Below are 69,138 nucleotides of genomic sequence, written 5' to 3' on the forward strand. Positions count from 1 at the left end.
ACCCAGTTGCCCAGCAGGGCAGGGCTGACCCAGAGGCATCACCAGAGATGCCAGCTCCTGGGATGAGTCCTGTCTTTACTCCAGTTGTGGTGGGACTCCTTCCAGAGAGGCAACCCTGGGAGAAGAGCATGGCATGGGAGGGCAGGACAGGGTTTTTGAGGGACCCCAATAGGACACGTGTGTACCAAGGAGCAGCTGGTACCCGAGCACCTCTCCCCTGTTTGCCCACACCACCTGCCCTCCCACTGGGGCACAGCTGGGCTCAGAGCCTGATGTTCACCCCTCTCAGTCCCACAGGGGATGACTGTCACCCACTGCCAGCCCCTGTCGCCCCTCCCGTAAGGAGGGAGAGGGAATCATCGAACCGAAAACTCCTCCTGGAGCTGTGCCAGGCTCTGGGCGTGCTGCTGGAGCTCCTGTTTCTTCAACATGTGGCTGGATGTCCTCAGAAACTTCAGCGTGATGTCCCGTGGTGTGCAGACAGGCTGGATGGGCTCCACGTTCCCTAGAGAGCTCATGTCCAGCACTAGTGATACATTGGAGCCCCTCCTGAAAGGCAAAGGGGTCCCTGGCTCACCTGCTGCCACCCTGGGACAGAAGGAGAGCCCACCCCACCGTATCATCAGTTAAAAACACCCCACACTGAGCAAAAACCAGATGGACACCCCAGTAGATGGGGAGATTGAGGAACAAGGAACTAGCTGATCATTTTGCCTTTTTTCTGGGAAGCCCCTGAAGGACAGTGCTGAGATCTGTCCTGGGCTGAGTGGGGGCCAGGGCTGCCTCCACGCTCAGACCTGGCACCTGCACACGCTGGCAGGCAGAGGGCTGGCAGGAAGGAATGTCAGGGGAGCCCTGGGGATGAGCAGTGCCACGGGTACCCTGGGCAGGGCTGAGGCACACTCACCTCTCCTGGAGACGCACGTGCTTCTTGGCAGAGGGACTGGGCTTGTCTGGCTTGTCCATGTCTGCTGCAGCTGCCTGGGCTGCCAGGCTGCCCCTATGAACTCTGGAGCACACCAAGCAGGCTTGGACCATGCTGCAGCAACCACGGAGCCCTCGTCCTGAAGCACAGCAGGGGGACACAGGGGGCCCTCAGCTCCTGGGAAGTCATGGAGCCATCAGAGGAAAAGCAGCTGGAAAAGAACAAGTCAGATCTGAGAGATACCACAAGGCTGGGTGGAACCCCTGACAGATGACCCCTACAAGCAAGGGACGGGTTTTAAGTCCTCAGTTGTCCTGGAAGCAGGACCCCCAGCCCCTGTATCCAGGCAGATGGAGAGCTCCCAGCACATTCACCCTCGGGGATGCTGGCAGCACTGCAGGCCACACAGGCACGACTGGTGACCCTGGGCATGGCACCAAGGGCCACCTGCTTCCCCTGAGGGGAGGTCACCCACTCTGTGGTAGCAGAGCACGGGCTGGTTTGGGTGAGCTCCAGATGCTCTCCACCGGCATGGAAGCACATGCCCTGTGTTTCCAGCCATTCCCCATCACATCCCCCTGCTCCGTCCTGGGGACACGGTGGGACAGAGTGAGAGCTGGAATGCCTGAGCACAGCAGCATTCAGCAGGTGACATGGGGTGGCTGTAGCCACTGCACTGAGTCTGGCCATCTCCTGCCGCAGGGAGACACAGACCAGGCACCCTCAACAGCCTCATGGCTCTGGCAAGGGAGGAATGGCCCTGGGACAGCCTCTTCCATACTGCAGGCCACAGCAACTGTCAAGAGGAAATTGGCTTAATCTGCGTGGTTGAGCAAAAGGCGATGGGGCAGCCCAGCTGGGGAAGGTGCCAGACATCCTCCATCACCAGCAATGGGTCAGCCCGTGGCAGGGACGGGGAGATGCAGGTGATGCTGATTCACCTCTGGGCACAGCTCCTCATGGTGCAGGCAGCACCCTGGCACCCTAAGCCTCCTTCTTATCCCCAGCTTCCTCCATGAGGAGACAGACCCACAGAGACAGGGAAGTCTTGAGGAGAGCCGGGGGCACATGGTTGTTGTGGACACAGCCAGGGCAGGCAGCAGCCCATGATTCCCGGCTGCCCAGTGGCATTTCTGGGAGTGGCAATGCCACCACCGCCACTCACACCGCCCCCAATCAGGGTGTCCTGGTGTTCTCCATCCAGGCAGGACAAGAGCAGCTGCTCAGCAGGAGCAGCACCAGGAGAGTTCCTGAGCAGAGGATCCCCGGCTCCCATCCCAGCAGCTGTCCAGCCAGGAAACACCTGGGAGATGCCCTGGCTAGCAGAGGGCCCCAGAGAAGTACCTCAGCTTCCAGTACCTGCAGGGACAGTGCTCACATCACCTGCCCAGCATCCCAGCCCTGCCTGCGGCTGCCCATCCACACGCACATGCCCACCGCCCCCGGGCGCCCGGCGCGGCGCTGCCCGGCGGGCTCTGCTGTGCAGGGGGCAGTGCGGCTGGGCTGGGGGCTGCCTACCTGCTGCCCTGTGGGCTGTCGTCCCGGCTCAGGCCCCGCGCGTGTCGGTCTGACACCACGGTTTGAAAGTGTTCAGGAAGCTGCTTATCAAAGGAGCTGCTGCCTCTGCTGCTTCCTCTCCCTCCTTCTCCCCCACCCCGAGTGCCGCCCACGCACATACCGGCCACATCTCTGCAGCTCGGCTCTGCCGGGCCGCCTGCACACCCAGCCCTGCTCCCCACCCACCAGCCTTCGTCCTGCGCCCGTGGGCACGGCCTGGCCTCCCCGAAACCCTGGAGCGTCTCCACAGGCCCCTGCCATGGGGCTGCTGGGGTGTGCTTGATGGCTTCTGTGACAAGCCATGGCCAGCACTGGTGCCACCCACGGGGCAAGAGCCAGGCAGGGCCACTGGCAGGCAGCATGTCCCCACTTCGCATGCTGCAGTGCTGCTGCTCTGGGGACACCAGAGCCCACCTGCCCCACAGGAGGCCAGAATGAATCCTCCCATGGCTGCTGTCCTGCCCAGGCCGTGCCCCGGCTGTTCCCCGTCCTGCTGTGCAGTGTGCCAGGGCTCGCTCAGTGCCTCCCACCCTCAGTGCCTGCCCGTGTGCAGTGTGCTCCTTGTGCCACCCCACCGTCCCCCAACCCCTGTCCACGTGGGGACACCCCTCTGCACCCACGACCATCCCTGGGTACCTCAGGGTAAGATGGGTGGGCTCCCCCTCCCCAGCAGGGAAGAGCAGGGCTGTGTTTGGGGACCAAAGTCGCTGGAGCCTGGCTCAGGTAGGCCAGGTCTGCCCTTGGGGCACTGCACATCCTTCCTGATGCATCCCCACTGCTCTTCCTGTTTGCTCTTGCCCGGGTTCTGCACGCTTCCTTCCTCCTCAGCCCCCACCCCGCTGCACTGCAGCAGCTCCTGCTGCACCCCAACAGCCACACGGACCCCAAACACCTCTCTCATGTCTGCCCTGTGGGCTGTTCTGGTCAGAGTCACCCCAGCTCAGCTCACTGAGGTGACTGTGCTGTCCCCAGGCTGTGCCAGCACTGCTGCTCACCTTGCTGGAGAGCTGCATATCTGTGCACACCTGTATGTTTGCAGGTGTGCCAGAACAACAGTTTCCCTGGGACTCCCTGGGACACCCTGCCAGTGTCACCCTCTACCCAAGGGCTAGGAGATCAAATGGCCCGAGCTCCAGAGCAAAGTGCTGGGCTTGGGCAGCAGCAGAACAGCCTTACCCTGGAGAAAAGGCCACCAGCACCCGTGTCTTACCTGCAGATCCTAGAGTGGCCAGAGGATAGACTGAGGAATTGCTCCCTGCCCTGTGTGGGATGAAAGAACACATCTGTAAGGCCTAGAGGCAGCCCCACCACACACTGCCCTTCCTTCCCACCAATCCCTGACAGAACTCAGGAATTCCTGGGGTGACCAGCACTGCAGGACTTAACAAGGTGTCTGCATAAACTTGCTCCCAGTAGGAACCAGAGTAAAGAAGCAGGGTTCTGTGCTGGAGTAACAAGCTGTCAGCCATGCAGAAGTTTCCTGAGGCTGGGACTATCTGCCCTCCAAGTGTGGAGGGCACCTGTCCCATCCGGGTGTCTTTGAGCTTAAGGGGTTCCTGAGGATAGAGCCAAGAGGCAAACCTCTGGAGCTGTTTTTTCTGCATTTTGCTGGCCTGATCTTGCTGCCTCCTCACTGTTCTGTTCCTCTGCCACTGGTGGACAACTGAGGGACAAGCTCGGTGTGGCATTGGGGCAGATACCACAGGGCCACCAGCACATGGAGGGCACTGGGAATGTGTCAGTGACATCTGTGCACCCACACTCCCTCCCAACCTCCCCAGCTGCCAGGCACCTGTGACAGGGAGGATGGAGACAGCTGGACCCTCACAGACCTTATAGGATCCAGGGAACATCCACAAATTTGCCAACACCCCAAAGGGGCAAAGCAGTGGGGCTGCGACAGCTGGGCTGTGCAGGGTCCCTCCCTGGACCCAGGAGGCACCACAGCACATCCTGATCCTCTGCACAGTGAGCAGGAGACCCAGGATAGAACTGGCCTTTGGGAGCTGGATTTTGGCTGGTTTTCCTCAAAGGGAATGGGAACCTTTTACCAACACATGATTTTCTGCAAGACACAAACTCCAGCTGCAAAAGGGGTGTGGAACAGAGGCTTTTATGGAGGCCAGCAGCTCCCTGTTCATTTCAGTGAACTGTGGTGCAGTGTGATTTAAGAGATTCGGTGGGCATTTCAAAGGATATCAGCAGTAAGTCCCTTCTTCCTCCTGCCAGGTTCTGCCTTGGCCATGAAATGCCCCTGGATGCTGCAGGAAACATGCTGATACACTTCCTTTGCAATATGGCTTATTTGGTTCCACTTGAATTCAATCATGACAAAGGACCCCACTCAGGGTAGAAGAGGAAGCTGAGATGCAGATCCTCTGCCTCTGAAGCATCACAACACCAAGGTACTCACGTTCAGGAATGTCCCCAGAAAAGCCTTGCAGCACTTTCCCTCCGCTGCTCACAGACCTCCCTGTGCTGCTGGCTTGGCTCTGCCAGTCACACACCTGCCTGTACCAGCTGAAACTAAGCAGGACACCCAGGATATAGCCTCTGGAAAATACACCTGGCTGCCTTGGGCTTTTCCTTATGCAGAAAACTCCAATGGAGACTGAAGGGACTGTCCTGGCCATGGTGACTCACCCAGAAGAGGAGGAATGCAGTAGGGATGTTGTGTAGGGATGTGCCATGGCCCAGGCTCCTAGGAGCAGAAAAGTTCGCACTGCTGAGATGTCCTGACCCTTACATACCTCTGATGGTGCACAGCTGGGCCCCAGTGTGCTCCCACCTGCCAGCATAACTGCTCTTCTTCCCTTCTGCCAAAGCACCAGCATGCTGCGGAGATGCATTTGAAGGGAGAGCACAGAAGGGGACACAGACCTGTGGAGACCCACAGCATGAAAACAAAAGTGCTGGTGGAAAATGAGGCATGAGCTGGTAGAGATAGACTGGATGTGAGGGAGACCAGGAGCAGAACACACTACTTGACCCAGGGCATTTCTCAGCTCTGTGCCACCCGGGCAGCAAGCTGTCCCCTTGTCTTGTGTTGCAATGCAAGATGTAACCAAAAGTGTGTATTCTGTTATCATCTGTTGAAACCGGTTGGGGAGGTGTTTCTTTTCTCTTCTATGACCAAATCCACATGACTCTGGGGGGAAGGGGGGGGGGAGGGGAAGGGGGTGAGTGTCTACTGTTAATGGGCCAGCTGTTAAAACCAGGTGGAACAGTGTTCTTTATCTCTTCCATGACCCATCTTCCCTCTGGTGGATATCTTCTGTTAATGGGCCATCGAGGCTCACTGCATGGCTGATACAATTACATCATTCCATTGGGAGATGCTCTACCCAGGGGGAGGAGCCCAGCATTCCTGCCTGGATAAAACCTGGGATTCAGAACACCAGTACAGCCTGTTTGCACTGGATTCCCGGAGTAAGACCTGACCCATCTCAGCACCACTGGACTTTCAGAGGAAATCTACACCCTTCTACAGGATCATTGCTTTCAACAGAACCACATCTGTCACTCCAGGAGGACTTCACTGGACTGCTCCCAACACTCTGACCAACAGGGTGTCAGGTTGTATTCTGACTCTGTCAGTGTTTTTCTTTTTTGTTTGTCTGTTTGCTTTTTTTGTACTACTACATTTTGTATTTTTAATATTTCTAGTAAAGGACTGTTATCCCTATTCCCGTATCTTTGCCAGAAAGCCCCTTAATTTCAAAATCATAATAATTTGGAGGGAGGAGGTTTGCATTCTCCATTCCAAGGGAAGTTCTGGCTTTCCTTGGCAGACACCTGTCTTTCCAAACTAAGGCACCCCTGTACCTTGTTGCACCCACGTATGTCTGCTGCCCTTTTGGGACTCACCCCTACCCCCTTCCTGCCTGCAGCTGGGGTACACGGTGGGTGCACACCCACACATGCAGAGCAGATGTCCCTGGTCACTCATCAGTGCCCATCCGTGCTGGTGTGCAGAGACCTCAAGCAGGGAAAGTCCAGACACGCCCTCCCTCCCTCCCTCCCTCCCCTTGAACACACTTTTGGGCACATCACTTCTGGCCACCTCTGAGCCCTGCTTGGAACATGATGCTGCCAGCTGGCTCCTCCTGAGGGACACTGGCTGGGTTTGCAGAGGGGTGCAGTGGGGAGCAAAGAGCCAGGAAATGCTCTGGCCAAGGACTGTGCCTTTCGTGTGCAGTCATGCTTGTCCCATGTCACATCACCAGCTCTGCACCAGCTGCATCAGGCTGGCCTGGGGAGCAGAGCTGCTGGATCCTACAAGCAGGGACTGCTGGGGCCAGGGCGGACCTGGCTTTGAGGAGAGACCAAGTCCAGTCTGGGGCAGATCCCAACCCAAGGTCAGTTTGCTGTAAGGACAAGACCAGGACATCAGGACAGCCACTGCAATCTGGTGTAAGCAAAGAGGAACCTGACAGTGTCCAGGGTCAAAACCCAGAAGGGGACAGGAGGAAGCAACACTGAAGGAAATGGCTCTGGGCAAGTCACTTCTGTGCCCCTCACCTTCCTGCCTCCTTCCCCTGGTGGGGAAGGACTGGTGAGATCCCAGAACAGGAACATCCCTTGACCCCCAGCATTCCTTTCTGCTCTGACCTTGGTGGCAGTGGGCTGTCAGGGGTGATGATGATGCCCAGAGTGGTGCTGGGAGGGTTGGTGATGGAGGAATACACATGAAGGGAAGAGTCCCAGCTGTTACCACACCAGCCATTCACCCTGGCCCAACCAGGGATGTGCCAGTCATGGGATCCCCTGTGTCCTCTGTCCGTGGACATTTGTGCATTAGGGTTATCTGTTGGGATGTAAGGACTAGAGAGGTCTGTGACGGAGTCTCAGGGCCCTTGAAGGGTCTTTATAGGTGTGGCTTTACTTTCAGCAAGATATGGGGTCACTATGGAGTTGGTGCTCTGGAGAGGAAGATTTGGATTTATCCCTGACTGGTACTTGCTGTTTGTTCACTTGCATTTTAAAACTCCACTTCTGTGGGGTCATATTGCACCTCTGGCCATGATTTCATAGCCAGTTCCTTTTGTGCAAAGAGCACCTTCCAGCTCCAGACTGGGACCTGTTTTCCCACTAACGACCAGCCAGTCCTTATGCCCATTTCTGCCCTCCAGTTTCTTGAGCATGGGCTTCCTGACCCAGCCTCCCTGCCCTGATACACACCCCAGCACCTCTCCTCACCCTCTCCACACAGCACTGCAGCCCCAAAGCCACCTCAGCCTGGGTAGGCACTGAGCTGGCACCCAAAGCACAGACACTGCCCAATAGTTTCACTCCCCAGGATTGCCTACCACACCATGGCTTTGTCCCATCAGGCCCCTTCACCTCTGGGTCCGGCACTCAGGAAGGGATGGTTCTGCTTCCGTTGGCACGACTGGGAGCCAGGATGTCCTGCAGGCTTTTGGAAATTAGCCCATCTCCTCCACTGCCTAAACATCGCTCGCAGGCTTGAAGGTGAGGCAGCTGCCTGGGGACGGAGCAGACTCGCAGCAAAGCGGCCGATCGGCTGCCGGCAGGGCAGAGGAGGACGGTGCAGTCATGCCGAGCATCCCGCAGAGCCGGCAGCGGGGGAGCGAACCTTCGGCACCTTACCTGGGGGCCCCGCGTCCCCCGCCCGCCGGCCTGGGGACAGCCAGCCCCCGGCAGCCGAGGGAAGCAGCTCCGCAGATTGCTTTTCCGGAGAACAGCGTCTCGCTATTCCAGCGTCCTCCACGGGAGCGCGTTCCCAAGGACAGCCCCGGCAGGAGCATCCCTCCTGGCAGGGCTGCGGGAGCTCAGAGCCCGCAGCGCAGCGCTGCCTGCGAGCCCGGGCCCTCGGGCATCCCACGGGATGGAGCTGATCCTGGGCAGCGAGTCGGAGGCAGCGGATGTGTGACCCTTCTCCCCGTGGCAGGTGACGGTCTGTGCAGAGTTTGCTCCTGCTGCTGCCTGGCTTGAGCTGAGAGCAATTAAGCAATTGCTGGTTCGTTTCGCCAAGGCACTGCCGCTGATCCTGCCAGCCCCTGTGCCTCTGCCCTCTTCTCAAGGAGAACCAGAAGAAGAGTTTAGGACCTGGATTTCCTGCTTAACTGCTGGATTGTTTTCTTTGAATCACTCGGTTTGTTCAGCCTAGACAAGAAGTGACTGAGGGGAGACCTCTCGAAGCTCTTCAACATCCTCATGAGGGGCAGCTCTGATTTCTGCTCTCTGTGACCAGTTACAGGACTAAAGGAAACAGCTGGATCTGTGTCAAAGGAGGTTTAAATTATAAAAGGAAAATGTTTTTCACCCAAAAGGTGGTTGAGCACCGGAGCAGGCTCCCCCGGGAAGTGGTTGCAGCTCCAGACCTGTCTGAGCTCCAGGAGCATTTGAACAAAGCTTTCAGGCACAGAGTGGGATTGTTGGGGTGTCTGTGCAGGGCCAGGGGTTGGACTTGATAACCCTGACGGATGCCTTCCAACTCAGCATATTCTATGATTCTATGACTGCTGAGTAGAACCATGTTGGGTTTCTGGAATTAGATACTCTCCTGTATCTCCTGCAAACAAGCCGAGCTTTCCTCCAAATTTGCCAACAGAAAAGCAGAGCTGGTGAACCACCAGCACCACTGGGCTGGGCTAACACTGATGCAGAGCTGGTGTGTCTGTGGACTAAAGAAGGTGCCTTGGCACAGGAACAGTTCCCCTGGGAAAGATGATCTTCCAGAGTGGAAGTGTTTATATCAGCTTGGTTTGTTCCTCTCCTCATGTGGGAAGCAGCTCCCCCTGTTCATTTTACAGTGGAGTAATTGCATCGAGGACTGTTCCTAAGCCAGGTGTATAGCATCAGGAAATGACAGAAACATTAAGGTTGAAAAATCCCTCTAAGATCATAAAGTCCAACCATTAATTGACCACTGCCATATACACCAATAACTCATGTCTCCAGGTGGGGAGGGTAAAGGGGATCTAACCCAACATAAGAGACCTCCAAGGTGCTGAGACTTTGACACTCTAGCCAACAAATGCCGGTGGAGAAGCCACAGAGGGACAGCAAGAGCCACAGAACGACTTGGTTACCAGGACAGTCTGCTGGGGATGCAGCCCCAGCACCTGTGGCAGCACCTGTCTCATCCATGTGTCACTTGGGCTTGTCCTGTGCTTCTCTGGATGCCTCCAAGAGAGCTGTGCTTTTAGAAATGCTGTCTGGAAAATGCTGTGTGCTTCGGTTTCCCTTGGGGAATGAGCCTTGCTTGGACACCTGTGGGTTGGCACACACACATCCTCTCAGGCTCTAGACCATAGAGCTGCCTGCAAAACCCTGTGAGCTCTGTGGGCAGGGAGAAGTCTCCTAGGAAGAGGACATCCCCCAGCTCCTCTCTGTCCTCACAACACACAGGACAAAGCAGGTCTCAGTGAAAAAGGCACAAAAAGGCCGGAAAATCCTGAAGACTCATCATGTTATTCCTATCCTGGGTCCCTTGGCACGCTGTAGCAGTGGGGACCTCGGCAGCCCTGTGTGGTTTTTGTCTTCTTTTCTTTCTGTTAGGGCCAGGATTAATGCAGGGGAGATGCAGTTTTTTGTGTTCAGACTCAATTGTTTATTAATTCTCATCTATAGTACAGTCTCACAAGTTGTGAGTTCTAGCTAACAAGGTAGGAAATGACTGTCTCTTAACTCTTTCCAAGGTCTTTTAAGCATAATTTGTCCAATAATGAGATGATACCTATATTATTTTTACTTTTAACCCAATAACTAGCCACCCATGGTCCGCAATGTGGACCTTTTCACCCAATTAGAAAACACCACCCAGACCCATGAAGAAGAAAGTGAAAGAAGAACTTAGCCAACACCCTAAATTATCCATCTTACTCTCTATATATTACTATATACTAAAACCTTAAATCCTAAGTTTTGCACCCTGTGATATCACGCTTCTATTCAAACCACACACCCACAACCCTTGTGCTATCACTCAATTTCAGAAGCCTGTTCCAAGGCCTCAGGTCAAATGTAGTGCTTGCTCGAGGGTCAGTGCCTTTTAGCACAGAAAGCCTGAAATCCTCAGCCTCCAGTGTTCCAACACAGCCCTGCGGGGTTTGCCCAGCACAGCCCTGCTGCCCCAGTCCCTGTCCTCGGGGGGGACACTGAGCCTGGTAACCTCTGGCTGGGTGCAGGGACCATTATCAGTAACAGGAAATGAGCTGGGCAGGAGGGGCAGGAGACAGAGACCCAGAAAGAAAGGAAGTGGTTAGAAAGCCGTCACTTCCATTTCTGCTGCACCAGAACCTGCGCCCACGCACCGCCGGGCGTGGGGGAACTGTGCTGCCCTGCCACAGGCTGAGCTGCGCTGGGATCACCAGGGAGTGTTTATGATGAAGGCACAGGTCCTCTTCTAGCCTTTGATAACAGCTGGAAAGGTGGTTAAAATAGCTGCCATTCAGCCACTGTCTGGTGCAGAAACAGGTGTGGTGAGTCCAGTTGATGGCAAGTGGGGGTTAAGATTCTTATCCTTGCTAAAGACAGACTACACATGATGCTGTCTGTGTCCTACCAGCACAGGATGGATCTGTGCATGCAGCTGCCTGGGGCCAAAGGGCCAGGGAGGATGTGCCAGCAGCTTATATTTTAGGAAAAATATCTTCACTGAAAGAGCGATCAGACACTGGCGCAGGCTGTCCAGGGTGGAGACAAAGGCATGTCAATGTGGCACTTGGGGACATGGCTTAATGGTGAACATGGCAGTGCTGGGGCAGTGGTTTGCTGCCCAGAAGAAGGCTTTTCCAACCTGAACAGTTCTATGATGATTCTTGCATGGCAAGAGGCAGGGCCCTTGACAGCCATGGCAGGTGCCATCTCTCCAGCTGGAGGAGAATGGCTGTGGATAAGCAGAGGCAGCCAGAGGGCAGCAATGCAGAGATGATGGATCTGCCTAATGCTGCTCCCCCAGCTCCTTGCCATAACAGAATGTGGGCCTGTCTGCTTTTGGAAGCTGTTCTGGATTGTGCTCTCTGGCCTCAGAAATTCAGGAAGCTGCCAGGTTGGGCCTTGCATGCTCCTCCTGTGATTCCTCTGAGTCCTCTTGGTCTTGCTGCAACTGTAGGTGTGAGCCACGGGAGCTTGCAGCACATGGGGTCTGCTTTGTCCCAGTTCCAGGCATCAGAAATATTCCTGTCTGCTCACAGTGGGAAAGCCGTGGTGCTTGGAGACACAGATGCCCCAGATCTGGAGAAAAAAGCAAAGAAACTGTGAGCTTTTTAGTTTCTTTTCTTCTGCTGTTGGGGCTGAGAGGGGTCTCTAACTGCACTGGGGCTGGGAACACCTTTTCTGCCAGGAAGTCCAAGGATGGAGCCATGGGGCTTTCAGCACTGGAGATATAGAGGCAGCAGCTGGTGTCACCAGAGCCCCAGACGCAGCAGAAATGTTTGGCTTCTTGCCCATGAGAGCTGTGCCTTGCCAGACAGCAGCTGTCCCACCCCCCAGGGCTGCTGAGCCCCCCGCCCTGCTCCTGCCAGCAGGGGCACAAGGTCAGGGCTGGTACCAGGATGGTGTTTGTTGTGACCCTGAGTAAAGCACTGGGCCTCCCACCCACAGCGGCCAGCAGCAGATCACAGATCACTGTGCAGTGCTGCAGCTGCTGGTCCATCATCCTTCAACCCCCACACCTCACCCCTGGCTTTTGAGGGGCATTTTGGGGCAGAGTGGGTTCCTCTGTAATGCTGAGCCTACCTGTGGTGCTGGGGCTCAGGTCTAGCAGGATGGGGCAGGAGAGATCTGTGCTGCTGGTGAGTGGGGGAGAGGACGGAGGAGCAGCGGCTGAACACTCCCAGGGCGGCAGAGAAGGGTGCAAAGGCAGCGAGCTCTGCTCTCAGCTGGGCCACCCCTGCCCTGCCCTGCTGGCCCTGCCAGCTCGGCATCATGACACTGTGGACATCTCCCACTGGGGCACTACTCCTGCATCTCCAGCTCCTGTCACAGCCCCTTGGGCAGCTCTGCCTACCCCTCTCGTGTAGGGCCTCCTGAGCCTGTCCCCAGAAGCACTAGGGGGGACACCTGAATGAGCTTTGGGGTCACTCAACTTTGGGGAGCCGGAGTCCAGCTGGAGGCCCCACAGAGCCCTGATGCAGCATCCTGGGCAGGAGATGTGTGTGGGGCTGTACCCTGCAGACCTGCCTGGCTCTGGGGCTCTGACAGGGACATGACTGCTTCTTGCTCCATCCCTGCAAGGAGCTGGTTTATGTTTTTGTCATGGTCAGGGATGACTGAGCATGTAGGAATCCAGGACTGGACCCTGAGGAGGTCCAGATGGATCTTCTCTCCCACGAGGAGCCAGGACAAATTCAAGCAGTGAAACCCTGCCTGTATGTCAGTGTCCTCTCTGTTGCCTCTTCCCCAGGGATCAGCCAGGCCCCAGGGGCAGACACAGCGCAGACTCTTAATGTGCGGTAAAGGAGAGGAAAGGTATGTTTGTCAGTGGAGAAAGTGTCTGTGTGTTTCCCTGGAGACCTGCTGGGATGGTCCCACCAGTCCTGGTGCCCTGCAGGGCAGAGAGGAGTTTCAGTGACAGGCGGGGAACAAGCAGGAGAACTGGGCAGAGGGCTCCAGGTTGGAGCAGAGGAGTGACTGCAGGAGCTGGGTGGGCACTGTAGCAAGGTGGAATTTTAGATGGTGGCTGCTGCTACCATTTTCCCAATAAGCATCTCCTGTGGAAAGGCCACTTGGTAGGCATTCAGGCAAAGCAGCCAAGTCCACACACCACACACACCATGGCTAGCTCAGCCAAGAGAGGCAAGAAGGGCCTTTTGCATGATAAATTCCAGCAAAGGTTTATTCCAACATGCCAAAGGGAATCAGGGACAAAAGACCCGACCATGCGGTGTGCACAGGGTTAAGTATGGGGTCAGGAACCAATGGTCTGAGGGCACAGGGGTGGTACAAAGGGCAGGGAAAAGGGCAGTGCCCTAAAGAGGACACGGGGCAGGCCACCAGGGATACCACAACCAATGGGGAAATGGGGAAAGGAGAAACCACAAGAATTAGGGGCATATGGGGAGAGCAGAACTGGGGTAGATCACATAGAATGGCAAGGCACCATGGGGGAAGTCTTTTCTTTCAGCCCAGGTGCAGACTCTGTGGTGTATTCTTCCAGGGCAAGGCCCTGGGGATCCCCCTGAGGGGTTCAAAGGAGGGCACCACAAGGCAGGGTGACCTTACCTGTGTGCACCACGGCAGATAGGCTCAGAGGGAGCAGGGATGGCCCCCAGGCTGGAACAACACTGAAACTGCACAGGACTCTGCTCAGCACCCTACACACAGTCAGGGTGCCTGGCTTGAGCTGGGTGGAGCAGGAGTGAGGAAGATGGAGACAACAGGGATGTGCCACGGGGTCCCCTGCCCTTATCTCTGCCCTCAGCAGCACCCTGCAGATCTGCAGCACGGAGCTGTTCCTGCTTCCCACAGCACCAGCCAGAGTGTGCTGAGCCCAGAAATGCCTGTGGTTGTCAGGCCATGGGAGGCTGTCCCTAAGAATCACCAGCCAGGCTCTGTACACAAGCAATGTCCTTGGCCTGGGTGCAACCACGCATCCAGGGATGCTTTTGGCCCATAGGGGAAGGAATAGAGCTGTCTCCTCCTTGTCTTGGTTTGAAATACAGGTGTCTGCCAAGGAAGGCGGGAACCTCCCTTGGAATGGACAATATGACCCTGTTCCATCTGATTTATAACTCTGAATATACAGGGCTTTCAGGCAAAGAGATGGGAAAAGGGAAAACAGTTCTTTACTAGTATGTATAAAAGACAAACAATCACACCAGCAGCAAGAACAAACAGACCCACAGACCCAGTGACAGCCAGACCCACAGACCCAGTGACCCAGAACCACAGTCCCAGTGACCCAGAGCCACAGTCCCAGTGACCCAGAACCACAGTACCAGTGACCCGGTACCACAGACCCCATACCACACACCCAGTAGCACAGTCCCGGTACCACAGTCCCAGTACTACATACAAAGTACCACACACCCGGTACCACAGACCCAGTGACCTGGTACCACAGACCCAGTACCACAGCCCCGGTACCTCATACCCGGTACCTCAGCCCCGGTACGTCACACCCGGTATCTCACACCCAGTATCTCACACCCGGTACCTCACACCCGGTATCTCACACCCGGTATCTCACACCCGGTACCTCACACCCAGTACCTCATCCCCAGTACCTCACCTCCGGTACCTCACACCCAGTACCTCAGCCCCAGTACCTCAGCCCCGGTACGTCACCCCCGGTGCCCCAGCCACACTTTCCGCCTCTCCCGGCCGCCCTTTCCCGTTCGCTGCAGTTCAGGTCACGGCCGCCAGGGGCGCTGGTGGCTCCCGGCCGGTCGGGCGGGTTCGATGGGTCCCCCGCACCGGCAGGGGGCGCTGTGGCCGCGTCTCCCTCAGGCGGTGACGGCGGGAGGGCGGCGGGAAGATGGAGAATGGGCTTTCTTCATAAACCCTGGGGCAGCGGGCCCGGTGCCCTTCTGCCCTCCGGATGGCGAGATGGGCTGTGGCAGGAACCTTGGAGCAGTGGCTGGAAGGGCAGAGGCGGGGACACCCAGGGTGGCAAACAAAATGTAACAGAAATTCCACAGCCATAGAGCAGAGTCATGGTGGATCCCGGCAGGCATGGGATGCTGGGTTAGAGTGTAGCAAAAAACCCCATAGCAAAGGCAAAGGGTATGGGTCGGGTCCTGGGTTTTTTCCCCTGAGGCCCCCCGGAAGATGATGAGAGCCTTTTTCCAGCAGGGTTGGGTGTTAATCCAGTTCAACTGCCATTCTTACAAGCAAAGGGTCACCCACAGTAAGGAAGAAGCTGAGAGGAAAGCTAATGTCTTTACAAACAATTTGGTGGGTGAAGGGATGAGTGTTAACCTCCATGAACTGGGTCTTAATGTCTCTACTAACTTTGGGCAGCAGGTTTGTCGTAGAGCCCAGACAGACAAGTTTCTGCACAAGCCTGAACTTTGGGGTGAAATAACGGCTTCAAGGGGGAACATGTGGTAGGCAGTTCGGGAAGGCTGAACCTTCCTGGTACCTCAGCAAATGGGGAAAGAAGAGGCAATATGCACCCGGGAGTTTAGGATAAAAGGAGGCTGCGCCCTCCAAAACTTGGAGAGATAAAACCCCGCAGGTGCGTGCCCTGGTGGACTCTCTCCCTTTATTCGAATAAAACTGCAGGACTCCTCTGTCTCCTTTTTGCATGTAAACCTCTGGCATTTGTGGATTTTCCTGACAAAGCAGTATTGGGCTTGACTCTGGTGGCAGGGAATTCTCCCCGCAGTAGCAGCAACTCCACCATTCCCCTCGGATCCGAGAGCGAGGTCAAGGAGCTGAGGCAACCCCTCACCCCCCAGCCAAAATCTTGGGGTATCTCTGTCCCTCCCAAGAGATAACCCCTCATCTAAGAGAGAAGCCACCCTTTCCCCCACCTTGGCCACTTCTTTTGTCTCTGTGAAGTACTGGTTGTTATCATCTCTTAGGCAACAAGATGGACAAAATTCTCTGAGAGAAAGAAAAAATAGAAAGGAAAAATCCTAACCTCCAGCACTCCTGCTGCAGGTCTCTGGCAAAGGTCGCAGCTGATCTTTTGCAACCTCTTCTTCTGCCAAGCAGCAGAACTTGCCTCCCAGACAGGGATCTGCTCTGGGACCAGGCTTTGTGCAGGCAAGTCCTCTGCCCCAGAGGTGCTGGAAGAGCTCCTTAGAAAACAGGAAACCACTCAACCAGAAGAAGGAGTGAAACATTCCCTTATTCTGCGATGTTTGTTGTTTTAGGCTCTCCCAGCCAAGTGGCTCAAGCTGAACTGCAGCACGGCTGATCCCTCTGAGCCTCGGGGCCGTTCCTCCAGCCTAACCCAACACAGCCACCACCCACGAGAGATGCAGGACAGCGTGGCTTTGCAGCCCAGATGCCAAACGCACTGCTAATGAGAGCCCAGGAGGGAATGAGAAGGCTCAGAAAAGCTTGATGCATCACTGTTACCAGTCTGCTCTCCCTCCCCTCCAGCAGCAGAGCATCTCTGCTTCCTGGTGTGTGGATGGTAAACTGAGGCAAAGCAGGTGTGGTCCAACTCAGATGTGAAAATAGCTTCTGCCACTGCTTGGGGTAGGGACCAGCACTCCAAGTCTGGCATCTGAGCAGGTCTCCAAGCCTTACAGATGTTTCATGCCCTCAAACCCTCAAATCAGGATGTTCAATTCAATGGACACTTCGCTGGGGACTCCTGGAGAGACAAGGCTGAGCTCTGTGTCACTCTGGAAGACCTAGTGAACGGTCCCACTGACCCCAGTCAAGCAGCAGAGGCTGTGGCTGAAAGGACAGAAAAAATTGTCAGCAGGCAACAGTGGAGGGTGCTGATCCTGCATCCCTCTGCAACGCCTTACCCATGCTCCAGAACTGCAGCAGCCTCCAGGCGAGGCTGAGCATGTGCCAGCAGAGCCTTTGGCACTCAATGGCTGTGGGACCTGTGCCTGTGGCCAGGATGTGTCCCAAGAAGCAGCTACCACTGGGATGTGTGGCTGCCCACAGCAGCGCCCTGGGGAGCAGCCAGGCTGTGCCAGCCCCGAATGTGCCTCAGCCCGAGGACGGTGGTGTTGGGGCTCCCTGCAGCTGGGCTGGGGGAGTAGAACCCAGAAGGGGTCTCCCAGCTACTCCTGTGAAGAAGCAGAGCTGCTTGTGCTGGGGGCTGGATGCAAAAAGCAGCAGGCACTGCTGACAGTGTTGTGTTTGGCTTCAGGAGCCGCAGGAGATGCCAGGGAGAAGCTGAGAGCTGCATAAGCAGGCACTGCCAAGGCTGCAGCCACAGTGCAGGGACAGGAGCACCCCTGGGTGCCACACTGCAGCTTCCCAGGACCACTGCAGTGCAAAGGCCTGTCCCCATGGCCTGGGACACTCAAAGGTGTCACAGCTACAGGAATGGCTGTGAAAAGCCTCAGTCCAGGGCTTGCCGCTGAATATAGTGGTGGTGGTGGTGGTGGTGGTGGTGGTGGTGGTGGTGGTGGTGGTGTTGGCACTGGCACAGGCCAGGGCACAGGGGAGAGGGACAGCAGCTGGACAGTAAGAGAGGGCAATGCCCTGCCTATGACCTGAGCTGCCAGGAACATCTCCTTCCTACCCTGCGACATGAAAGATGGGCAGGCTTTGTGTTTACTCCTCTGAAAAAGAAACCTTCCTCCTGAAAACAAAACCTTTTGTGTGCAAATGCAGCTGTCTGCAGGTTTGTTTTTATACAGGAAACTTTGAACCAGAAGCTGGGGCTGGTTTAGTTTTGACTTGGGATTTTCAGCTCATGGCGGTATTTGGAAACTGAGCTGCTTTCCAAATTTGGAGGCTGGTTTTTCATATCACTGCAGAGTGTGGCAGCAGTGTCCAGGGCTTTCCTGTTGCTGCCCCTCTCCCTGTCTGCAGAAAGCTTAGCCCAGCCGAGGTGGGGATGGGTACCCTGTGGGGGAAGGCTGAATACCTTGAGTGGCAGCTGAAATGTGTGACCCTCCTTTGTGGGACTGGCAAGGGTTGGGTGCACAACTCCTCCAGTGTGCGCTGCACAGCGTGCAGGAACCCACCGCTCCCATGTGTGCAGGAACCCACCGCTCCTATAAGTGCAGGAACCTACTGCTCCCATGTGTGCAGGAACCCACTGCTCCCATGTGTGCAGGAACCCACCACTCCCATGCGAGGCTAAGCTGGGCCCATCCTGCCAGCCTCTGGCAAGGAGATAGGACCTGTGAGGTCCAGACCTTGCCCACAGCTGGGACTGGTGGAGACAAGAGTCCTCACACTCAGTGCCATGGCTATTGCACCTCCTCCTGCTGCATCCACCAAGAGCCTTGGGACCTTCTCCCAGCTCTCCTCCAAACCCACTGGCAAGACCCTTCTCCTTGTCCCCAGGGACCAGCTCCCCCTGTTTGCCAGCGTGAGGATAAGTGCCATTCTGGACAAGCTCTTGGAATGCTCTGCACCTCCTGAGCCAATGCACCAGCTTCTCTCCATCCCCCCTGATGAGGGACTGAAGGGTCAGGATGCCTTCACTCCAGGACGGTGCCTGGTCTGATGGGGCTCCAGGCAGCAAAGCCTTTGGCAATCACAACCCACACACACCTTCAGGGCTGGTGCATGGGCTGAATGCCTGTGCTGACTTCATCACTGTCCTGAGGCTCTCCCCATTCCTCTTTGCAGCAGCAGCACGAGGGGATGCTCAGCATGACCAAGGGTCCCCAGCACCCGGCTGACACCGCAGCACGTGGGACAAACTCTGGCAAGGTGCAGGGAGGAGTGAGCCATGCCCAGTGTGTGTTGCTACACAGCTCCTGCCCCTGGAGTGCAGACCCTTGGCCTCAAGGGGCCACAGGAGACATCCTTGTCCAGCTGATCCCTCCTCCCCAGCATCCTGCAGCTAAGAACTGGGCAAGCCCAGGCGGGCCTTCCCGCCGGTCCAGCCCAGACTTGAACGTCAGGGCCGTGCACTAGCAGAGTAAACGGGTGAGCGTGAGCGTGCCAAGTTGACATCGCACGCGCCAGGCGCGCAGGAACCGGCTGTGGACCACGCCAGGGACACCCACCAGCTGAGGTACGGGTCCCATTCCTTGTCCCCCTCCCTCTTCCCAGACGCCTGGTCAAAGCCAGGATGCGTGCAGCGGGTAAAGGAGCACGGAGCCTCCTGTGCCCTGGCACAGTGCAGGCAAACTTGATGCCACAGCCCCGGAGGGCGGCAGGGGATGGGCAGCCTCTGAGCCTCTGAGCACGGCAGCCTGGCACTCGGTGGCTGTTCCTGTGCAGAAAGAATCTTGTGCCCGGGCCCCTCACCATGGTGCGGCACAAGCGGGCACTGGGAGCTGCTTCATGGCTACTTCTTGGCTGTGTGCATGGCATCCTCGCAGCATTGGGCACCCTTGCTGCCAGCCTGTGCTGGCACTGCATCACAGGGTGGGAGCAGAGCCCCACAGGATTCCACAGGCTGTTGGCACCGGGGTGGGTGATTTTGGAGCCAGGTGCTGCCCCAGCACTACTTGCAGTAGGTCTGGGGCCGGCACTATCCAGGCTGCTCTCAGCCTTCCCCAGTGAGCGCCTGGCCAGGGGAAGCGGAGCCTGCTCAGCCCCAGGGGCGGCACCCACGCCCCGGGGATGCAGAGCAGGTCTGCCCGGCTCTGCCGGCTTTGGGCGTGCTGTGAGTCACCGCAGCTCTGCGCTCCCAGCTCTGCAAGGCGCCTGGATCGCACCCGCAGGCATCCCGGGCTCAGCTGCCAGGGCTTCAGCAGCGGGTGGGGGGAGCGAAGAGCATCACCCAGGTGATGGTAACAGAGTCATTCCTGCCACTCCTCACTGTCCCCCAGCCAGGACAGTGTGGCTGTGCCCTGCCCTGCAGCGGGCTGACATTCCCCACTGCCTGCCTGCCCTCCCACCTCTGCAAAATGGGAAGAGCTCCAAGGTATCAAAGTGTGGGTCAGGAGGCGGCAGCAGCGCTGGCAGGGCTCCATGTGGGAATGATTAAACACTTGCCAGGGGTTGGAGAAGGAGCATCCCAGTGCTCTAGGGTTTAGGGTTGGAGAGCCATGGCGTGTGAACCTTGCAAAGCGAGAGGTCCCATTGGCACCTGCATCCTCTGCAGGTTCTGCCCTGGGAGCAGCCTGTTCCTCTTGTTCTTCCCTTGCAGCCTGGGGCAGCACTCAGCACCTCAGAGTGGTAGTGGGGAGAAATTGTGGCCTGGGGCAGTTCACAGTGCTGGTGGGCCCTGGGAGGGACTGAGGGACAGGGACCAAAGGGTTGGTGTTGGCCTGAGGCAGGATAGGAGCCCCAGAGCTGTTCCCAGCCCAGTCTCAGTGGCATTAGTACCCCATATCATAGGGCCCTTGGGCATATGTTGTAGAGTGTCAGGTTGGATGCACAGAGGGATGGCAGAGCTCTCACAGAGACATCAGGGCTGCATGTCCAGACAGCAGTAGAGTCTCCTCTGTGCAGCGCCAGCATCGCCCACAGCACCAGGTCATGGCTGTGCCCTCTGAGTGACAGGTTGAGTCCCTGTGGGAGTGTCCTCAGCTGTCCCCTGGCAGGGGCCCTGCAAGGCTCTGCCCATGCCCAGCCTTGGTAGCATCCCCTGCCACTGTCACCTCTGCCACTGTCACCTCACACAGACCCTGTGACACAACTGGAACCCTTGGGTGAGGTGGGCACTCTGCTGTCCACCCTGCCCATCCTCACCCCAGCAGATGCTTCCCAAGGAGGTCTTGACTCCCGCCAGGTGTGCAGGACCATGCTCAAGTCTAGGAGATGCCTTAGCAGGGACAAACCCAATGCTGCCAGCTCCGTGCCCAGGGCACCTGGAGAGGAGGCCAGTGCATGGAGCACAAAGTGGGTCACCCTGCTCTGCTCTGGGCTTGACTCTGCTTCGGAGCCCAGAGCCTTTGCCAGGCAGGGCCTCTGCCACTGCACTGTGGCTATTGTCCCTCAACTCAGCATAAGCAAGACCTGACACCACAGTGACAGGCATGCTGCCGGGGATCCTCTTTCCCATCTCTGCTCCTGGGTGATCCCCTGGGAGCACAGGGCATGAGCAGTCCCATGCTGAGGCTCTTCCCCTTGCCAGAGGCGGTGGCTTGGCTGCACAGCCCCTGTCCCCTCCCAGCTCTGCAGCCATCCCGGACGGTGGGGCGTCCCCATCCCCCTGCGCCTTGCGGTAGCGTTCTCTGCTTCGCGGAAAATGTGATGACTCGGCAGCCCCTGAGTTTCCAGGCCTGGTTCCAGCTGCTGGGTGGAGAAACTTCTGCAGTTGTCTTTAGGTTTGGCACAGCTGAAGGCTTCACAGTCAGGGGAGACTGGAGGGGAGATCTGGTATCCCCAGCTGAAGGAGAGCTCTCTCTCTCTCTGCGTCCCTACCTGATGTCACACGGTATCACTGAGGTGGCCACGGGGAAGGCAGGGCTGGCACAGGATGAGCAGCTTCTGTCCCGTGTGGAGGCTGCTGAGCCCTGCGGCGCCAGGGATGGGGCCTGGGCTTGGCTCCCAGCAATGCTTTGGGCTGTTTCCACTGCAGTTACAGCCCAAACTCCCTGAGCTGAGGGAGCACAGCCACTGGGACCTGAGGTTAAAGAAGTGGGGCTGGTATACACATGTCCCCATGGCAGGGAGTGACAGCTTGCTGTGCCACCAGGAGATGCAGAGGCTGTGAAAGCTGCTGGGATGTTTCCTGCTTCATGCTCAGAGGCCAATCCCATCCTGGTGGGCAGCAAGGCATCCCCCAAGACCATCCTCATGCCGAGTGAGGTTACCTCTCCTCCTGGATGGGGAGGAGTAGGGCAGTGGCACAGCATGATCCAAGGGAACACTGTGTGCCAGAAATCCCTGCTTGGTCCCCCAGCCCGGAGACCAGAGCAGGTAGAGCAGACCCTTTGCTCCTTGGGCAAGCCAGTGTCCAGAGCAACTGCCTCAGTGGGGAATTGTGCCCCCGTGCAGGGCTGCAGCAGCAAAGGTTGTGGCTGGAGGTAGAGATGGCTGGCTTTGCACAGGCTGGTGCAGGGGCACCGAGGTTGTGCCCAGGCAGGTGCAATAAGTACACACGGACTCAGATTCTCTCTAACTGGGCCGGGCAGGCACAACCCAGCTGGAGTGTCCCAGGACTCCAGGGGCTGGGTTTGTCCTCTTGTTGACCTGGAGCTGCTCTTTGGTATGCTTTGAAGCTGCAGGAGCCCCACCTTGACTCTAGCCTGGAAAAACTTCCCGTCCATACCACCACTGCAGGGGACACTGCCTTTGACCCTGGGGCATGCAACATCTTTTTCCAGGGTTTTCCTTCAAAATCAAAGGTCCCTCGTGCCCCATGTCCCTGGTTCACAATTCTCAGGCCAGCAAGGCCCTCCATCCTTACCTCCAGCTCATTTCATCAGCCAGGGGCTCCTCAAATTCAGCTCTTCCATCACCTGCCACATTCCAGGGACACCACAGTCCCCAGTACTGCTAGCACTGTCTCTATCCCAGCCACCCTCCAGGTGACCCTCCAGGCTGCTCATGAAGGCAAACAACCCCATGCTCTCCATCCACAGTGTGGTCACCTGTGCTGGCAGCCTGCAGCCCCCAGAGGACCTGCGTGGAGAGATCCACTGAAAGCCCCTTTGCAAACGTGTTTTGGGGACCAGCCAGCTGTAACCTCCTTGATCCTGTCCTGGGCCCCAGGGTAAACCTGGCAAACCCTCACTGCAGCAAGGAGCTCCAGCCTCCTCCCAGCCAGCTGCAGCTGCCCAGCTCTGGAAAGGGGCCTTTAAAAACAGTCCCCAGCCCATTGGAGACAGCAGCAATCAGACCCAAATCTCCCCCTGTCTCATTCCTGGGGAGGTACTCCATCTCAGGAGCTGGAGGACCTCACCCCCAGTACCTGTGAGCACTCACCTTGCACTCAGGTCAGTGGGGGGTGGCCAGCTGCCCATCAGGCTGGTGTCCAGCAGCAGGGATGGGTATGACCAGAGCTGGCTGTGGCACTGGTTGATGGGTCAGCCTCATCACCCCAGGTGCTGGTGGATCTCAGTTCCAAATGCTTATCAGGGGATCGCTAAGAGCCACAGCTGTTACCCTGGGCATCCATCACTTGAGCAGATGCACCCACGGCACTTTTGGCATTCAGCCCTTGGTGGTGTGGGCATTAAAGGTTAAAAATCTTGCCTGTGCTGGAGCCAAGGTATTGCCTTCTGCTCCCACCCTGACCTCTGTGTTCAGGGTGCAGGGGAAGGGTAGGTCTGGAGACCGTGACATGAAGAGGCTCTGGTGGTAGCGCTACAGCTTCCCCGTTTCTGCTGGGGGAACATCTGAGTCCTAGACAGAAGTGACAAAGAAGCCCTCACTGCTGGGCTGAGCTGCGGGGCCAGGGCTCCGTTATCCTCAGCCCACTCCAGGGAGGGACCTCCAGTCAGAGACGTGACTGTGTCCACGGACCCAGACTCCTGGCACCAGTCCCATTTGGCCAGGACCTGGGAAATTAACTGTTGTCTATGCAAAGGGAAGGGGATTCATGTTCACTGTCCCCTTTCCCAGCTGGCTCCATCAGCCTGGGGGTTGTCAGAAGGGTTGGGGTATGGACCTGGGGCTGGAGATCGGTCCTAGACCAGGTCTCCTGTGTCCCCCTCTCTTCTTAATTGCATGCAAGAACTGCAGCTTTCCCGTGTCTTTGTGCAGATACTGGGGTTCTTCTGTCTCTCACAGGCCCCACCTGACAAACTTCTGAGTCTTTTTGTCAAGTGATTCTGGTGTTCGAGAAGACAGGTGGGGGACGTGTCTACTCTGACAGCTCGGTGGCTCACAGTAATGAGCAGAGCTTGAATAGTCCCCATAGGTGGCCGTGCTGGCCACTGGGATAGACTCCCACGACCACAAAGGCTGTTCTGGCTTCCGGACTGATGCATCACTGAACCCCTTCCAGCACCGTCCCAGATCTCCAGCGCTGATGTGAAGCCAATGGCATCTCCGCTCTGAATGAGAGCTGGCGCTCTGCCTCGCATTGCAGACACCGCAGAGCACGGCCCTGCACGCAGCCCGGGGGCACAGCCTGATCCCCGGGGCAACCCCCCAAAGTACGGTGCCTTCCCACCCGGGCACAGCGCGCTTCAGCCGCCCCCTCAGAAGGGCAAAGTGTGGTTCGGGCAGCTCTGTGCCCGCGAGCTGCCGTGCTCAGGAGCCTCTCAGGGTGTGCACTTCCCCCGCCGCAGCCTGCGGGCCGCCGTGCCATGGGTCCGCCACAGAAACACCCCAATCCCTGCCCTCGGCGTACCCAAACCCCCACTCCGCAGCCGCACCTGCGCAGGAATCGAAGCACGCAGAGCTGAAGGGTGCCCGAAAGTGCGGCACAGAGAAAGCCGACGGTGCACAGCACTCCACGGCCACATTCGTGCCCTGCCTCTCTCCAGCATCCCAACCCAGCGCTGCGCCCTCCTTCCCTCCCTCCCCGCGCTGGGGCTGGTTCGGGCGCGCCCTCCCAGTCTGGAGCCGCCATCAGCCCAGTCCTGTCTCCTCCCCTCCGCTCCTCCCGCCCCTCCCGCTCCAGCTCCCGGAGCTGCTGCTGATGCCAGAGCGGGCTCCAGCCCGGCAGAGCCCCCGCCGGAGCGAGGTCCCCCGAGACCTCGGCCAGCAGCGAGCCTCCCAGCCCCGGCCGGCAGCTCTGCCCGCAGCCCGCAGCCGCTCTCTCCGGGCCAGCTGCGGAGTCACCGCAGAGGACACGAACCTGCGGGGACAACAGCAAATGCGCCCGGCGAGAGGCAGCCGCCCCCGCTGGGCTTCTCCCGGGCCGGAGGCGAGCTGTGCCCCCGCCCAGGGACAGCGGGCACGGCCGAGGTGCCACGCGCTGGCCGGTCCCCATTGATGTTACCTTGTCACCCGCGCTCGGAAAGCATGTGGGGACACGGCTCCTGACTGCCGCGGGACAAGGGGCTGGCTGGGGACAGCCACTGCTAAGAAACTGCCCCCCCCCCCCAACTTGTCATCCCTGTGATCTGCTGCCACCAGGTCCCCCATGAGGTCACTGCTGCTGCCGCTGCTGGTGCTGTGGGTGCCGCGGCTCCCAGGGACCCTGGCAGAGGTAAGCGCTTGACTCCCCAGCCCCCGCTTTGGCTCCGCGGCTCTTGGCTCCCGGCTCTCTGCCGCGAGGGGCTGCGCCGCCGGCGGAGGACTCGGCTGCGGGTGCCTCTGTCTGGCCGTGCAGCTCCGCCACATCAGCGGCGTTCGCCATCCCGAGCGCCGCTTCCCCCGCTGCCCCTGGGACCCCGGGCCCGCTGCCTGGGACCGCAGCGTGTCTCTGTTGCCGTGGCTGCGCGGCTCCTCGCCCGGCAGTGGCCCGGCTGCTGTTCCCAGGCGTCCCCAGCCGCTTCGCTCTCCTCTGCCAAAAGCCCCGCGATCGGTGGGGGGTCGGAACGAGTCCGCCCGCAGAGCCGAGGGAAAAGAGCGCCGGGAAGATGATGGGTCTGCTGTGGCTTGTTGCAGGACAGGGAGTGGGCAGTAGACATTTCCTTTAACGTGGGGGGAACTGACGCCAGTCCAAAGCCGGGCACACCCTGCTGGGAGCAGGCTGTGAAGAACGGGTGTCCCCGCTGCCGGGGAGGCTGCCAGGGGCTCCGGGGACTCTGTTCCTCCCGTGGGGGGTGGCAGCTGGACTGAGGTCTGTGGTCCCTCCATCCTCTCCCTGTGATGGTGGGAAGGAGGTGTGCTTGTAGAGGGAATGAGGTTGCCAGGCCCTGTCCAGACCTCAATCCCTCCCTGTCTCTCCAGATCTGTGCTGGTTTGGTGGCCTCTTCCCCTGTGTGCATGGCCCCGTGTTGGGCAGCAGCCCTAGGACCCATGCAAAAGGCCAGGGCAGCCCACAAGCTGCATCTGCCGAGTCTGTCTCTGCCTTGGCCAAGGGAGGTCTAAGAAGTGACCCAGGCTCTCCTAGGAAAAGGGGTCACAGCCCACAGATGCCATGTCAGGGTGGGACCTGTGCCTGGCCAGCCCAACCCCTGGTGTGGCACAGGGCACCTCTCCAGATGTTGGTCTCAGCCCAAGCCCCCCTCATCCTGCCCCTCTCTCACTGGACACCTTCAATCCCCCAGGGCGAGGGATGCAACCACACAGCACGGGCAGCGCTGGAGGGCCAGGATGCAAGTGGTGAAAGAGGTGAGTCACAGGACTGAGGTTCCTGGGCTGAGGAGGATGGGGTGGTCTCAGTGCCTGGAGCGGTGAGATGAGCAGGTGTGCTGGACCAGGACTCTTGGAGTTAAGAGCAGCTTTGTAAATACTCTGCTTTAGGCTAACTACAGGCTATAGATCATGCCCAGGGAAGTGGGAGAGTCAGTCCTGTCCTTCTCCAGCAACCAGCTGTGAGAGAGGATCCAGAGCTCTCTGCTTCCACAGAGCACCAGGTGGGCTCAGCAGCAGCGCAGCTCAGAGCCTTGGAGTTGCCTGGTTAGATCAGAATCTGTAAGGCAATCCCGTGGCTGCTGTGGGCCTGGAGCCAGCACAGTGCCCACATGGCATCAGCCTGTGCCAATGAGAAATCACCTGGATGATCCACAGGCACCTGTCAGGGCATGAGGTGTATCTGGATGTGCTGTCTGTGATGTGGTTAGTGGGAACATGAGGAGTGCTGGGGTCACAGGCCTCTGGCCCATTTTAGGTACATTTGTGCTGCAGATGTGAGGAAGGTGACAGAGGGAGGCAGGTGATGAAGTTGCTGGAAACTCAAGGGAAGCTGAGAACTCATCCTTCAGGAGATAAGGAAGGGCTTGCAGTAACAAGCCATCCCTGCCTGAACGCCGGGCAGGACAGTGACCTGTGGGTTGCCTTCAGGTCAGCTGTGCCTGCTGCTCTGGCTGTCTGCTGACAGCGAGGGTAGCCCAGGGCAGCTGTCCCAGGACTAGACACCTCACCCACGGGCATCCAGCTACATTTAGCCAGCCCTTCCTGAGCTGCCTGATCCTAAATATGCACTTGAACTTCTCACGGATGGCACTGAGAAGGCCTTTCCCAGGGACACTACGTGCTCCTATTCATGTCCATCTGATGTCCTTTGGTCACTTTGCCCTCACCAGCAGGCTCCAAACCATAGCATTGCATGGAACAGAAGTTGCACATAGTTCTAAAAGTGTTCAGCTCTGGGAAAGACACTGACAGCTCCTGAGCAGTGCCAACTGTGTCCCTGCCCTGGGCTCACCCCACACTGCTCCTTCCTGGCTGTACAAAAAGTGCCCCGTGGCAGGCCTCTGGGGCAGTCATCGTGCTTGGTTCATGCTCTCTCACTGTGCCAGACCCTATGTAAGCCTGTCATAACACATTGCACGCCATAAATTTTAAGTGCTAATTATTACACAAATGTCTTGTTAGCACTAGAGCTGTTTTGGCATTTTCCAAAGGCTGGGAGCAATAGAAAACTCATGGATCTGGAACCTGGGGACTTGGGTTAGTTCTGGACTTGGTAGTGCTGGGGCAACAGTTGGACTCAAATGATCTTAAAGGGCTTTTCCAACCTAAATGGTTCCATGACTGACAGCAAGGCTGAAGATGGGGGTATGTAACAATCTGCTGGAGACAGTGTGAGGCAGAGATAGACCCTGCCCTTGTCACACCACCAGCCTGGGCCTGACAGACAGGCTCTGCCTGGCTCCTGTTGTGTAGGTGACTCCTGAGCAGCTCTAAGGGCAGGAATTCAATAGCAGTTTCAGCCACTGACCCACCAATTAGGCAGAGCCCTGTATGCCACTTCCGTGTCCCCAGACACTTTCCATTGGGATGTCACAGCACCAGCCCCACAGCCCCAGCACACTGACCTCCCTGCTGCAGCACAGCCAAGGCAGGGACATGCCTCAGCAGGGGCTGGGGCCAATCTGGTCCCCATTTCCTCTGTGTATGCAGTGTCCCACTCTTCCCATGTCACCTCTGAACTGGGCAGGATGGGGGCGACTCATTGTCTGGATTCCCCTAAAGCAGCTTTTCCCCCTTCCCTGTCAGAGCCCACACAGAGGCAGAGATTATTGCAGGGAGCATCGTGGCCCCCCTGCCATATCCATCCTGCCCCCTAACTGGCCACTCTCTTGCTTCTCCATGGTGGACCCAGAGCCTTCAACATCTTTTTGGGGGGCTCAAGCCAACCAAGGTGATGAGCAATGGATTATACCCAGCCAGGGAACTTCCCTGCCTTAAATCAGGACTCTTTGGACAAAGCACACGATGACCTGAAGCCTTCTCATCTTTCTCCAGTGGAGCAGATGCTCCATACTTAGGAGCATCTCTTTGACAACTTCTTTTGACCTGAGTCCATGTAGGTTTCTGAACATTCTTGTGTTTCCCAAAGGATGTTCAGAGCCCTCAAGGTCAGGGTGGTGGCCAGTGCCTGGTGTACCCAGCAAGGGTGGGTGGCTGGTGGCTGGCCCTGCAGGCTGGCACCCAGCACCACCAAACCCTGCTGAGAGTTTTGGATTTGCCTTTGCAGGCACCGTCCTGAATGTCAGTGTGAGTTACCATGATCGGTCAGACTCTTTCCTTCTGTCCTGGGATGAGCCAGAGGGAGGTGCCAGGGGATATTTGCTCGCCCTCTCCTCCCTGGGGTCAAGCACGCTGCTGCAGAATGTGTCAGCTGGACCCAACACCACCAGCTTCTGGTTCCGTGGGCTGACTCCTGGCACGCGCTACGAGATCGAGGTGACAGCCACGCTGGCCTGCATGGACACCACCAGCCAGACCATCACAGCACAGACAAGTAAGGGCTCCCCAGGACCCCAGTGGTCCTACCAGTGACTCTTGTGCTGTTCGAAGTCCTACTAGTTCATGGGTGGTTGTGCTTTTCCTCACTTTCACAAGAAGTGTCCTAGGGTCCTTCCTGGGTCCCCAGAGTCTTAGGGGTCATTCCCTCATCCTTGTGGAGGAAGGGTCCTGCTCCTGCACCTTGTATGGGCTGGGTTCATGCTTTATCTTCTCCCCCTAGAATAACGGAGGTGATGATGGACCAGCCCATGATGTGGCTTGCAGAGAGCTGAGGGCTGGAAGATGTCACGCCTAGAGGTCCAGAAATAGCTACAAGGAAGGAGCATCAGCTCCACAATTTTGGCACATCTCTGTCAGTCACTGCTCACCCCAGGCCTTGCTCTGTGCCAAGGGCTGAAGAAGGGGAACAGGGCTGGTGGCTGTACAGGTCAGGTGGAGATGGCAGCCCTTGCTGCACCTCTGCAGAAGATCCTTGAGTAAATCAGTGCAGGTGAAGGTGGGAAAACTTGCAAAAGGGAGTAGAGCTGGAGGGAGGAGATTGGACCGTGGAAGGGCAGGTGTCAGGCAGCAGTGGTGGAAGCAGAAGCTGGTTGTCACAGAAAGGCAGGTGGCAGGACCCACAGGGCCAGCAGGAGCAGAGGACCTGTCAGCAGGTGAGCTTCCAGGTGATGATGGCTTCACCTTTATGTGTTGACCCTGACCAAGCCTCCCTGCTCAGTTCAGAGTAACTGCTGAGACTGATCCAAGGGGATGGTGCGGCCCACACAGCCCGGGGGAAGATGGTGAGTGGTCAGGGAGGTGATGAGGCTGTGCTTGGGGAATCCTTGCTGGAGCCCCTCTGCTCTGGAGGTGGGCTGAGAGATCTGAGGTTGTTCAGCCTGGGGAGGAGAAGGCTCCAGGGTGGCCTTAAAATACCTTTGAGTACCTAAAGGGGATCTGAAAATAGAGAAATATGGGCTTTTTACATGGGCAGATGGTGGCAGGACAAGAGGGAAGAGTTTTAAACTGGCAGAGGAGAAGTTTAGATCAGATCTTCAGAAGGAATTCTTCCCTGTGAGAGTGGTGAAGCCCTGGCACAGAGTGCCCAGAGAAACTTTGGCTGCCCTATCCCTGGAAGTATCCAAGGTCAGACTGGATGGGGCTTGGAACAACTTGGGATAGTGGAAGGTGCCCCCGGCCATGGCAGGGGGTGGGACTGGATGAGCTTTAAGGTCCCTTCCAACCCAAACCATTCCAGGATTCTGTGACTGGGTTCTGTGAAGCTGGCTGGCAAGCACCTCACCAGGCAAAGGCAAGTTCCACCGGCCTGTGAGCAACTTACCAGGTCAGGCACTGGCAGGCAGGCAGCCAGCAGTGCCTGTGCCTTGTCCCATGCAGGGCCATCACCTGTGCACAACCTGAGCCTGAGCAGCGGCGGGAGCCGTGTCTCTCTGCGGGCGGCCTGGGCGCACGGGCACGGCGGGCGGGACGGGTACAGCCTGGCCCTGTGGCACAGCCACTCCCACACCCTGGTGAGGAACGTGTCCCTCCTGCCCAGCGCCACCACCTTCCTCTTCGACGGGCTCCTGGCTGGCAGCGAGTATGCCCTGAAGGTCAGCACGCTGGCTGGGTCCAGCCAGGCCAGCACCAGTATCCACCAGTGGACAGGTAGGGAGTGCTGGGTGTGCCTGCCCAAGGAGGAAGGGGTTTGGCAGGGAGGATGCAGCACGTGTGCCGGGCTGGCAAGGGGAGGAGGTCTCCAGGCTTGTGTATGGTGGGGAACAGCTGGAGTGTCTCATATCCCCACTGAGAGCTGAGTGCCTGGGCCAAAGGGAAAACTTTGCACCTTGGGCCTGCCTTGCAGCACCCACAGCTTGGATTTGTCTGTTCCCAGGGGAGAGGGGCAGTCTGGGGATCCTGGATCTCTTGGCTCCTGAGAGCTGCAGGGGTGCTGCAGTACCCAGTCTGCCACCCCTCTGCCCTGCAGCCTGGAAGAACATGACAGTGTGGAGGGACCTCAAGGCCCCTCCAACCTCTGTGGGAGGGGGCACGGGAGGGACATCCTTCAGTAGACCCCTGTCAGACTTTCAGCCCCCATGCCATAGAGAGCAGCTGTGAGCACAGGGGCCCCTGGGGAGACAGGAGGGTCCAGGGACCACCAGCCCCAGTGCTGAACCTTGCTGTGTCCTGCTCTTGCCCTCAGCTCCCTCCAGCCCCACCCAGCTGAGGCTCAGCCCAGGTTCCAGCACCAGCCTCGTCGCCTCCTGGGCAGATGCTACAGGGGCTGCCTGGATCCACCTTGAGCTCCGCAACCTCCTCACCCAAAAGGTCAGCACGACCCTGTCAGCCAGGAGGGGCCTCACCAGCTACACCTTCCAGCATCTCCACCCTGGCACTCAGTACTGGCTGGGGCTCAGTGCCACAGCTGGGCCCCACACCGTGGTGGGACCCAATGCCACTGCCTGGACATGTGAGTATGAACTTGGCCGCCCCAGCTTTCTCCCTGCCTTTGGTCCAGCCTCTGAATCCAAAGGTTTCCTACTAAGGCCTTGGGTGCACAGGGTGATTTTGCTTGGACCTGGCCGAAAGCTGCTCCAGGACCCAGCTCTGGGGCACTGCTGTCGTGGGGCCAGTGAACCCCTTCAGCACGTGGATCCCCTGTGCTGGCTTGCTTCTCCCTGGGATACAGTGAGAGCAGCCTGTGGTCTCTCCCCCTAGGAGGAGGATGGAAGGGCAGCAGATCCCAGTGGTGTTCAGTGCTGCTGGAGCTTGGCTCTCATGTGCCTCAGGGCTCTGCAAGGGCAGCAGAAAAAAATGGGGCAAGGGGGCAGCAGTTGAGCTGGTTTGAGCTGGGGGCCTCTGGGAGGGGCTTACAGAAGAATGAGAAAGACTTTTTACATGGGCATCATTTTACAGTGCTAGGACAAGGGCTGAATGGTTTTAAACTAAAATAGGAGAGATTTAGATCAGATGTTAGGAAGAAATTCTGCCCTGTGAGGGTGCTGAGGCCCTGGCACAGGGGGCCCAGAGAAGCTTTGGCCGCCCCATCCCTGGGAGTGTCCAAGGCCAGGTTGGACAGGGCTTGGAGCAACCTGGGATAGTGGAAGGTGCCCCTGCCTGTGGCAGGGACGTGGAATGAATGAGCTTCAAGGTCTTTCCAATCCAAACCATTCCAGAATTCTATGATTCTATGAAATGGATTTTCAGTGCACTTTGATTGTTGTCAAGCTTATGTTGTGATAGCACCTGATAACCTCATCCTGGTGGATGTTCCCAACATGATAGGTGCTGTGCAAATACAGCCAAGGAATCCAGGAGCCTCTGGCAGGTCAAAACAGTGAGGGCAGCCCTCCCAGAACCCACTATTGCACCATTCCCCCAGCCTCTCTCTGCTCTAGTCTCAGGCTGATGAGGGCCCTGAAAGAGGGGGACTTTGCTGGTGACACCATGGTCATAGCCCAGTAAAAAGTTCCAGTCCTGAACTTGCTCTCCCAGATGTTTCCAGGAAAACCTGGAGGGAAGTGGAGAGGGCAGAGCAGATTCACACTGAACACCAAGGTAGCATTGGCCCTTGAATGACGGAGGTGCCAAGGTGCAGACCCAGAGCTGCTGCGGCCAGTGACTTGTCCTGGCACTGGCCAAACACTGGTCATGTGTATGCTGGGAGGACCTGGGTGCCACCAGGTGTCAAGTCTCCAGCTCCTTCCTGCTCCACCTGCCAGCTCAGGAAGCTGGAGCCTGCTCCCTGCTGACTCTGCAGATGGGATTTTGGAAGGCCTCCAGAGCTCCAGCTGGTTTGTTTCTGCTCTGGAGTGAGGCTGATTCCCGCTATTGCCGTCTGCAGCTCTGACCTGCTCCACTGAACAAAATTCCCCCATGCCAGATGCATGAGCCAGGGGCGTCTGGCCAGGAGTTTGGTCCAGGCCAGTTCCTGGGAATATCAGCAAGCCCATGGTGGGATGTGAATGGAGTGGAGGGAGACTTTTAGGAATTTCTCAGCAAGGCTGCCAGATTGTCTGGGCTCTGTTAGTCCAGGAATGCTTGTGCTGGGGAGTGCAGATAGCTCACACCAAAAGGATGTCTAAGGCTGGATGTAACCCTGCCAGGAATGAGGCTCAGAAGAGTCAGGGGTACAGAGTACCCCATAACCCTGACTCACACAATCCTATTCCCTTCCAGACCCCTTGAGCCCTGGCAATGTGACCCTGAGCAGTGCAGAGGAGCAGAACTCCTTACAAGCTCGCTGGAGTATCCCAGGGGGACAGAGGGACTTCTACCTGGTGACACTGCGAGAGGGAGAGGACGGCATTCCAACGAGGAACATCTCCGTTGGTGGGGACAATGATCACGTCACCTTCCACGGGCTGAGCCCTGGCCAGCAGTACTCTGTCCAGGTGGTGGTGGTGGCAGGGCCGTACAGGGCATCAGCACACAGCACAGCAGCCTGGACAGGTGAGCAGAAATCCCACGTGTGGCCCTCGAGGCTGTTCCTGCTGCCTGGTGAAGGGGCTGCTGCCTGGAGGGGGCTGGGGGCGAGGCAGGCACAGGGACAGGGCATCCGGGACACCTGGTGTCAAAAGTAGGTTGTGGATGAGGGCAGTAAAATCTGCCTTCTCACAGTTCCTGGTGAGGGTGGGCTCAGAGGTCCTGGGCAGGCTTGTGCCAGAAAGTGTCAGGCACAAATGAAGACCAGATCCTGCTTCATGTCTTCTGGACTGTTTGGCAGGTTGCAGGCAGCTTCCTGCCTTCCCCTCACCACAACTGGATGGATGGGCAGGGAAGCACCACCAGCCCCTCCAATGGGGGCATGTCTCTGGGCTGAGTTTCCCCTGGGTTACTTGTGGAGCCACAGTTGTTACTGTTCCAGAGCTGCCACTCTGGGAAAGGACGATTGGAGCTATACAGTTTGGGGAGATGCCCACCCAACCTGTGGTGCTGGGGCAGTAAGAGCTCTCCCTTCAGCCCCTTCTGCCCCTGTGTGAGATGAAGACAATTGCAGTGTCACAGAATCACAGAACCTTTAGGGTTGGAAGGGACCTCTGGAGATCATCTAGTCCAACCCCCCCGCTCTAGGGTCACCTAGAGCAATTTGAAAAGCAGAAAATATCTTGTGAAAGCAATCTTCCTGCCTGATGCACTGTCCCATGTCGTGCTGTCCTTGTCCCTTGCAGAACCACAAGCACCATCTGGCGTGAGCCTGTCCAGCCAGGGTAGCCCCCACAGCCTGCTGGCCAGCTGGGAGGAGGCGACAGGGGAGGGCTATCTGCTGGTCCTCAGCCTTGCAGAGCACCCTGTGAAGAACAGCTCCTTGCTCAGGGGTGTCACGAGCTTCACCTACGAGGCCCTCCACCCTGGGACCCTCTACACCTTTGAGGTCAGCACTGTGGCTGGTCCCTACACATCCTCACCCCGGTGCATCTCCAACTGGACATGTGAGTGCCACAGCCCTGGGTACCCACTGATGTCACACCTCAGGGCACTGACAGCACACATCTTCTACAGCTTCATCCAATAACTGGGCAAAAGGCTCAGGAGGAGGCAGAGGTGCTGCTGGATGTGTCTGACCCTGCTCAGTTTCCCAGTCACCAGGCACGGGGGGCAGCTGAGCCCAGTGCCCTTCTCCTTCTCCTCAGCCCACCCTCCTGTGGCAATGCTCAAGCTGCCGCTGCCTTGAGCCACCTCTTCCACCACCCACCACCTCCTTCAGCACCAGAATAATTTTTTCTCTGTGCCAGTTTGAACTGTGCTGGCCCAGTCCCTCCCAGACTGGCGTGTGGGTGTCAGCAGGGGTGACAATGGTCAAAGCACCTGGATGCAGGTTTTCCGCAGGGAAGGGACTCCTGCCCCAGCACATTAGGAGTTGCACTTCTGCCAGGTGATTCTAGACCTTTCCTTTTCTAGACCCTTTGCCCCTAGAGCAGCTGACCCTCAGCAATGGGGGCCACAGCACCTCTCTGCAAGCCTCCTGGAGAGCAGTTTCCTCTGGCAGCACCGGCTACACAGGGACCCTCCGGGAAACCAAGTCCCAGGAGCAGATCAGGAATGTGACTGTGGGGAGTGACTGGACAAATGTCACCTTGGAGAACCTGGTCCCTGGGCGACAGTACACACTGGAGATGGCTGCTATGGCTGGGCCTTACAGATCCCCTGTGCGATCAGCCACCGACTGGACGTGTGAGTGTGACAGTCCTACCTCACCCTCCTGCAGGGCACAACCACAACCTGCCTGTGAGAGCAGAACACTCACAGCAGGAGAGTGGCCCATGTGTGGGGAGGTGGGGAATTGGAGACAGGGGCACATAGACAGACAGAGTGGGCTGTCATCTGGAACCACATGCAGCCATGTTGGAAGTAAAAGGGTCTGCAGTGCAGCAGGAACCCATCACTGAACTGAAAACATTTACAAATGTCACCCAGGGGAAGGTGGGGACCCGCTCCCATGGCTGTTCTGGGTGTGGTGTGCTGACTCTTGACCTAACCCCAGCAGGTGCAGACAGCAGAGGGTGCCCAGGACAGGTGTGTGCAGCCCCTACACCACACCACAGCCTCCTCTCACTGCCTGGGTGTCTCTTCTCTCTCAGACCCCCTGGCTCCGGCCGGCGTGACACTGACCAACACTCGGCGCCCAATGGGGCTCTCGGCCTTCTGGGACAAGGCTGCTGGTGATGTGGAGCAGTTCCACCTCCAGCTCTACAGCAAGAGCCATGCAGCACAGAGGAACACCTCAGTGGGGCCAAACACCCACAACTTTACATTCCTGGGACTGTCCCCTGGCACTCAGTACTTCCTGAAGGTGACTGTCCTCGCTGGCCCATACAGATCTTCGTCACACTTTGCCACTGAGTGGACATGTGAGTCAGAAGTATTCCCAGTCTCTTGCAGGGATGGGACATCCTGGCGCTGCCTGTAAGACTAGCAGTGACACAAACTTGTCTGGGTGGAGGGAGAGCTCTGGCAAGACCTGCATGCTCCCTGTCGTGGAAGACAGAGCATGTGTCATAGGTTAGGTGCTGTGTGCTTGGCTCCAAAAGACCCTTTTCCCCAGCTTAGGTTTTCCCCAGTCAAGCTGAACCTTCTACCTAGACCCCTGTTGATCTCAATCCAGTCAGGGACTGGTGGGAGAGGGATGTGAGAGAGGAAGCCCAGAGACCTGTATGGGCTGGCTGCTGTCTGTGGAGCAGAGCAGCCCACTGGGAGCTGGGTGCTCTCAGCACCTGTCTGTGAGCAGCACCCTGGGGGCACGCACAGGCAGCTTGCATGTCCCCCAGGAGAACAGGAGATCTGGTGGTCAGGTGCCCCCACTTCTCTCTCAGCCCTGTGCAGAGGTGCAGGTTGTGCCCTGGCTTCTCCAGGTGGCTCCTCCTCCTCATGGGTCTCCATCCTCTGCTTTCCTCCAGATCCACTGTCCCTGGCTAACGTGAGCGTGCAGCCTGGCCGGAAACCCCAGGAGCTGCACGTGAGCTGGGTGGAGTCCGGAGGTGGCAGAGATCACTTGGTACAGCTCTCAGTGGCTGAGTCCCTGTCCATCATCAGGAATGTGTCTGTCCCCCGTGGAGTCAGCCAGCTCGACCTGGAGGGGCTGGTGCCAGGGTGCCGGTACCGCGTGGAGATCATTTCCCAGGCTGGGCCTCATCGCATCTCCTCTCAGACTGCCATCGGCTACACTGGTAGAACACAGCTCCCCTGCTCCCACCAGCCTTAGACATTGTGTGGATGCCCACAGTCCTCCAGCTCCCAGCTTCATTCCCAAACTAGAGTCAGTTCTGAGCACCCCAGGTTTGTCCCCAGTGACGCTGTTTCTCTCCCGCAGTCCCACTGCCTCCTCGTTCCCTGTCTGCCAGCCCTGTCAGCATGGCCCGGGCCCTGGCTGTGCGCTGGGAGGCTGCTCCTGGGCAGAGGGATGGATACCTGCTCAGCGTGCTCGAGGAGGGCTCTTCTGCACTGCCAAGGAATCTGGAAGCAGGGAAGGACAGCACCAATGTCACTGTGTCACAGCTGGAACCAGGAACGTGCTACCTAGTTAGGATCTGGGCAGTGGCTGGACCCTACCGCTCCCTCCCTGGAAACATCAGCAGCTGCACAGGTCAGCAGCTGTGACACCCACGGGTGATGGGATCAGTGTTGGCACCTGGGGAGAGGAGAGGAGAGGAGAGGAGAGGAGAGGAGAGGAGAGGAGAGGAGAGGAGAGGAGAGGAGAGGAGAGGAGAGGAGAGGAGAGGAGAGGAGAGGAGAGGAGAGGGGAGGAGAGGAGAGGGGAGGGGAGGGGAGGGGAGGGGAGGGGAGGGGAGGGGAGGGGAGGGGAGGGGAGGGGAGGGGAGGGGAGGGGAGGGGAGGGGAGGGGAGGGGAGGGGAGGGGAGGGGAGGGGAGGGGAGGGGAGGGGAGGGGAGGGGAGGGGAGGGGAGGGGAGGGGAGGGGAGGGGAGGGGAGGGGAGGGGAGGGGAGGGGAGGGGAGGGGAGGGGAGGGGAGGGGAGGGGAGGGGAGGGGAGAGGGGAGGGGAGGGGAGGGGAGGGGAGGGGAGGGGAGGGGAGGGGAGGGGAGGGGAGGGGAGGGGAGGGGAGGGGAGGGGAGGGGAGGGGAGGGGAGAGGAGAGGAGAGGAGAGGAGAGGAGAGGAGAGGAGAGGAGAGGAGAGGAGAGGAGAGGAGAGGAGAGGAGAGGAGAGGAGAGGAGAGGAGAGGAGAGGAGAGGAGAGGAGAGGAGAGGAGAGGAGAGGAGAGGAGAGGAGAGGAGAGGAGAGGAGAGGAGAGGAGAGGAGAGGAGAGGAGAGGAGAGGAGAGGAGAGGAGAGGAGAGGAGAGGAGAGGAGAGGAGAGCACTCTGGCCTGGTTTTTGGTGAAGCTGGCCTGTGGTCACATCTTGCCTCTCACAGCCTCTTTGTACAAAGATGGCTGAATGTTCAGAAGTGGATCTCTTCCTCTCTGACTCCTGTGTCTTGTTTTTCCTCACAGTTCCTGCTGCACCAACAAACCTGAGCCTTACCAACCTAGGCAGCTCCTCAGAGCTTTACACATCCTGGAACAAGCCCCCTGGCAGGAGGGACCACTACCATGTTACTCTGTATAGCTTCAGCACCCAGAGCAGGATTCAGGTCCAGACCTTGAGTCCAGATGCCCTGAACATCACCTGGACTCACCTGGAAGCAGGCAGCAAGTTTGCTGTGCAGGTCACCGCTGTGAAAGGCTCATCAGAAGCCTCTTCCATCAATGTTACCCAATGGACATGTGAGTCTGAGTGGTTGGGTTTGGCACAGTGCCCCACTGTGAGCCTCCACCTGAGCCTTCCAGGGCACCCACTGCCACCATCCCCATCCCAAGCCCTGCCCACAGCTTCTAAGTGACAATCCCACCTTTCTGCGCACTGCCCTCACTCCATCCCCAACACAGAGCCAATCCCCCCATCCACCCCAGAGGCTCTGGTCATCTCCCCTGCCACATCCAGCTGTACACCCCAGGGATGATATGCTCAAAGTCACGTGCCCTGCCTGGCCCTCTGTGCCCAGGCTTCTCTCCAGAGGATCTGTGGTGCAGCCTTTCCACTGCCTGGAGGAACCCTGGGCACAGCAGCCAGCTCTCAGCACTGAACCAGGAGGGCTAACTGTCTCCCCGTTGCTTTTCAGATCCCTTGGCCCCTGTCAACCTCACCCTGGGCAGCCCCTCAGCCTCAGCACTGGTGGTGTCCTGGGCAGTGGTGGGTCGAGGGGCAGAAGGCTTCGTGGTGGATGTCGGTGACGCGGCGTCCGGCACTCCTGTCGGGCACACGGTGCTGGGTGGTGATGCCAGGAGTCACATCCTGAGGACCCTGAGCCCTGGCACCTGCTACAGTGTGGCAGTGAGGGCCACAGCTGGGCCCTTCCACACCAGCACCCCCAACCTCACCCACTGCACACGTGAGTGTGATGCTCTCCTTGCAGCCAGGTGCTCTTCACCAGATCTCCCCTTCTCAGTTCAGTCAGAGACCATACTGGTGCAGCTGTCCCGCTTACTTCTGCCACCCATGCAAGTACCCAGGGCTTATTCTGTGCTGGATGCAGCACGAGGAGTCTGTCTAATCCTGTGCCACACCCCACCCCTGGTAGCCATCCACAGCGATCCACAGTCTCAGACAGCAGCCAGGGAGAAAGCAGCTGCCACAGAGTCACATCCAGCCTGTGGGACCCTGCTGCTGACCCAGCTCCTGCAGCGCAGGCTTGGCACAGACACGTAGCATCTCCTTTGTGCTGAGCCCAGATGTGGCTCCTGGCAGTGACTTGTGTTTCCTCCCCAGGCCCGCTGCCCCCGGCCGCTGTGCGCTTGCTGAGCACGGGGCACCCCGACAGGCTGAGCGTGGCCTGGGGGGCCACGGCCGGGGGCAGAGATGGATACACACTCACCCTGTACCATGCACACCTGGGCACTGTGGCAGCTACAGCCTCGCTTGGGAGAGACACCCACAACTTCACCTTCACGGGACTGGCCCCAGGACACGAGTACTCCCTGGAAGCCACTGCCACAGCTGGACAGTACCAGGCAGCAGCACCCAGAATCAGTGGCTGGACACGTGAGTACCTAAAGCAGTGTCCTCTGCAGAGGGGTAGGAAATGTCACACCACTGGGCTGTCCTGGGGAGAGTTGAGAGGTTCATGGGGGAGCTGGTGGCTTTGGAGGTGTGCACACACCTCTGCACAGGTGTGACGCACAACAGTTAGTTCAGGGGCACGCTGCTGGCTGCATGGCACTGGCATGTTCAGCTGAAGGCTTGCACAAGGACATGCTGACGAAACAGGGCTGCCCTGATGTGCCTGTGCTGGGGCATCCCCTGCCTGTGCTGACCCATCTCCCTGTGCACAGGAGCTCAGAAATGTACAGGGCACTCATGCTGTACCTGTGTACAGGAGGCTCACTGAGTCTCTTCCCGCAGGTAGAAGTCACCTTACTATAAAGGTTCATGAAATTATCAGTGTAGTACAAGAAGCCACTCCACAGTCCTCCCAGGAGAACAAGTCTTTGCTGTGGAGATGGGTTAATCCAGCTCTTCTCCCCACCCAGAAAAGTTCTAGGGCTGGTCAGAGAACAGATCTGTGCCAGTGCTGTCTGGGCACCTGCACGGCAGCTGGGTATGGGAGCACACCTCTGCTCATGGCAGGGGTGAAGGTGTTCTCACTGGGCTGTGGGAATGAGCGTGACCTGGATGAGGAGGGCGTGGCATGTGAGGGACCAGTAAGGGTGAGCATCGTTAAAGGTGAGGCGAGATGGGAGTGGAAAAGAGAAAAGTGAGGGGAGGAGGCATTTGCCAGAGGGGATCCTCCCTCAGGGAGCACCTGTCCTGCTGCATGATGACCCATTGGGTGTCTGTCTCCTGCTCAGTGTCTGGTCCCTAACATGAGGGGTGTTTCCTCCCCAGGCCCGCTGCCCCCGGCCGCTGTGCGCTTGCTGAGCACGGGGCACCCCGACAGGCTGAGCGTGGCCTGGGGGGCCACGGCCGGGGGCAGAGATGGATACACACTCACCCTGTACCATGCACACCTGGGCACTGTGGCAGCTACAGCCTCGCTTGGGAGAGACACCCACAACTTCACCTTCACGGGACTGGCCCCAGGAAGCAAATACCTGCTGGAGGTGGCATCTGTGGCTGGGTCCTTCAGGACGCCTGCAGGGAATGTCAGCAACTGGACGTGTAAGTGCCTTTTCTGAGGAGATGTGTGCCTTGCTGGGCAGTCAGGAAAGCTCAAGGCCAAGAACATGGCCTTAGTGACCTTCATAGCAGACCCCAAGCCCTGCCATGACACTGAGTGGGCTCTGCCCACTCTCATCATCAGCTCCACCAGCCTGGGTGAGGGCAGCTGGAGCTCCAGAACCATGCTTCAGGGGAGAGCCATGGAGGAGGGAGCAGCAGGCAGGGTGTTCATTCGCCTTCCCCTGTCCTCTAGCTGGCTGCGTGTTCCCTCCTCGCCCTCCCCAGATGTCTCACTCCATCTGGGACAGGGCTGTCCCTGCTTGGACAAGCACAGAGAAGTTCGCAGAAGCTTTGAGCTGCCTCTGGGCTGGTGTGTGGAGCCACACAGTCGAGGCTATGTGTGCTGTCCAATGTGATGAATTCTTTCTGAGGGCACTACCAAGAGACCCAGGCAATGTCCTCAGGCCCTTTGCTGACGTGTCTCCATCCTGTCTCGGCAGACCCCTTGGCACCCCGTAACGTGTACATGACGAACCAGGGCTACCCCAACAGACTGAGTGCATCCTGGCGAGCCGAACCCCAGGGACAAGACAGTTACAGGCTCCTCCTGTATCATTCGGGGTCAGGCGTTGTGGCAGCCAATGTCTCTGTTGGGAAAGGCACCAGCAAATTTACCTTTTCTGGCCTGGCTCCAGGACACAAATACCTGCTGGAAGTGGTGTCCATGGCAGGGCCCTATGCAGCCTCTGCAGGGAACATCAGCGACTGGACAAGTAAGTGTCAGAGCTGGGGATTCTGCATCTTGCATGAGGCTTAGCCTTTCCATCTGGGTGGGCTCAGCACCTGCGTTGGAAGGGGCAGAGACTCAGGCAGGACTGCTGCCTGGGAACTGTGGGGTCAGAGAATGGTTTGAGTTGGAAAGGGCCTTTTAAAGGCCATCTAGTCCAACCCCCCTGCTAGTGGCAGGGACTCTTCAACTAGATCAGGTTGCTCAGAGCCCTGTCTAACCTGACCTTGAATATTTCCAGGGATGGGATGGGTTGGGATGGGATGGGATGGGATGTACCAGTGTAGCAACAGGATCATGAGCTGGGCAAGTCCTGGTGGATGGGAGAGTCGGGCAGGGCAGTCCTGCTGCCTGTGGGAGGGCCTGGCAGCCACGAGTGCTGCTTCAGGAGGCAACAGCCTCTGACCCACGGCCCCACTGGTTGAAGTCATGCTCCTCCAGGCACGGGTGACTGAACAAGAGCACGGGATTCCATGGCACTAGTGCTGCTCTGGTAGATGACACCCACAGCCTGGGGGACCATGAGGCCTCACAGCCAGGGGGGACATCTCACCATTCCTGCTGCCTTTTTTCCAGGCACTCAGAAGATTGCTGGCATGGGGTATAAGGGGAGGATGGGATTTTTTTTTTCTTTTTATGGAATGTGGAAATGGAGATAAACACAATAAGCCTTTTCATGTGGTTGTCCCCACAGTCCCTGCACTCTGCTTGGGGAATCCAGCGGTCCCTGCTCCCACGCTCAGCCATTCCCTGGCAGGGTGCAGGGAATCATGTGCAGAGCCCTTCGGGCAGGTCTCTAACAAAACTTGCTTAATTAGCAGGAGGAAGAATCCATCTTCTCACACTCCTCATTCTGTGTGTCCTTCAGCTGCCATTTAAAGGTCATTTCTGGCAAACAGCAGCTGCAGGAATGTTATCACTGAACATGTGGAGTCTCCTTGTGTCACCCATCTCCTACTTGTGTCTCTGTAGAACAGAAGAGAGCACATGCATACCAGTAACTTTTCCTGGTGTGGTTTTTGTTGTAGCCCCCTCAGTTCCCCAGAATCTCTCGGCGGTGGCTGAAGGGAACAACACAATGCTGATCTTCTGGGGCAGCATCTCTGGACAGCAGGACGACTGCCAGCTGTGGCTGCGGGACCCCCGGAACAGCTCACTGCCCTGGCGGCACTCCCTGGGCAGAGGACAAGTGCAGCACCTCCTCCAGGGGCTGATCCCGGGCAGGAACTACTCTGTGTCCTTGAGCTGCGTGGCCGGACCGTACTGGAGCAGCACCAAGCCCTTGGCAGTGCCCGTGGGTGGGTACGCGCTGCCGTGGGCAGGGAGCGGGGCAGGCTGGAACAGGGAGAAACATCTGGGTGGCCTCAAGTTTGGGTCGACCCTTGAGTGTCAACAGAGGCGTAGGAAGTCTTGTGGTGGGAGACAGGGAAAGCCAGCAAGGTGACCCTCTGGTAGCCATTGGCTCCCTAGGCTGGCCCCACCACAAAGATCTCCTGTCTCCTGGCTGCCTGAGAAGAGCAGAGCAGACTTTGCAGATCTCTGCTGGTCAATGTTTCCTCTAAGACGTGAGCTCAGGCCCTGCCCATTCACACTGTCCTGTGGCCCAAGGCACAGCAGGCTCCCAGGTTGCAAGGGTCTGGCCCTGCTCATCTCACTGGCCTCAGGAACAGGTGCTGACAGGGGCAGAGGTTGGGATTTCTCTGATCCCATGAGTCCAGAGCCTGCCCCATCTCCTTTGCAGAGCCAAGTCCGGTGAAGGACGTGCAGTGCCTGCCTGAGTCGAGAAGCCTTTACTTGAACTGGACGAGCTCTCCTGGAGATGTGGAGGCTTATGAGGTGGTGACAGAGAGACTTTCTGAAGGACCCCCCACCTCCAGGCATACCATGAGCATCCCTTCAAGCGAGGCCAGTCTGGAGGGGCTGGAGCCAAACTCCTCCTACCAAATCATTGTGAGCACGGTGGGCATGAACACACTGAGGAGCCAGGCTGTGACTCTGCTCTGCAGCACAGCAGTGGAGCGTAAGTCCCCTTCTTTCCCACAGCCTTGCCTCAGAACCCAGGAGAAAGCAGCTGGTGGTGCTGGTTAGAGCCGGTGACTCTTGGAGGTGCCTGTGAGCCCCACGTGCTTGCACTGCCCTGCAGTGGGTCTGGGCTCTGGCAGTGCTGTGGGACCATCACAGGCTGAGCAAAGGGGGAGGTCTGGGAGCAGGGACACGCTAAGAGGCTGTGCTTGCTGGATCCTCTTGCAGCCCTGCCGCCGCCCCTGCGCGCAGACGTGTTCCCAGTGGAGGCCAGCTCCACGGTTATCATTTCACCCGACCTGTTCAGTGAGGAGAACGGCCAGATCGAGTACTACGGTGTCATTGCTACCACTAACGAGTCACGTAAGTGTCCCTGCACGTCCCAGTCTGCGGGGCCTCCCTGGAGGGCAGCAGGACCCCTGGACGTCACTTTGGGGCTGTCACTGTCACCTTGCACATTCCTCTCCAGTGCTGAGGCCCACCCAGGAGATCATGTCCAGCACATGGTACGACCACTATTACGGGACAGAGGACTCCTACCTGGCAGTGCTCCTACCCAACCCCTTCCATCAGAGGAGCTCCCCTGAAACCTGGCGGGTGCCAGTGGGAACAGAGGAGTGTGGTCAGTCCAGGGCAACGTGCAATGGGAAGCTGAAAGACAACGAACAGTACAGGTGAGAGATGTCAGTATCCCTCCTGAGAGGAGGGGGCTGGAGGATAAAAAGGACTGCACATGTCCCTGCAAGAATGCCACCAGCTCCCTGGATGTCACCTCTCCCTCACACCCCCAAATCCCCAGCAGTGGATGCCAAGGGTTCTCCACCAAGCAGCATTTGACGAAGGCAGGGGCTGGCATGCGGGGAGTATTAGGCAGCGTAGTGGGCCGGGAGAGGGAAAGCTGAGGCTGCCAAGGCTGTGTGTGTTGTCTCAGGGGCTGAGCAGATGTCCAGCCCCAGGACAGGAACTAAACGAGATGCTGTTATTTGTAGGACCTTTGTGACTCAGAACCATGTGCAGATGGTGCAAAACTGAAACTGATTTGGGAACAGTTTGAGTGGTGCCTACTCAGTGGGAGGTCCAGAGGTTGAGGGTAGCAAACACTCAGTCCAAGTTCCCCATGAGGCACACACATGGATAGTCATAAGTTCAGAGTCTTATCTGACAGTAAATAGAATCCAGGAACATGGAGGTAGGGTACTGTTTTTGTAGGGTACCGTTAAAACTGCTGATGGAAAAACAGGTTTTTCATTGCTAACAAACAGAGAATGGTATCTTTAGTCAGTCCTGTTAATTTAGCAGCTCACAGTTTCATCAACACATCCACAGGCATTCCTCTGATCCCCCAGAATCTGGAAGGTTGTCCTATTTCACTTTAAAGAAACTTGCAGCAGGGGTGGCTGATGGTGATAAAGCCATTGAGGGCATTAGGAAAAGAGAATCAAAGTCCATGGGAGAGTGTGTGCATGAGAGAGCTTCCCCTTCCACTGGGAAAAAAGGGAGAATTAAATCTGCCCATAAGTTTTGTGGTGAGTGGGTGTTGGGGCTGGACCTGCTGGCCCCTTCCCTTCCCTTCCCTTCCCTTCCCTTCCCTTCCCTTCCCTTCCCTTCCCTTCCCTTCCCTTCCCTTCCCTTCCCTTCCCTTCCCTTCCCTTCCCTTCCCTTCCCTTCCCTTCCCTTCCCTTCCCTTCCCTTCCCTTCCCTTCCCTTCCCTTCCCTTCCCTTCCCTTCCCTTCCCTTCCCTTCCCTTCCCTTCCCTTCCTTCTTCGTTCTCACTACTGTTCCTGTGTGTAGACATGAAAACTTTAACACATTCTTACTGAGTTGTTTTATATTCACACCTCTGCCAAACAGGAGCTCTTAAGCTGCTGGTTAGGACAGCACTGGCCCAGATTGGTGATAACACCCAGGGTGTGGGAAGTGGCTTGTTTTTCCTAGGGAAAAGAAAAAAAAAAAAAAAAAAAGAGTTTCCAGAAAACCTTTGCCTTTGAAATTCCAGCCAGAGTGGGGCCATCAAGAGCAGAGAGCAATTCTGGTGTGCTATGTTATCCTGCCTGGCAGGAGAATGGCTGACAGTGCACTCCCATCCTGTGTCCATCTCATGTCCATCCCAGGTCCCTGGGCTGGCGTGGGGATCTCAGAAGGGTTCAGAAGCTTGGAGACTGATCACCCACCTAATCTGTCTGTTCTGTATTGCTCATGTCTCACCCTCAGGTGTGGCAGGGCAGGACTTGCTGGTTTCACCCTTCAGCCTCAGCTCTGGAGGGACAGAGAGAGGTCAGCTGGGGATGGGGAGGGAACAGCAGGGCAGAGGCCTCACACCAAGGTCTGTCAGCAGCCTCGAGGAGACTTCAACAGCAGCACAATCACACCAGGACAGCCCCTACACCAGGCACTGCTGAGCCAAGCACGGGCTCTGTACCTGCCCCACCCACCTGGAGTTTTCACTGCGACAGGGACCTCCCGTGGGGAGCAGCTTACTCAGGGACATAGGCCCTGTCATTAGTCCACCTGCCATGATTCAATAACATGAGTCAGTAACATGGACTGAACTGTCCAGTTATTCAGGACTAGAAGGTACTTTTACACCACAGCTTTCTTACTTGAACACCGCAGCTTGCTTTCAGTTTGGCTGCCCTAACCAACCTAAATGTTCTCAGTACAAACAGCACTTGACCTAAATATCCTAAATATCTGACCTAAATATCTTAAATATCCAGCCTAAAGATCCTCAGTACATGGAACACTCAGCCTAAATATCCAACCTAAATATCCACAGTAGACTCTGCTGCTGAGTTAAGGATTATTTGGGTGGTAAAAAGCTGACAGCTCATTCCCACTCAGAATTTTTGTTCTAGTTTCCTGTCTTTCAGTGAGTTATTTATCCACAAGCCCTCATCTTTCATGCCATGGCATCTGCAGGCTCACTTTTCAAAGGAGGTCTGTGCCCTGGCAGCCGGGTGTGGGGTGCTGCCAGAGGGGACCCCACACAGTCAACAAACTCTGAGCTGCTAAAATCCAGTGCTATCTGGAAAAGCTTGGACTTGGATTTAGGGCACAAGAAGGGGCCCTTACAAGCCACCTGCTCAGAAGGAAGTCAGCTCTGCAGAGAGCTGAGGGCATTGGTGTGCCTGCTGCCAGGAGGGGGACGAGGGGCAGATCTCCACAGGGAAGAGGATGCACCAGCCATTTCTCTGTGTGTGCAAGGAAGGGTCTGGGTCAGGGCTCAGCCCTTCCAACTGAAATGCTTCCGTGTCAAACAGGGCTCAGCTCTTTCCTGTCAACCCTGTTAACCAGCTGACGTGAACTATGTGTTTTTAATTTTTTGTGTCCTATAAGAGATTAGGCACTACCTTTCTCTGCAGATAACCCTTTGGAGGAGAGCTGCTTCCCATTTGTGCTTTCTGAACAATTTCTCATGCTTTCCCAAGTGGATCAAACTTATCCAAGAGTCAGAAAAGGAATGAAAGACCATTTCTACACATCCCCTAAATCCATAACAGGAAAGCAGCTTTTTCCAGGCGGCAGTCCTGTTCCCCTGGGTCCTCTGTGCTGGGCGCTGTGCTCTGCTCAGACTGTCCCTGACACAGGACTCTGCTTTGCCTTTAGGTTCAGCATTGCTGCCTTCACCAAATATGACCCAGTAGCCCCTGCTGTGACATTCACCATGTTCTCAGGTAAGCTGGAGAATAGCATCTTCCCTACCTGGCTCTGTAGCCAGAGGGAGCTCATAGGCTATAGTAAATAGAAGAAATAGAATAAATGCAGCCATATATCATAGAATTGTAAAATGGTTTGGGTTGGGAGGGACCTTAAAGCTCATCAGGTTCCACCCCCTGCCATGGGTAGGGACACCTTCCACTCTCCCAGGTCACTCCAAGCCCCATCCAGCCTGGCCTTGGACATGTCAGGGATGGGGCAGCCACAGCTTCTCTGGGCTCCCTGTGCCAGGGCCACACCACCCTCATAATAAAAAAACTCTTTTACTGATTCTTCTCTCTGTACTCTGTCTTTTTAATTCCAGCTGCTGGATCCAGGGCAGACACAGCTCCACTCTCAATGCCAATAATCGCTGGAATCGTTGTGGGATTTCTTTTGACACTTGCAGCTGTTTTTGCTTTGGTTTATTGGAAACAGCTCAAAGCAAAGAGGTGAGCATGAGCCATATCTTACTTGTTGAGTGCAGGCTGAGATACCAAACCTTCAGTGCCAAGCTGGGAGGAGAGCAGGGAGCGGAGGTAAAAAGAGATTCAAACTAGCACATGGGCTAGTGGAATTGTGCCTGGCAAGCTCAGAAGCCAAAGGCAGAGGAAAGAGAGGAGCTGCCCATGTGGAGCTAAGTCACAAAACCCCACAGGTGTGCAGGGCAGTGTGCCTGCTGGTGGTACACAATACCTCATGGCATTGATCTCTGCACTGCAGGCAAAAGTAACAGCTCCTGTGCTTTAATTCTAGAACCAAGAAGAGCAGCCCACCCCAGGAAATGGTGACCTACAGCTTGAGGTGAGTGCTAGAGTCTGCCCTCTGTATGGCCCCACTGCAGCTCCCACTGTCCTTTACCTACTTCCTTTTCCATGCTTTGACTCAGCAAAAATCCATCTCCTCTCCTCAGTTATTTTATAAATCAGTCTTTTCCAAGTTCAGTATTTATTGCCCAGCTCCATTCCAAGTCAATGCATTGTCTACACCTCCTCGCCGAGTTTCTGCAGCGGGAGAATATTCTCATCACCCTGAAATTCCTCCCAATATTTAAATAGTTAGACCCACTTCCCTGGGTGGTGGGGTGGGCTATAGACCGTCCCTGTGTGCGTCCAGGTGTGCATGCAGGTCTCATGCCTGGGCTGTCTCAGTGGCACCTGACTGGCTGGCCAGGCCTCCCAGTAACTAAGGCAAGTTTTTCTCTGGACTTCATTTCCTGCAGAAACGTCCACCGGCCAGTTCCCCTGCAGAACTTCAAGCAGTACTATGAGATGAAGACAGCAAATGCTAACCACGCTTTTTTCCAGGAGTTTGAGGTGAGATGAGAGCCCTCCTAGAGATGACACTTGGTTTCTCCACTTGGTGGCTCATGCTGTTGGGTGTCCAGTATGGGCTCCAGGGATGGGCACCCATCTCTAGCAATCCAGACACTCTGTGAAGCAGCCTTGAAGGCCGGACACTGGATGGACCAAGTGATAAGCAGTTCCTTTGCTCAAAAGCTGTTTTGTTCAAGTTCTGGTCAAAACACCTGTGGCATGAGGTGAACTAGCACAGAGCAGAGTGCCCCAGCCCTGACTGGAGGTGAAGGTGGAGAGGGGTGGTGATGAGAACCACCCTGACAGTGTTAGAAAAGAGCCTGCAGCCAGGGGGAAGATCGAGGAGCACTCTCAGACCTCCAGGGTCAGGCTGTGAGCTTCACCTCGGGCTGCCTTCCCTGGCTCCCTCTGCCAACATCTGCAGCCTCTGGACTGTTCTGCTGCAGCCTCTTCAAATTCCCATCAGCAATTTCAAACCCTCCTCAGATCACCCTTTTCTGGCTTCTTAAGTGAGGACAGGGGCAGAAGCAGATGCAGCACAAGATATTTCTGTTTGCTCAGCAGAAAATCCTCTGAGCTTTGCACTAGATTTCCTAGGCTTTTTCCCCCAGTACTTGTTCTTGGGCTTTTCTTTTAAATATGAACAATGCTGTTGGGAAAGGCAGTGGAAAAAGCCACCATGGCTGAGTACACAGGCCATGTGAGGGAGGAGTGGAGCAATTCTCTGTGTGAGGATTATCCTCATTACCCTCCAGACAGAGACACTGCCCATGAGCAAGGAGCTGAGCTGACCAGGAGCTCTCCAGAGGAATGTTTGTGCTTACCTCTTTCCCTGTCCTACAGGAGCTGAAGGAAGTTGGGAAGGAGCAGTCAAAGGTGGAAGCTGAGCTCCCAGCAAATGTCTCCAAGAACAGATATGCCCATGTGTTGCCCTGTAAGTGCTGTCTCCTCCCTTCTCCCCCAGCACCCAGGGTGGGAGCTCACAGGGCAGTGTTTAAAGACAAGCGCACCTTGCATCACCGCCAGGGTCAGCGCCTGGCTCCTTTCCTGGGAGCAGGAGGACTCTTGAAATGGGCCTGAGTTTCCATTTTCCTGCTGGAGACTCAAGGCTTAATGGTTGAGCCAGGGCTGAGCCACCATCCCCCCCAGCTTCTCCAGTGGGCTGCTGGGTGAGCCCAGTTCAGGATGGGTCCCAACAGGAGACCAAAGGTGGTCCTTGAGCTTCCCTGATGGGCCTCATGACCTCAGCTCTGTTTTCCAGTCCCCTGCTAGCCCAGCTGGCAGCCAGTGCTCACCTCTCCAGGGAGAGAGAGCCTGGCAGAGCACAGAGCCTCCCTGCTGAGGCTTCTCCCACTGGGTTCCCCAGGTGGCCATGTCGTGGTGAAGGGCTGCCTTGGGGCTCACCTCTGTGTGCTCTCTTTCAGATGATCACTCTCGGGTCAAGCTGAGCCAGCTGGGGGAGGATCCACACTCAGACTACATCAATGCCAACTTCATGCCTGTGAGTGCCCACTCGCCTTCCCCACCGAGATGTGGCCACAGGGCACTGTCACAGAAACTCTGCCTGGGTGGAGGCAGAGTGTCCCCTTCTGTGAGGGCTGGTGGGCACGAGGTGCTGGTGAAGGCACAGCTGGCACGGGCCAGCGAGAAGCTGGGGGAAGGTGGAGATGTGTGGTTGCCCTTTAGCAGGTGTCGATGGAACCTGTGAGATGGCAAATGCTGTGATGCAGAGGTGTGAGTGTGGGAAGACTGGCAAGTCTCTCTGCTTTCTTCTCGTGGGCTGTATCCTCTTCCGTCACTTCCCAGCTTACTGCCCTGTCTCTCTGCCTGCTATTTTTCCTTCTGGTCTGTGCAGCTGCATTTGAACAACCCTGGAGCTGTGCCTTCATCCCCCATCTGGGAGGTGTTCCCAGGTAACAGGCAGGGCACACAGCATGCACGTGATGTTGTGTAGATCTGTGGGGCAAGTGTGTGTCCAAGGGCCAAGAAATACCCTGAGACCTTGCATGCTCACCCTGCCCTCGGCAGTGAAGGGGAAGCACAGGGATGTCTTTCTCTGGTTAGACTGAATGAGGAACTGCTTGGAGGGAAATGGCGTGGGTCACTTTATTCCAAATATGTAGAAAGTGTATGCTGGGCAGCTCATGCTTTCTGTGAAATCAGCTGCCTCTGAGATCAGCTGCCTGGGAACTGTGCCCGTGTGGAATAAGGGCAACAGGAATTTCTCCTACCACAAAAACACACCAGGCACTGACTGGTCCCACGGCAGGACCCACCTGCCTTGGCAACCTGCTAACTAATCTTGCTCTTGTCTGCCTCTTGCTCAGGGCTACACATCCCAGCAAGAGTTCATTGCCACCCAGGGGCCTCTAAAGAAAACCATAGAGGACTTCTGGAGGCTGGTGTGGGAGCAGAACGTCTGCAATGTCATCATGTTGACAGTGTGCATGGAGAATGGGCGGGTAGGTCGGTGCCAGCCCCAGCCCAGCCCTGAGCCCAGAGCTGGGTCTGTGTCCTCCACAAAATCCCTACTCTGATACGGCTCCAGGATGAGCACAGTCCACACAGCTTCCCTGACAGAGAGTTTGGGGGAAGAGAGGCTGATCTGCGCAGCTCAGCCTCAGCTTGGGGCAGGAATTTAGCTAGGACCATGCCCATCACCCTCAGATATTTCCACAGAATCTGAAATTGCCATGTCCTCTGGGTGAGCCAACTCACATGGACTGTTCCTCCAGTCTCCAGGGGTGATGAGACCCACACAGGTCCTTTTTTCTGGGGGAGGCTGAGATCCGAATGATGGGGCTGTGAGGGAGAGCTGTGCAAAGCTCCCAGTGGGAAGGGGAAACACCCCCAACTGCTCCCCAAGACCTGTCCTGGCTCCCCTCACAGCTGCTGCTCTCGAGATGCTCCCTGGGAGCCAGAAGATCACCCTGGCCCTCACTGGGACCCTGTCCTGCTCTAGGTCCTGTGTGATCATTACTGGCCATCAGAATCTGCCCCCGTGTCCTACGGGCAGGTGCGGGTCCACCTGCTGACGCAGAGCAGCTCCGAGGAGTGGACCATACGGGAGTTCAAGCTGTGGCATGTGAGTTCAGACTCCAGGGGATGTGGGGACCTCTCGGAGGTTTGGGGTAGGCACTGGCATTCCTCCTCAGTGCTGGTGGCACCTTTCCCTGCCATTTGTGGGGCTCAGAGAAGATCCAAGCCCTGAGGAGCAGTCTGCTCAGAGGTGACACAGGGGTGTCCAGCATGTGTCATGCTGCTCTCCACCCTTGCTCTCTCGTTTCCATTTTCCTGCACTGGGACAGCCCGCACCTTCCAGGGCACGTTCCCTGGCTGTCAAAGGCAGGTGTCCTCCCTCCCACCTCCACGTGTCCCGGCATTGCAGGGGCCTGTGGGGGAGGATGGGGGAGCAGAAGCCACCAGGCAGTGCAGACCTGATGTTGGCTGTTCCCTGCAGCTGAGCCAGGTGTCCTCAAGTCCCCAGGTGCAGGCAGGGCTGTGGGGTGTGAGCCTGCCTCGGGGGGCTGCACACCCATCAGCAATGCCCCGTGCAGGAGGGTCTGCGGGCAGAGCGGTTCGTGTCCCACCTGCACTACACGGCCTGGCCCGACCACGGCATCCCGGAGTCCACCACTTCCATCATGACCTTCCGGGAGCTGGTCCAGGAGCACATCCAGAGCACCAAGGATGCAGGGCCGACCCTCGTGCACTGCAGGTGAGGCTCTGCCCCACGGGATAGTAGGATGAGAGCAGGGGGAATTTGTGCACAAACTGTGAGGGAAAGCAGTGCCCAGGAGACACGGCTGCTCTGTGGAGTTTTCTGCCGGGGTGTTGAGGAGTACAGGTCTGCTGGCAGCCTGCCCCAAGCCCCGGGATGTGGCACAGGGGGAGATGATCAGCACCAAGGCAGGGCAGCCTGAATGGCTCCTGAGCCCCATACCCTGCTGGGGCCAGTGCCAGGGTATGCTTGGGCGGTGCCCAGGGAGCGGCCTTTGGGAGCATGTCCAGCAGCAGGAGGCAGCCCATGGGCTGTGGTGTCAGGCCTTGTTTAACCCTTGCTCTGTGTGCTCTCAGTGCTGGCGTGGGCCGCACTGGCACCTTCATTGCCCTGGACCGGCTGCTGCAGCAGATGAAGCAGGAGAAGGCGGTGGACATTTTCGGTGTTGTTTACGCCTTGCGGATGAACCGGTACCTGATGATTCAGACGCTGGTGAGATCTCTGCTCCCTCTTTCCCCTGGCCCCTCACTTCATTCCATTGAAGTTCACAGGGCTGGCAGATGGACGAGCTGGCTGGCCAGCCCAGGCACCCCCAGGCCGGTCCTCAGCCTGTCACTGTGTCATCCTGCTGCTGAAAGCTTCAGCTCAGCTGGAGTGGAAATTTCTCGGGGGGGTCTTCAGCTGCTTCATGCCCTGCTAGACCCACAACAGCAACATCCAGAGTCTTTCAGACCTCCCAGGAGGCTCAGAAACACCCCAGAGCACTGAGGAACAGGATCAGGCCCTTTGCAGGCAATCCTTAACTCGCACCATGTAGTTGGTCTGTGATGCTCCAGCGTCTGTTTCCTAGTGGCAGTCCTTGGGGCTGGCACAAGGTGTCAGAATTGCCCTTCAGGAGAGAGAGCATACCCACCCACCCTCTCATGCTGTCTCTGCAGTGTGACGGTCTGTGTTGCTGTCTGCTTTTGCCTTCCAGTCCCAGTATATTTTCCTGCACAGCTGCATTCTGGACAAGATCTTGGAGGAACCTCTCCTGGATTTATCAGGAACAGAGAGGTAAGGCCTTGCTGTGCTTTGCCACTCTGCCCACCCTGATCCACAACCCCTCCCTGCAAGCCTTGGCTCCAGGACAGGAGGACAGGGAAGCCCAGCCAGCCATCCCAGCTGGTGCTGGGAGTGGGGTCAGCACAGGGTGGGTTGTTCCCTGCAGCACAGGGAGCCCAGCACAGGACAAAGTGCAGTCTTCCAGGTACACCAATGCCAGAGATCTGCAGGGCTGTGCTGGGGAAGGCATTTCCCTCAGCCTCTGGCTTCCCAGCCCATAGGCATGCCCTAGAGAGATGTACAAACTGGAGAGGCTCGTGGCAGCTGGGTGACCTTGAGGCATCCCTCCTAATGGAGGCCAAGAGGATGGAGCAGGGTCCAGCTGGGCATGGCTTCGACCACCTATCTCATTGTCTTGGGGCTACATCAGGAGGTCATGCGCTTGTCTTTGTCAGATCGTCTCCTCCCTCATGCAGCGCAGGATGTCCTTGTCCTTGGTGCCTCTTGGGAATGAGCCCTGGGCTGTGTCACCCCTGAGACCTGCCTCTGTCTAGGGGAGAGCAGGTTGTCACGGGCCTGGGAGCCTGGGAGACCCCTGGCATTTGAGGAGTGAAGGTCTGCTCACAGCCCGGTCCACCTGCTGGAGACACAGCCTGGGTGCTGCTGAATGAGCTCAGCCCTTCTGCCCTGGCTCTCTCTCCAGGTCCTGCCCCATCCCACTGAAGAGCTTTGCCCAGCACTATGCCCAGAAGGCGGCCAAGTCCCACATGGGCTTCCTGAGGGAGTACGAGGTGAGAGCTGTCCTGGGCAGGTGCAGGGAGTGCTGCCATGGCTGTGTGTGCTGAGGGGACCTGGGGAGTGATTGAACCTGCTCGGGCTGGAGGACACCCCGTAAGTGCCTCCTGAGTGGGTCCCATGCCCCAGTTTCCTGCGTGTTCTGGCAGCGTCCCCTCTCCACGGCATTGCATGCCCAGGCACACAGCTCCCTCATGCATTCAGAGTCTATCCACCACCCACTCCCTCCCGGGTCCCTGCCTGGACAGCAGCAGCCCTCTCCTGACAGCATGGCACAGCCCAGTCCAGAGCTGATCTCATGGCACTCCTGCTCAGGCTTCTGCATGTGCAGCCATGACCCCCCTCTGCCGAGCCCAGGAGTCCTCAGGAGGCCCCAGTTCCTCCTGCTCCCGACCCCTCCTGCTCACTGCCTCCTCCACTGTCTCACCCTGGCAGGCCCTCCTGGAAGTTGTCAAGGAAGAAGCCAGCTCTGCATCACCATCTTCAGGCAGCCAGCAGACACGGCCCTCCTCCAGCATCCTGCCATGTACGTTCTGTGACACCTTGCATCCTTTTCCTTTCCTTTCTGTGTGGAGCCAGGCTGGACCAGGGCCAGTAGTCCACAGCATAAGAAAGTATTTTGAGACTTTGGTGACTCCCCAGAAGGTTACCGAGGTGTTTGGGATTGAGCACATGGTGTTTGGGACTGGGACAGGTAGGTTTGCTCAGCCTGGAGAAGGCAAAGGGGAAAAACTTATTGCTGTTAGCAGCTGCCTGTGGGAAGGCACAGGGAAGACATGGAGTCTTCTCAGGGCTGTGCCATGGAGGGACAAGAGACAAGGGGGATGATTTGGGAGGGTAATCCAACTCAGTAGGAGGAATAGTGAATTTCCATGAAGATGTTCGAATGCTGACCCATAGAGCACCCATAGGCTCTCCGTCCTTGGAGAGAGGCAGATCTCCATTGGCTCAGACACTGAGAGCCCTGCACTCCAGGAGCTTGGGATAGAGACCACCTTGGGAGCCAACATCCACAGGCTGGAGATGAGCACTGCAAACATCCACAGACTGGAGTGCCTTTGCCAAGAAATAGTGAAGGAAGGATTGGATTTGTGTGGCAGTCAGTCTGCAAAACCTGTTTGAGCTCCAGAGTGCCATGAATCCCTCCAGCTCCCACTTACTTTGCAGATGATCGCTCCAGAGTGAAGTTTTCCCTGCTGGAGCAGGGCCCTTTCTCAGGACTACTGCAGGTGTGGCGTGTCCCGGTGAGTCTCACCCCCAGCAGCAACACCCACCCTGTGCCTGGGTGCCCCATCCTGGCTGTGCCCTGGCTCCTGCACCGCTCTTCTGGTCGCTGTCACTGTGATCTGTGCAGAGAAGAGGGGACCGCAGGACTGAGGACATCACTTCCCTTGCCTGCCCAGTTTGGGCTGTTCCCACTTGCCTCCCTCAGTGTTCTCTCTTCTCTCCTTGCCTTCTGACCTGCTGAGTTCTCTTCCTGACCATTCCTGCAGCTGCCTGGGCCAACAGAGCACCCTCTCCAGCAGGACTAACATTCTCATTCCCCGCCCAGGGCTGCAGCTCCAGCAGGGACTACCTGGCTGTCCACGGCCCTGACAAGCTGACCACAGAGGACTTCTGGACCCTGGTGTGGGAACAGGATGTTCACACAATCCTAACGCTTCTCCCATGGCAGGAAAAGGCAGAGGTAAGGCCCTGTGCCCACCTGTGCTGTGGCAGAGTGGGAATCTGTTCAGTGGAGTTGGAACTAGTAGAGCTCTTGAAACTCTTCAGCGCCTCCTGAGTCCGGGCTGCGGATCCAGCTTAGCTAAAGCTGGATCTTTCCTGTGTCCAGGTGCTCCCACAGCTTGTCATGGGAGACAGGTTCTGTCTGCCCTCCATGCCGGGATTCAGCTGGTGCCCTTCAAGCTGCATCTGTGTGGGACCAAGGGCAGCAGCTCCTGCTCTGCCCAGCCAAGGTGTAGACACTGGTTGAGCAGATTCCAGCTCAGAGCTCTCAGCAGAGCTGCCTGGCAGCTCTGGGCTCCCACATGAGCTGGCTGAACCTGCTGCTGTTCCTGGAACTCCCTCAGGTTTTAGGTGGGGGACAAACTGACATGGAGAGATGCTGGGAGTGCTCTTGGTCCAGCCCCATCACAGACCCTGAAGATGGTGACTGGTGTGACACACAATGACCACAACAGAAAGTCAAATTTCTTGTTGCACACAGGTGCCAGGTGAGGTGTGCTGGCCTCTGGAAGGAGATTCCCTCTGCACGAAGACACTGACCATCCAGTGTGACACAGAGAAGCTTGTCTCGGGATGGAGATGTGCCCAGCTCAAAGTGAAACATGTGTGTGTCCATGGGGCTGTCCTGGCTCCCACCTCCTGGGGTGGGGGTGGGTCTGTAGGGATCTCTAGGGGCTGAAGGGTCTGTGGGACTTCAGGCTGCAAGAGCAGAGTGCCAGCAGTCCACAAACAGGAGTGAGTCTGCATTGCAACATCTAGAACTGAGTGGGCGCAGGAGATACAGGAGCTCCCCCTTGCTGATAGGTCTGTCTGACCCTGTTGAACAAGCCCACACAGTTCCGAGTTCCCTCTCCAGGAGCAAGTCAGGGTGCCATGGGGAAGGAGAGCAGGTTGCCAGAGTCATCATACCCACGGTGAGGATGGTGGGCAGTGCCCCAGCCCAGATGCCTGGACAGCTTTAGAGAAGTTGGCAGAAAGCTCAGGGAAACCTCAGAGGATGGGAGAACTGGGGATCCTCTGCATCCAAACTCGCCCATCCCTCCCCAATATCCACGTCAGCTCTTTGTGTCTCACAGGAGAAGAAAGCCAAGGAGAGGCACGTACAGAGGTTCCTGTGCACACTCTGGAGCGGCAAGAAGCAGCCTGATGTCCAGAGCCTGGTGGAGCTGCTGGTGGCTGTCAGACGATGCACGCCCCACCGCAGGAGAGTGGGTCCTGTCCTGCTGCACTGCAGGTATCCCGGGTTAGCCCTGCATCCATGGGCAGCCTCCCACTCTGGGACCCACCACAGTGCCTTGGCATGGTACCAAAAAGCCTTCCCCTCCATGCCCTGTGGGCATGTTGATATCAGTCCTTGGGAGCCAGTGGAAGTTCTGAGCCTGGGAGGTCACAGTGCTCTGCCAGGGGCTGGGAGAAGACAGGGCAGACAGGGCTGGGCTGGGGGGAGCATGAGTGGAGCAGGCATTCCCAGGCTGAGGTGCCCAGGCTATCCTTGGGTAGCTCCAGGGATTCTGGGAGCAGCCCTGAAATCCTCGCTTGCTTGCATGCAGAGAGAACTCACAGTCCCACAGTGTCCACGTGGCTCTGGACTGGTGCCCTCTTCCAAAGGGGTTCAGCTCAGCCTGGTCTGGCATCAGTGACCCCTCCTTGTCCCCTGCAGTGGTGACATGAGCCAGATGGGGACACTGATCTCCCTGGATTGCCTGTTGTACCAGATGAAAACTGAGAGAACCGTGGACATCTTCGGTGTGACCCTCCAGCTGGCCAGAAGCTGCTGCCTCATGACACCAACTCTGGTAGGTGGGAAGGAGAAGGGGTGGTGGGCAGGGTGGAGCAGAGTCTTCGTTCTGACCTGCCTGGGGCTGGCAGCACCCTGCCCTCTCCTGGGCCCTCCCTGCTGCCTGGGAGCCTGTCCAGCCTCAGCAGGGATTTACTTCATGCTTCCTCCCTACCCTGTGGCTCTGCCAGCCACCAAGGGCTGAGGGCACTGACTTTTCCCAGGCAAGAATTTTCCATCTCCTCGGTTCTGAGTTCAGGTCAGTTTAATTGCATGTAAACTCACAGTAAATCAAGGAACTCTTCCCATTGTATTTGAGGAAGAGTGTAGCACTGGTGTCACCCTACACAACCGGCCTGCTCACCCTTGGCTCCTGGGCATGTCTGTCAGCCTGGGGACCCAGAATCTGCTGGGTGTCCCCTTGGCCAGTACCTTTCCTGCTACATCTCCCAGACCCAGAGCCTGGTGTGCAGCTGGGGCTGCCTGTTGGGACAACAGGACACAGTGCCTCATTAGCAGGTGCCCTGTGGGCTGTAGCTCTGTCTGATGGGGCCATTCTGTGCCAGCCCTGATAGGCACTCGTGGCACCAATGCCTCTGGACATGCTTCAGTTGCAGCAGCTGCTGAATGAGCTGATGCACAGCCCTGGAAACACTCTCCACAGAGCACAGCAGAACTGGACAAGATCTCTCCAAAGCTTCCCAGCTGCAGAGCCTCCTTCAAGAAGCTAATTACGTTCTTAATTAATGTGAACCATGTGCATGGTGGGAGCCAGAGGAGGGCAAGGCGTGTGCTGCCCCCGCTTCAGAGCTGCTTTGTGCTCCTGCCTTGCAGGGACACAATTCGCCCATAAAGGCACAGCAAGTGCCCATCAAACGCAGCTGTCCCGCTGAAGGGGGGCAGCGAGGAGCTGCTTCCCCTCCGAGCAGCGGGGCTGCCCTCCAGCCTCCTCCACCCCTGGGGGGGCTTGCCAGCCCCCCTTTATATCTGGTGGGGTGCTGTCGTGCTGAAGGCATCGGATTTCGGGGGGGAAGCAAGGGGGAAGATGAACCTTTGCTGGATATTCGTGGATAACTGTTGGATATTAAGCACCACCAGCTCCAGTGTGGTGCACGTCCCGGGGATGTGCTCTTGCATGTGGCCAGCGACTGAGTGTGCTTGGGCTGGAGTCAGCCCTGGGCTGTCACTGCCGATTTCACAGCCAGACCTGACTCGCTGCAAACACGCTCTGGTGGCCTGGAGCCTCAGCCGTGGTGTGATCCGTGGCATTCCCGGCCCTTCGGTGAGGCTGGACCCGCCGCCGCAGGGAGGAGGCTCCTCGTGACTGGCGGCTCAGCCAGTGCATTAACGAGCTGCTCTGTTGGGGAATGCTGCTCGGGGCCCCTCTGTAAGCCCTAATCCCCCCTGTCCACTGCCATGTGATTCCAGCGCACGCAATGTGCCGGCTGGCCTTGCCCTCCGGCTCTGTGCCCTCAGTACAACCCCACTTACCTTCCTCACATCTTGCCTAGTCAGTCCTGGGTTTGCAGCCTAGTGTCATTTTGGGGCAGCTGAGCATTTGGGCAGAACCTCATGTCAAATGCACAGGGGACTCAGGACCTCTGAACCCACATTTGGACCTGATGGATCAGTTTGATGATATTAAAAAGAGATAAAGAATGCAGCTGGGCTAAACCTACATAGATTTTTCTGTACCTCTGTGAGCCTGCGAGCATCTGCCCTGATCTGCTGTCAGCACCTGACTGGTACACTGGGACTACACCAAGGGAAACTCCTGGTCCAGAGGTCTTCCGTCATGGCCTCAGGTCACTGCCAGACCCCAAGCCCTCCAGCTCCATGCCCTACCGCAGCGCCAGAGCTGCTCTTTGCTCTTGTTTCGCATGCAAACACCACAGCAAATCCAAAAGCCACTGGGGCACTTGGAGGAAGCCCAGTGAAATTGTTCCTCTCCAGCTTGGATGGGATGTTCCTCTCAGCCCCATCACGGGGGGATGAAGAAGGAGAAGCAAACATGGTATAATAGGCTTGATTCTTCCTTTCTGAGTGACTGTGGTGACACAGGACCGTCATGGACTACTTGGGAGAGCAAATCCTGCTCTGCCATCAGATTCTGTTCCTTAATTAGGATTTTTAAAAGCAAACTGCAAGGTTAATCTGCGACCTGGAGGTCTCTGTCAGAAACCTGACTCTGACCCCCCTTTCTCTTTTGCAGGACCAGTACATTCTCCTGTACAGCTGCATCCAGGACATCATCACTCAGAACCAGCCCTGACACCACCTGGCCCTTCCTGGCACCCTTCTGCCTCCCTCTCTGCAGGTCCTGTACAGAGCCGGGGGCTGCTGAGGGCACCATGGGACTCCTGGCACAGAGTGAGCCCTGCAGTGAGCAGTGACCTCCCCGAGCACTGTCCCCAAGGTGAGCTGTGACACGGTGTGTCCTGGACATGCGGACAGTGTCCCGCCACGCACCACTGCATCCTCTCAGTGCAGACACCGCGAGGGGCTGGACAGGATGCTCTCCTGGTGCCTGGAGGGTTCCCCAGCCCCCCTCACTACACACCGTGGGGCTCTGTGGTGCCTCTGAGTCCCAACACAGGAGTGGAGCACCGCGGTCTGCAGTGGGCACTGGTGTGTGGAGGTCTCAGATGTGCTGTGGACAGAGCACTGTGGGAGCTGGCTCGTCTCAGCTAGTGGAATGCTCTTAGGTACAAACAATAAACAACCCTTGGAAAGTGTGTGCTTGTAAGGGGGACTTGGCTTTTGAGGGGTTCAGCTCATGGGAAGGCTACAGCACAGCAGCTGTTCCCAAAAGGGCAGCTGTGTCCCCAGCTGTGGCGCACTCCAGATGCTGCAGACCATGGCACAGCAGCTTCTGGTCACCCTCATCTGCTCCTTCCCCTGGAGCAACACTTCTGCAGTGAACGTCCAGCCCACCCAGAGCGTCATGAGGAGGGGACACATGTTCAGATGGAGCCTGGGCTCAAAGTTGTCAACCTGCCAACTCCCCAGTGCCAAGGAGCAGGGCAAAGCCACCTGGTCCAGCTAACATGCTGGTGAGCCGCTGACAGCCTGAGCAGTCCTGCTGCTCTGGGAACTGGGTTGTCCATGCAGGGACATGGCTGCTCTGCAAGCAGGGCTGGCCATGCACAAGCTGAAATCACAAGAAGCAACTCGGTTCACTGAGCTGCAAATGCAGGATGGAAGGAAGAGTTAAAAAAAAAGAAGATGGTTTCACAAGCATATTCCTCATGTAGAAAAAACTGTATCTGGGACCTGTTTACCCTTCTTCTCCCCTTCAAGCAGGGTGGGGTTGTAGTGCAGTCTCAAAGCAGTAATCCTGTCCCAGTGTGGCCCACACTCCTGCCCACTACTGCATGTCCTGTGGCATCTGCCTTGCAGTGGGGTGAGGAGACATATCAGGTATGATAAGGAGTTCCCAAGACCTATTATAAGAAGCAGAGAGCCCCAGCTGCGTAGCTGAGTTGGCCACTCATTCTAATGCCCCTGTGATTCCACTGGAAGCTTCTCCCTCTTCCAAAACAAGGATCTGGGCCCCAGGATGGGACACCCAGGGCACCTCAGCATTGGCCATCCCAGCACTGGGATGAGGCCTCTTTTGCAGCTGGGTATCCTTTCTTTCCACTCCTAAATCACATTTCTCTTTGGCAGTTGCTGTTCCATGTGCATCCTGCTCCCACCCTGCCCCTACCCAGCAGTGCTGTGCAGCCCCCAACCAAGGGGTCCTGGTGTCCCCTGCACCCACGGCCCAGGTGTGGCCACAGGCAGGGCACAGCTGGGTGGCAGCAGTGTCTCTCTGCACACAGGACACCTTCTGTACTGCAGGCAGAGCTGCTCAGCACCCCCTACCTCCGTGTATTCCCTGCTGTGCTCCCAGCTCCAAGCTGCAGCATTCCTGGGCTGGGGGATACTCAGGCAGTGCAGAGCCTTAGCCCCATAGGTTTTCCTACCACGCTGGCCATGCTGTGTGTGCAGTGCTGGTTTCAGCATAGCCCAGACCATCCTGAGTTGCCCATGGCCACCCTCATCCCTCCTGCATTGTCCTGGATCCGGTTGTTGTTTGGGAATGTTCCCGTGCCACATCTTTGTGCCAGGGTCACCCCCCCATGTGATGTGACCCGTCACTCGCTGCTCAGCCTGCGCAAGTGACCATCCAGTGGTGTGACATTGCTGTTCCTAGTGAGATGCCAACATGCCAAGGGCTCTCCAGGAGGATGAGCGAATATGTCCAACATGAAAAGGGCTCGTGAAGCTCAGTGGATGTTCTCATGTGCACAGAAGGATTTATGATGTTGCCTTGGGAGGAGTCCAGCCCTTGTCCTTGCTCACAGGGAGCCTGATGGCTTTTATGACTTTTCTGTAACCAGTAACTCCTAAACCACACTGGGTGCTGCATGATGAGGGTCACAACAGGGAAATGTTTGTTTCCACAGCCCCATGGCCGCAGTCAGGGGTTGGGCTGTTGGCTGTACACGGCTCTCCAGCACCTGCTGTGTGTCTGGGTCACACAAGAGGACACACCAGTGCACTCTGGACATCAACATCAAGCAAGCAACCTGCAAAGTCAAACCTGGCTCAAAGAGTGATGTGCCATTTGTCTGACCAGAATCTGGAGCTGTCAGGCTGGTGAAGCTCAGACCTGCCCATCAGCACAGAATCTCACCAGTGCTGGGGGCTTTACCCCAGGAGCCCGCAAGAAGGAGTAGTCTCAAAGGCCATGTGTCCTGCTTACACATGCACATAGCCCCATCCTCCTTGGACCTCCACTGGAAACCACTCTGATGTCCAGCTTTCACCCTCCAGCTGCATCCAGCCTTTAAAATAATTCTTGGACTACAGGACAGCAGTCTTTCTGCCAGGACCTGCAGGTCCACTCTAACACACCCCTAGAACAGTAAAAATGCTGATACTTTCATACTGGAGACTCCATCCCATCCACTTCTAACACTCCTCTCACTGCTTCACCCTCAACACAGCTGACCTGCAAAGCCTGTGAAGGCAGAGCATCCTGTGTTGGAAGGAGTGAGAGAGCTGCTGGTGTGGAAAAGGGCTGGTGTCATGCCCTCAAAAAAAACAGAGGCGAACCAGACCTGAATCCAATTCCAGCATCACCTTGCTGGTGCTGCTGGACACAGCCTGTGGCTCTCCTGGCTTTGCATGGCCCAGGAATCCTGGGTGCTGAGGACAGCCAGGGCACCCCCAGGGACACCAAGGGGAAAGCCAGGGCACCCCCAGGGACACCTAGGGGACAGCCAGGGCACCCCCAGGGACAGCCAGGGCACCCCCAGGAACACGTAGGGGACAGTGAGGACACTCCCAGGGACAGCCAGAGCACCTCCAAGGACACCTAGGGGACAGTCAGGACACCCCCAGGGACACCTAGGGGAAAGCCAGGGCACCCCCAGGGACACGTAGGGGACAGTGAGGACACTCCCAGGGACAGCCAGAGCACCTCCAAGGACACCTAGGGGACAGTCAGGGCACCCCCAGGGACACCTAGGGGACGGCCAGGGCACACTCAGGGACACCTAGGGGACAGCCAGGGCACACACAGGGACACCTAGGGGACAGTCAGGGCACCCCCAGAGACAGCCAGGGCACTGCCAGGGACACCTAGGGGACAGCCAGGGCACACACAGGGACACCTAGGGGACAGCCAGGGCACCCCAGGGACAGCCCGGGAACCCCCAGGGACACCGAGGGGACAGCCAGAGCACCACCAGGGAACCCTAGGGGACAGCAAGGAAACAGGCAGGGCACCCCCAGGGACAGCTAGGGGACAACCAGGACACCCCCTGGGACACCGAGGAGACAGCCAGGGAACCCCAGGGGACAGCCAGGGCACCCCCAGGGACACATAGTCCTTGTGCCTGGCATTGTGCTTCTGCCCCCTACTATTCCGAACGAATCAGGATTTCTTCCAGATGCAAGCTGCCACAAGCAGGAAGTCTGGCTTCCCTTTGAGGGCCAAAGGCCTCCTACAAACTGACATCAGGCACCTGGGCAGATGACTTGACTTACCCCTGGAAACAGGCCATCCTTTGTGCCCAACTCCCTCTGCCGGGCACCTGGCCTCGGCCACCTACAATCCCGAACGGAACAGGATTTCTTCCAGATGCAAGCTGCCACAAGCTGGAAGCCTGGCTTCCCTTTGAGGGCCAAAGGCCTCCTACAAACTGACATTTGGAACTTTGAGGGGTGAGTTTAATTTCTCAGGGAAAAGGAGCCGCCATTCCCGCACAGAGCCCTGACCCCAGGAGTGGGCTTCTGCCACTTAATATTCTGAACACTGCTGCACTTCTCTCATATCCAAGCTGTCAGAAACTGGAAACCTGGCTGCTCATGCAGTGTCAAACGTCTCCTGAAAACTAACAATCATAACCAGGATGGAGTGAGTCCAGTTTCCCACAATAAAGGGGCCACTGTCCCTGCAAAGAACTCAGTGCTCCAGAGAGGGCTACTGCCTGGTAAAACTAAGTTCAACACAGCATATCTCCCAGATCCAAGCTGTTAGAAGCTGGAGCCCTAACTGCCCTTGGAGTGCCAAATGTCTCCTATAAAGTGATATCAGGAACCTGGTAGGGGAGTTTAGGTTCTAATGAGAAAGAGCTACTATTCCTGCACAGAGGTCTGTGCCCCAGGGCGGGCTTCTGCCTGCTAAAAATAAGTTCACACAAGATATCTCCCAGATCCAATCTCCCAGAAGCTGGAACCCTGGCTGTCCTTGGATTGCCATATTCCTCCTGAAAACTGCCAGTCTTAAGCAGGATGGGGTGAGTTTAGTTTCCCACGGAAAAGGGCCACCGTTCCTGTACAGATCCCTGTGCCCAGGAGTGGGCTTCTGCCACTTAGAATTCTGTACACTGCTCCTTTCTCCCACATCCAAGCTAACCCCAAGTGCAACCTACTGACAATAATAGAAGTCACCACAGGATGGCTGGAGACCCCCCTGTACCTCACCCTACAGCCTGTAACACCATTCTAAGCCTTAAAAAGCATGGTCTATAAAGGCATAGAACCCCTAAGAGAATGAAGTCAGACACTAAGACTCATTTCAAGAATAATCCTCTCAATACCTAAGCTAAGAAACGTGGCATGAAGTAAGTGGATCGTATCCCCTACCATGCACCAGCTGCCAAGAAAGTGGAGAAATACAACAGATTATTAAAAATCACCTTAAAAGCATTAAGTGAGAGATCTTTCAAAATTTAGGAGCGGCATCTAGCAAAAGCTACCTAGCTAGTTAACACCCGAGGTTCAACAAACAGAGCAGACCCTGCCCAGTCAGAGCTCCTACAAACAGTAAATGGAGATAAAGTGCCTATAGTACACGTAAGAAGTTTGTTGAAAAAGACAGTTTAAATCAATTCTACCCCAAGTACAGACAAACCCATCTGTGGGATTGTCTTCACTTACGGACCGAGTTGGACATAGTGAACAAGGCAGAAAAATGAAACGACACGGATGTGCACCTCCAGAAAATCTAACTGTTAAGTAAGAACCATCTGTAAACATCACTGTTTATTAACTATCACTACCATTGCCTGTGTACAGCTGTATGTTGTTTCTACAAAGACATCAGCGTGTGTAATATATGTGTTCTTAGAGTTAGAATTCAATTTGTTTTGATAAGTTTACCATATGGGGGTAAGACATGGAATGCCCTAGGGTGACTTTATGATGCTTGTATCCCCAGTTGTCGGTTCTGGACCTTTAAGACTGATTTTGAGAGCTAAGCAAGGAAAGAAAATGGGTGCAGTTTGTTTTAAGAAAACAACTTTCACTCCTCTGAATACCCTCTCCCATATATTCAGCTCAAGCACAGACAGACTGCAGCACAAAGATGTGCTTTTCTCTAAGTTAGTTTCAGCTAGCTAGGGCAGAGAAGTTCCCTGCGCTATTTTTTTTCCTTTTTCTTAGGACTGTTTAAACCTGCTGCAGACTGAAAAACCCAGAGCAGCGCTGACAGCTGGCACCTGCAGCCCACAGGGCCTGGACCTGAGCATTTTATCAACACCAGAACAGCCGATAAGAGACCAAAGGAACTCAGCTACAGCCCACAGCAAAAACTTTCTGAAGTTACCATCTCACTTCAAAATAACAAAAAGTTTTATTATTTCATATTATTCATTCTTTATGCTCCTGACCACTTCGTTAAATGAATAGGTTTTCCCACTATTCTCGAAAGAAGTTCTTTGCAAAAGCAGTTTAAAAGAAAAAGACTGTTTAGGTTTACTTTCCAGAAGAACCCCATTCAAAGGTTTCCTCCCAAATTTACCCTAAACCCCAACAACAACAAACAAATCAAACTACAAAACAAAGAAGTCACAAATTTCGATTAAACACACCAAAACAAATAATCCCTAACTCAAGAAAGCCATAAACCTCAAACCATCAAAACAAAAATACCGCTTATAAATACACACAAATCCAAAAGATTAATGTAACTATAAACAATACCTTTCAAATTATCCATAAGTATAAAACATATACTGCAATCAAACAAGCCAAATAAATAAACCCCTATAATATAATAAACAATAATCCAATTACAAATATCAGGAAACAAAAAAATTACCTACATCCCACTACCTCAACCCACCAAAACAAACACTACATACTCACCATGATAAAAGCCACCACTAAATAAATAACCTCCCCTATACCTCACACTACAGCCAATTCCACCATTGTAAACCTTAGAAAACATCTCCTTTAAAAATACAATATCTCACCAAAAAAAATAATTTCGACAATAAAACTCAGTTCAAAACCAATCTGATCAACATGTAAACTAAGAAACCTACCATGAAATAAATAGACCATATCCCTTAGCATACACCATCTACAAAGAAAATAAAACTACACGAAAAATTATTGAAAACCACCTTAAAACAACTAAACAGAAAAAAAACCTTTAAAAAATATTAAAATTGCATCTAACAAAACCTCCACCGGCCAGGCTGGCCCTAGGTAATCTGAATCCCTCCATACAATAAACAAAAACAAAACCCCAATCGCACGTATCAGAAGTCTATTTAAAAAAAAAAAAAAGCTACTTAAATTAATTCTACCTCAAATACAAACAAACCCGTCCATACAGTTACCTTTGCTCAAAAACCAAATTACAGGCAATAAATAATACCAAAAAATAAAACACTACGTACCACCAAAGAACGCAATATTGAATAAAAGCACCATGTAAGTAATAAAGTAATAAAAGCACCGCATATAAGTACCACTATTTATCAAAATCCCAGGCAAAGGGGGATTCCCCCAGTTTAAACACAGACAATAAAAGAAGAGGACGTTCTTTCCTCAATTTTAACTCTTTTGTCCTCAGAACCCCCACTTTTATTTTTTTTTTCCTGGGGACGCCAGGGAAGGTTTGGGAAGACAAAATTGAAAGGGAAAAGGAGAAAAGTCCCCCTTACAAATCCACACCGGCTCACCTGCTGCTGCTGCCAGTCCAAGTGTGAGGGTTGGGGCAGAGGGAACTTGCTGCAGACATTTCACTGTTTGCACCGACACACTGGGGCACCGGGCTTTCCTCGCTAGGGATAAGCAAAAAGTAAAGAGTTGACTTTTCCTGTTGTCATCATCTTTGAAGAAAGGAAAAATATATCAGGACTCGTGTGACTTCTCTGTGAACAAAAAGTGCAAGGAACTTGGGAGGGGGAGGTCTTAAAACGACACCGGTTTCCTATAGCAGCAGCTGCTTTTGGTGCACACTGAAGCTTCTCTAGGCTTGTTTCAACGCTCTGCAGCAGTTAAGACAGTACCACCTATTTAGGGGATACTGTAAAAGCTTTAGCTTTTCTAGAGATTTTCTCACCCCTCAAAACTGTATTTTATATTTCTATTTTTGTTACTTATATTTTTCTATTTTTGTATTTATTTTTTTTATTTGTGGTGATTTATTTTTTAAACTATATGAATTAATTTACCTAACACATCAGAACCACAATGAATCAGAATTAAATTAGCCTCGTTTTCTAAGGAGCAAAGATTTAATTTTTATTTAATAATAGTGGTATATTTTCTCTGTTTTTTTTTGGGGGGCAGTGTTTGTAGGGGCTTTTGTTTTGGTTTTTGTTTTTCTGTTTGCTTTGTTTTGGATTTCTTTGTTAATAAACAAAGAGGTTCAGAGAGGTACAAAATAAAATGTCGACTTTGTTTTATTGCTACCTCTGAAATACACCTCGACACAGAGTTATTGCTGGTAATACTGTGCGTGGGTAGAACGGGACCTGTTAGGGGGTTGAAAGGAAAAAAATGGCAGCATGGTGCTGAAGAGCTCCTGCTTTACCAACGTGAATTTGGTAAATTTCCTTGGAAGTGTGCCCTACAAGGTACAAAAACTCCAATTAGGATGGAAAACTGGAAAAAAAAAAAGATATTCTCTTACTAGAATCAGAGAGAGAAAAAACATCAAATAAAAGGAAGAAATAACATCTAAATCCCAGCTTGCCTGGAAAACAAGCTCAGGAATTTCTAACACTGCAAACTTTTGGAACAGTCAAGAAGCTGGTGGAAGTTCATGGAACAACAGATTTAAATCTGCTTCCTCTGCTCTAATTTTAAAGAGAAGTGGGAATTCAACAGGTCCAGTTACTCCTATCCAAGAATGATCTGTGTGTTGTGGGAGTAACAATGCAAAGAAACTCCGTTCTTACTTGTATTTGACATCTGAAACTCTCAGCAGAGTTGGGAAGTTTCAGTGGAACAAAAGCACCACAATTCCTGCAATAACAAAATTTGATTCAGCAAAAGTCAGGAATTTTACTTACAAACCCATTGACAAGGAGGAGGATGACACCAGGAACACACTCCAGCTGAAAGCAAGGATTTATTGGAAAAGGCAGGAAACCAAACTGACAGTCTCTGTCCACTTATGGTCAGGCAATTATCCAGGAGTCAAAGAGAAAAGTGGAACCTTGGACTGGGATAAGGCCTTCCAGTGGCTTCACTTCCTACTGGCTCTCTCCTTTTTGCCCACAACCTGCAAGAGGAAAAACAACAGGAATAAAGTCTCAAACAGGATGGCCTTGGTCCAGGCAGACTGAAATGCAGCTCCCAGCGAGGGAGGCCAGGCTGTGCCTCGGGGAGCTCCGGGAATCTGGGATTGCCCGTGGGATTAAAGGGCTGGAAAAGCACACCCACCTGCCAGGTTCAGTGCTGGGACAGAGCAAGGCCGGGGCTCGGGGGCAGCAGTTAGAGCCGGGACTGCAGGAGAACACCCCAAACCCGGGTTAAATATCTGGCATGACACACAGCACGCTCCGGGAGAAACTCGGGTGGGAGAAGCCCCGGGATGCTCCACGTTCCTTGCCCTTGGCAGCTTTGCCAGGGCCTCCCTCAGAATACTGACTTCACCGTGCAGCTCCCACAAAATAGGAGAACTTATGGAAATCACCCAGCAATCCATGGACTTCCAGTTATTAAGAACAAAACTACAGCAGAAAGTGTCCAAACTCTGCTGCAAAGCAGCAGGTCTGAGGAGACGCAGGAATTTCTTCCAGAGGTGGCATGTTGGTGTTACTGCATTAATCCTCTGCCACTAGAGCGTATTTGTACAAAAAATTCATTATTGAAGCAGCTAAATAAAAAGTAAGATTTTTTACAATAAAGCTGGCCAAAAAAGAGAGTCTCAAAATTAAGATATAAGCCACACAGTTATTTTTAAAAAAAACTTGTCTTTGGTGTGTATAACCTGCCAGCCCCACATGTTTTCAGTCCTTCCCATTTATTTTTACCAAGCTGACACTTAAAACCTTGTATAAAAAGCTCAAAAACAATCCAGGACAAGGCAGGTGTTTTCCCAAGTACCCTCAGTGTAGAGCTGTGTCAGCCACAAGTGTTTGCTCCAGCAGCCCAGCCCGGAGCAGGATCCAGCTGCTGC

At 56.0% G+C, this 69,138-nt stretch overlaps 2 protein-coding genes across 3 annotated transcripts in view; one reads left to right on the top strand and one right to left on the bottom strand.

The window, feature by feature from the left end:
- The window catches only part of PTPN7 (protein tyrosine phosphatase non-receptor type 7), a 10,847-nt gene extending 7,613 nt beyond the window's left edge, over positions 1-3,234 (bottom strand). The window contains exons 1-3 of one of the 2 annotated variants that reach the window (XM_066204043.1): positions 3,119-3,234; positions 908-1,136; positions 366-549 (exon numbers count right to left, since the gene is read on the bottom strand). In XM_066204043.1, the coding sequence (XP_066060140.1) occupies positions 366-549; positions 908-1,038 (315 nt within the window). In that variant the 5' untranslated portion in view covers positions 1,039-1,136; positions 3,119-3,234. Of the gene's footprint in view, positions 1-365; positions 550-907; positions 1,137-2,443; positions 2,498-3,118 lie in introns of those variants that run through there. The other variant, XM_066204044.1, reaches the window with a different exon arrangement.
- Positions 3,235-24,983: 21,749 nt separating this feature from the next.
- LOC136301277 (receptor-type tyrosine-protein phosphatase V-like) lies at positions 24,984-59,948 on the top strand. Its single transcript, XM_066204210.1, has 41 exons — positions 24,984-25,049; positions 25,173-25,429; positions 25,544-25,625; positions 26,056-26,119; positions 28,431-28,697; positions 30,080-30,349; positions 30,885-31,151; positions 32,861-33,133; positions 33,853-34,113; positions 34,583-34,855; positions 35,263-35,532; positions 36,079-36,348; positions 36,492-36,764; positions 37,629-37,901; positions 38,297-38,566; positions 38,944-39,216; positions 40,060-40,332; positions 40,833-41,105; positions 42,148-42,417; positions 42,861-43,139; positions 43,370-43,504; positions 43,611-43,815; positions 46,748-46,815; positions 47,163-47,289; positions 47,594-47,641; positions 48,060-48,153; positions 48,997-49,087; positions 49,578-49,654; positions 50,481-50,615; positions 51,116-51,238; positions 51,711-51,871; positions 52,231-52,366; positions 52,851-52,930; positions 53,622-53,709; positions 54,149-54,239; positions 54,881-54,957; positions 55,266-55,400; positions 55,923-56,045; positions 56,518-56,675; positions 57,102-57,237; positions 59,431-59,948. Exons 1-41 carry the CDS (start codon positions 24,984-24,986, stop codon positions 59,488-59,490), a joined length of 7,152 nt encoding a protein of 2,383 aa, XP_066060307.1. The 3' UTR covers positions 59,491-59,948.
- The last annotated feature ends 9,190 nt before the right edge of the window (positions 59,949-69,138 follow it).

Source organism: Chamaea fasciata, unplaced genomic scaffold, assembly GCF_029207755.1.
Source record: "Chamaea fasciata isolate MVZ Bird 193981 ecotype frontalis unplaced genomic scaffold, bChaFas1.0.hap1 SCAF_25, whole genome shotgun sequence".
NCBI classification, from domain to species: Eukaryota; Metazoa; Chordata; class Aves; order Passeriformes; family Sylviidae; genus Chamaea; species Chamaea fasciata.

What these genes read in the sequence shown, in the direction of transcription:
- LOC136301277 (XM_066204210.1), top strand. Translation starts at nt 24,984, where the DNA reads ATGAGGTCACTGCTGCTGCCGCTGCTGGTGCTGTGGGTGCCGCGGCTC. An exon ending in CAGTATCCACCAGTGGACAG is followed by an intron (nt 30,350 to 30,884) that starts GTAGGGAGTGCT and finishes TCTTGCCCTCAG; the next exon opens with CTCCCTCCAGCCCCACCCAG. An exon ending in CAATGCCACTGCCTGGACAT is followed by an intron (nt 31,152 to 32,860) that starts GTGAGTATGAAC and finishes ATTCCCTTCCAG; the next exon opens with ACCCCTTGAGCCCTGGCAAT.